At 32.4% G+C, this 72089-nt stretch overlaps 1 protein-coding gene across 1 annotated transcript; it reads left to right on the forward strand.

Moving 5' to 3' along the window:
• The first annotated feature begins 5635 nt into the window (after positions 1-5635).
• On the forward strand, positions 5636-10331 carry LOC124370423 (proton-coupled amino acid transporter-like protein pathetic). Its single transcript, XM_046828708.1, has 3 exons — positions 5636-5649; positions 9240-9409; positions 10090-10331. Exons 1-3 carry the CDS (start codon positions 5636-5638, stop codon positions 10329-10331), a joined length of 426 nt encoding a protein of 141 aa, XP_046684664.1.
• The last annotated feature ends 61758 nt before the right edge of the window (positions 10332-72089 follow it).

Consider the following 72089-nt stretch of genomic DNA (forward strand, 5'->3'; position numbering starts at 1 on the left):
AATAATATTGCTATACCAATTTTATCTTCGTCAAAAGCCATGAAAAAATAAATTGAATTTATTATTTACAATAATATGAAAATAAAACTTATCGTATAATCAAAACCCTATGTGACAACATCGTGTCTTTGACATTGTAGATTGTACAAAATACTCGTGTTCATGTTAACAGGATGAATGAAATTTTTTTAGCATTAATGTCACATCAACAGTTATCAGAGACAATGTTAAACCTAATTTGCTGAGCGTCAGGGAAATATTTCAGCCGATTTCATATCTGTTTGCCAATCTATCGATCTCTCTGTACAATATCTTGTGAACGATCAGATCTATAGCCTTGAAATTTAGCGTGAAGTTTCAATTTTTATACTGCGTAAGCGTATGGGGTCATCTAGTTCCATGTTGGTACATGTTTTTCAATGTGATTAGGCTGAGAGAATAAGATTTGTTTACGTTGCCCTTAATGTTTCAAAAAATGATAGCTTTCCTTCATAATAAGTAAGAACCTATCCTAACACCCTAAATAAAGGATAAAATTAATACATTACCTTTTAATCACTCTCACTAGGTTTGGTGTATATCAGACTACCTGGCTAATCGAATAAAAATCTTCCAAATGTAATCCTAAAATTTCTTACTCTGTTGCTGGTTACTTCTGCTCTAATGTGCTTCTGGGTAAAATAATTGAGAACAGAGAATATTCCTTAAATTTAGTGCTTTAAGCACAATGGAACAAATCTAATGAAATATATCTGAGTAAAATACCAACAATAAATATATCACTTTAACTAACTTCGTACAGTCACTTCGGAGAAGCAATTACAGAAACTAGTTCGTACTTAGGTACTGCTACTTGCGTGGTAATTAGTTCCTTGAATATCTGGTAGTACACACAATAGAGCAGCAGATTCGATGGCAGTTACAGTATAATGCATTCATTGCACCCAATACCTACCCCCTACCCTCCTTCCCAGTAACTTCAAATTTATCCAATAAGCCTACAATAATGGGCCTCGCTGTCAAATTTCAATGCGTTACATATAGTACGGTGTAATTAGACCTAAACCTCAACATCCAAAGTAAAAGTTTTCCTCCAACACCAAATTGCTCTACATAGTCCCCTTATTCTATGGTAAAAAGTTACACCATTTTGAGCGTCGGGTTTGGGGGTGAGGGGGGGGGTGAATTTGAAAAATCACTAGTTTTTTTTAGTTTTTCGTAAATATTTCAAAAACTAAGCGGTTTATCCTAAACATTGGTTATATACAAAAATGTTCTACGTTAAATTTTAAATAAGAATGGTTCTTTTCATAATCACTCTAAATTGTACGGTTCAAGAGTTACAGACGGTGTAAATGTTAACTTTTTTCGTAATTTTGACAATTTAAAAAAAAAAATAAGCTTCGTAAAAGAATGTTGCTATTTCAGTGGCCGGTGGTATGTTAGTGATAAGCCCTTGAAGGAACGAAAACCTCACCACCTTATCAAGGGGCACTCTTTTTTAAGGGAAAAGAGGCTTCCACAGGCCTAGGCCATATAAACCTGTGGTACGGGAGAAACCCACCCTGAACTTTCTACGAACATTGCAACATAAATTCACTTCTTAAGCATAAATATCTTTCAAATTTGGAATGTTCAATGTCTTTATTAACTTCACTCATCCTCCAGCACATTATCCTCCTCCTCTAGCTCGTCGTCTAAGATTATTTATTTATTTATTCACGGCAATACGCCCAATTACAAAACTAAACACAGTTTTGCAGATGGCTGCATGGACAAGAATGTTATTATTGTCCATGTTATCACATTGCTTGGGCCTGAGCAATTGCTGCATATGCTAATGCAGTTTAGACCACTCCTTCTGCATTCCACAATTACGAACGCATTCATCTTTGCAAGTACACGTTATAAGGGACAGTAATTCCTGGGGGGCTGCAGGACGTGCTTGTTGTAATTGGTGTCAGGTGGTCGCCAATCTTCTTCCAACCCCAACTCGAGTGGATCCTTATCTTCATTCAGCACTGTTGTACCTGGTGGTAGGTAGGTCCTAAATGAATGCTCTCTGGACCTGGGGGAAGTGGGGGGTAGTGCATCCAACTTCAGTAATGCATGTATAGGCTGCTTTGCAATCGCTTTCAAGTAGGACTGGTAGCGGAGACAATCTAGATCTTCAGTGTTCTTGGCTCCAAACATTGCAAGTAGGAAGTAATTTCCTGCATCAGCCACTTGCACTGGGTTCGGCTTTGGGGTTGTTGAAGACCAGAAGTTTTTCACGAAGAACGTTTGTTGGCTTGAACTTTCCTATAAGGTGCAATTTTTCCCTTCTTATAGACAGCAGACACAGTGTCACATCCTGTGAAGGCGTATGTAACCAGAAGTACATCTTTCATATCCCCAATGCCTTGCTGAATGTCAGAAATAATGTACACTTTTTCCTGGTGATTTTCCTTTTTTAGGTACGACCATTTTTCAGTTTATTCCCTGAAGGTGCGTGGACAGTCAACAGTACTAATAAGTCCGTGTCATCACCAATAACAAACGTTTGAACATCTTTCTTCGCTCCATCAATAGCTGTTAAGACTACTAATAGGTCAGCATCACTCCGATGCTTGAAGAACTGTGCAACCACATTGTTTGCAAGTGCCATGAAAGGAGGGTTATTAGACCCATCTTGTTTTTAGCACTAGCTAAAAATTCATTTTGATTTATGTTGACATGGATTGAGTCTTCTACTTTGACCACAATGTTGGAACGTGATCTTCGTAGGTGTTCTTGATCCTTTGTGTTACTTCGTTTCGTAAACCATCAAAAACAACAGTCGCTTTTCCATAATGAGTACATACGTAATCACTATATTGCTCGAAAAATCTGTTTAAATGTAGCAGGCTGTTGCCAGACAACACGATGTAGGAGATGGCCTCCGTCAATTATATAGGACACTTTCACTGGGTCATCGATGTTTGATGATTCTTTTGAACCTGAAACCAAAACCGTCACCATTGATTGAATTTTTTTTTTCCCCTTCCTCTTCAAGCCAGATTCGTCAAACAGTGATGGAGGATATGCAAAGAGTTCAAACTGAAAAATTTCCTCTAATCTCTCATCACTCCTTACTGTACACACCATCCGATGTAAGAGAGTGTTAGGATTTACACATACCATGTCGTTGTTAATTTTCACCGACTTCGTTATAGAGGCTAGAGACTTGACAGCAAACTTTCTTTTCATGTGTATTTCTTTAAACGTTTTGTTTTCAATAGCTTTGATGTATATGGCTCCTATTTCAAATGCTTTATCGGTGCAGAAGACAGAACCGGCCATTGGTTGCGGCCCGCGGTCCAAGGTCACTATGATGGCGGCCACGCCTGCTTGTACTACCACGTTTCTCCTAACAATTATTTTTACTTTTTCAACCTTCTATGGTGCCTCTTAGCCTCTTTTTGACTATAATACTGTAGTATATTTATTACTCTTTAATTAAATCATTTACTTATATATAGCTTTATTTGGAAAAAAAACCTTAAAAATTATTTCATTTTTTATTTTTACACCGTCTGCAACTCATGAACCGTAAATTTTACAGGGAATATGCATAGGACATTTTTTGTTTAAACTTTCATGTAGAATATTTTTGTATATAACACTCTTTGTGCTAAACAGCTTAGTTTTCAACCAATTTCCAAAAAACTAAAAAAACTACTAAATTTCCTACTTTTTCTCCCCCTCCCCCCCAAACCCCGACGCTCACAAAATGGTGTAACTTTTTACCAAACAATAAGAGGGTTATATAGAACAATTTGGAGTTGGAATAAAACTTTTACTTTGGATGTCAAGGTTAGGCCGTTTTTTAGGTTAATAATAATACCAGCCTTTTTATATATAAAAATACAATTTTTACGAATTATGTGTTTTGTGTCTTCTACTGCACATTTCATTCAGACCATAATATACAGTATATTGTGTAAACGTAGGCATAAGAATTAGCTAGTTTCACTGCATAATTTTTTATTTTGCGAAAAATACAGCGTTTTATTTAAAACCTAAATTTGATATGTTTTAGTCCCCCATTTTTTAAACAGTACTCTTTTCACTGTAACTTTTCTTTCTAATAGAGCTTTAAGAATATTTCCATAACCTAATCTAATCGAACATCTTTAAAATGATGAGTCACATAAACATATTTACTAAAATATTATCTACCCCAGACAGCAAAAATTTTGAAACGTTTGGCAGCTACAACATTTAAAATTTTAATTGAATATACACAATTTTATAACTTTTTAATCGTCTTTGAATAACTATTTTTACACTTCAAGTATTATAGTATCTATTAATGTTTTAAGGTTCAAACGCGAGTTCTCCAGTTTTGGCATATAATGTTTTTAAAATTGGATGGAATTATATTAAATAGATTTCCGTTTTATGAATTAGAGGGAGTATTTTGTTTCTTTGTACAACTCTAGCTATTCTACTGCTATACGTTTCAGGACACCTTATGTAAATCACTCTGTATATCTGTTGTTTAAAACATTGATATATAATTATATCAAGGTTTAATCTTGTTAGATTTTCAAAATCCAAATAATTTTTATTTATTTCTTTTTTACAAAATAATGCTTGATATAAATACAGTTCCTGAAAATCATTTTAAAATACCTATTTATTACATTGCTTCGTTAAGAAAGGGCATTACCATTATCACTTTCTTTTTGTGAAATTAAGATGGATTCGTTGCTTTAAAATGCGAATTGAATATCGCCTCCCGGCCCAGTGAGACCACAAAGCTTCAGTGAAAGGAATTTCATCACCTGATAATAACGGAACTTTAGACTGCTGATTAAACAGGTTCATTGTTCTATTGGCCCGTTGGTAAATTGTCGTGTTTTCTGTTGACTACGTCTTATGTCAAGTTCGAATTGGGCAAGACTGGATATTTTAACTAGTTAAAGCTGCTTTTTGAAAATTGCAGTAGAATGAACGACACCGGAAGCAAAAAATAGTTTTTTTTCGCTTTGAAAATAATTCCTGTAAATATTGTAGTTGTTTATTAAAATTTCGAAATTATTAAGAACCAAAAGTGCCTTATCAAAATATTAACGTTGCATGTCCATCCATCTGTGTGATAATTGTAGGTAGAACGCTGCTAGAGACTTGAAACTTGGTACATAGGTTCGTATTATTGAAGGAAAGAACACTAAAGGCTTTTCTAGATATTTTGAAATTGGAGCATTGGTTTTAGTTGTCGGCAGGAAAAACCATTAATGTTTTGGGATCATAAGGTCAACGGCCAGTCCCTCCATCCACCCGTCTGTTCATCTGACCCTCTGTAGAATAATTATAGATTCGAAAGTTCCTCTAAACGAGAATTAGAACGTTTGTTCCCTTTGATTCAAGGAAAAGCTATATTAGTTTTTGTGATCAAAAGGTGGAATTAATGTCCATTCACCAGCGCGATGACCTTTGGTCGGCTATTTCGATACTCCCCTGTATCGATATTAAAATAAATATCAGTCCAACAGTTTCTTTGTTAACAGATCCTGCCGATTGATAATTCTATGAGGCGGCGTGGGGGTGCAATTGGTTTTTTGGCTATCTCAAATACGGAGATGACGTCAAAGGAAGCATCACTTTAAACATGGGCGGTGATATGTGAGTACTAGCTAATGAAGCTATAGCCCCTATTATCATGTCCTAGGTACTAAACTGTGAGGAGTTACATATTAGTTTATAACTTACATGTACATTGTATAATTAATATAATAACATTTTCTTAACAATTTGAAGAGTATTATTTATCCTAAGTGCTCTATTTCTTGCGCTTCTTACAGAGAAATTCTATTAATAGCCAACGAATTAACATGAAACTGATGGACACACTACGTTATATAATCTATTGGAATCCAAAAGCCAATTAGGTTTAAAGTATTCAGATGAAGATGATATGTATATGAAGAATAACGTACAATATTTGATCAATAGCTCAATACGTTCTATAGTAAAAGAAATCTTGCACAAATTGAAAACTAATTTTTTCTGTTAGAATTTAACTTACATTTACTTTTAAATAGTTTTTAAACTTTAAACTGTGCTTTTATTGGGGCGAACCTTTTGAGGTTTGTTTTATGGTGTCGTAATCGTGCTAATTTTAATTTGATGTAAAAGTCGACCTATGCTTGCATTTAAGATTTTCAAGGCTTCCTCTGAGATGAGGAAACCTGAAAGCCACTGGTAATTGTGGAAGTTTTATTGTAAGTTTTAAATTACAGATTTTTACACTGAAGTGGTATATTCTTATCTATAATTGATTGGCGGCTAGAGGGCTGGTGTAAGACTTAAGTTGACGTAAATCTCAATTTTTATCCATAAGAATATTTCTCTTTTGGTTTTGTGGTTGTAAAGATAAAACACAGGTGTTTGCTGCAGAGCCACATTAGAACACACAAAACTGTAACACACAAGAAATGGGGGATATTTATGGCTCTACAACGTGAGGCGTGTAAAAGTCAACTGAACATTTGGCCGACGCACTAAACCTGACGTATTGCCGCTTAGACGGCTTTTACCGCTCTTGAGGACGTAAACGAACTTTTGTAGACATTTCGGAAAATATATGGCAGAATACACGTTTTTGGAAGACTTTGTTGTTAATTGTGACGTATACTTCTTGTTTGCTTCAAAATATGCCAATCACATATTAATTAATACGAAGAATAATAGCTTGATAAACAATTATTATACTTTGCTTGACTTAACAGCTGTGATCTCTTTAAAACTATTCATTAATTCATTAATGGGTTTAAATGGACTAACTTCTTAGTAAAAATATATTTTAGGGAGGTAAATACTACAATTTGACAAACTAACTACTAAATTATTTCCTATGCTTATTATTTGACAGCAATGCGTACTTAGATTGTGTATTGCATTAGTTACAATTTGAATTATAAAATGAGTTTGGATTTTTTTATAACACCTTTAATAAAAATAATGTGTTGTTAATCGAATTATGAATAATTCAAAGCTTTCCATAGTGATCTCATATTTAAATTGGAAATAAATCTCACATTGTATGCATGGGCTTTCGTGTGGTTTGGTAAACAGTTTTAAGTCAACTTTTTAAATTATTAAATTTATACTAACTTAAAAACAAGGATAAAACACGTCTAGATGTTAATAGATATTTTAATGATTACAACCATAGTTTATAACTCTACGGTATATAATTATATTATTATTTTTCAAGGGTTTTATATTTGGTTAATGTAAAGCTTGTTGATTGTTCATTAATCTAATACTCATTGACCAACAATATTCAACTTTCTTAAATATTCTATAGTGAGAATTAATTATGTTTTATTTTTCGTATTGGATCAATATTTTTTTACAGTAATATAAAATACTTTGTAATTATTCTAAAATTAATTAAATATTAATATCAATATCATTGGAAAGAAATACAATAAATAAGATAAAAATTCAGTTTAATCCAATCCTATGTAGTTATATTAAACAAGGCGTTTAATAGAATGAGAGTGAATAAAATGGCTAAAACCTATATCACTCATTGATAAAAACTGAGATTTACGAGTATTAGTAAAAGCAGATTTTTTTATTTTATAAGAAACCATGATAGTTTTTCATGTTGAAAATTACTTTTCCGCTTAAATCATTGTAAAATCATTGATAATACTGTAGTTGTGTGGATTTCATGGATTCTGAGATTTGTCCTTGAAGGGTTTTATACAGATGACCATATGCTCCACAAATCTCTTTCATTGAGAATAGTACAAAGCTTTTATAAATCTAAATTTTAATTACTGTCACTCCACAAACCCATGAATTTTGTGATTAGTCCTAAGGAATTAGGAGATTTTAAGTAGGGTAGGAGACATCACCAGGCATACCCGAGGAGATAAAGTTTTAGAAAAAATACAGAACAGCAAAAGTAAATTTGTTTTTCACATCTTATAACCGACAGCGTTGTGTTTATAAATTTATATATTACTGAGTTAATAAGAGAAGTTACCACCGCTTCATACTATTTGTCATATTGTTAAGTACAGAGGCCAGCCTGGAAAAATTAAAACAGATTGCCCTTGACGAAAAGGTGTGTTTAAAGGTGTTGATGGAGATTGGCCAGAGTTCAAACGTCTACACCTATTTAACTCGTTAGAATTAGGACCTCAATATCTAAAAGTATAGCACGTGAATAATAAGATCTTCGAATTAATATGGCAAGAAGTTTTGAATCTCTTACGATCTGTTATGAATATTAGGATAGCTCTGAAACTATTTCCCTTCCTATTAATCGAACCCATACGCTCATAGATTCACTTCAACAGAGTTCTTAGAAAAAAATGAGATTTTGATAAACGTTTTTCCTACAGCTTTTAATGGTTATATAGAACAATCACTGTATAAGATAAAATCACGGTATCGGACATTTACAATGGCTATATGTTACAAAATGTATAATATAACGTTTTTAGGATTGGAACCTATAATTTTCGTCAGGTGGAGGGATATTAATACATACAATAATAAAGAACAGAAGAAATGGAAAAGGGGTTCAAACATACCCGAAAGTTTCAGTACCAGTATCCCACTTTTATCTGTTAACTGGTGTAACGTACGTGTATCTTTATCGTGACTTGCATCTTGTGCAGTGACAACGATTGGATTTTACTCCAAGATATGTTTAAACCCTTTTCTCTCCCTTCTTTTGTTCTTTCTGTTTTTTTCTTTTTGTATGTATTGATACCTTCCACCTGAAAAAGCGGATAGATTCCAATCCTCAAAATATACCTTTTGTAACGTATAACGATGCCAAATGTCCGAAATCCGTTATCTTTTCAAAACCTTCCATCGTCAATAAAAAAATTAAAACAAAGAATCTCTGCATCTCATCCAAAGTTGGAGTAAGCGTAAAACTTTGCAATCTCCACATATTGCTTAATTGGGCATTTACTTTTGGAAGACGAAATGTGTACTTAAATCTCTGAGTCAATTATGGAAATAAAAAAAGTACATTTCCGTAACAATTCTCGAACAAGACTCCTAAAAGGTAGGCATAAAAGTTACTGGGAATATTTATATAGTAACCTTGATACCAGAGTTTGGGTATCAGGTACAGTTGAGATACCAAGAATTATTACCTTAAATAAAACATAGGTTTGTACACATTTATCGGAGGGAATGTGTTAAATGCGGGCATAACGAACGTCTTTCATATTTTTCAGCCAGTCCAAAATAGTAAAGGTGAGCGTGGCTCTCGCTGTGTTCTTCACCTATGGACTACAGTTCACTGCTTGCTTCGAGGTGGTCAGGAAGGCTGCCCAATCTCACATTGGTAAGGGCAGGGAATTAGTGGGATTCTACATCATCAGGAATCTTCTCATTTTTGGCACAGGTGAGAATCAAACTGTTTTCCTGTAAACGAACAAATTAAACTATGGAATGATTTGTAGTAAAAGTTATATGTATAAATTTAGACATTATAAAAGATTGTGCAATTATAATTTTTTAACGTACTAAATTAATTTGGAAACACGTTGCGATCTGCTTTTGGTTGCAGAAGCCGTAAAAAACGATGCTCTATTTCGAACTTACACACAGCACAAACCAAGTCCATTACTAGTTTAAAAATCCAAAATGATGCAAGAAAACCATCAAATTCAATTAAAGTCATTATGTACGTTTTATTTCTAGGGTCAGTAATATCTGCGTAACTGTAAATTTTGAGAGTTAAGCCAAATATTCTAAAGTTTACAGAGGCTAAGATTACTATTTTGGTATTGTTTTTTAACACGATTAATGCAGGGATCCCAACATATACAATAAAACATCCAAATACTAAGCCTGTCACGCGGCACTTAAATAGGCTTTTCCACTCTAATAGCCTGCAAAGATCATTAAGCTGTAGTTTTATTCTCCCATTGATCAAAAAATGGTCACAAAAACGTCTGTTTATTCAGCTAGTACTATAATTACGCTACACAAAGCCTCGCTAGTATCTTGAAATTATAAAGTTACTATGAAGTTATAAAGAGCTCTGCAATATTTTATAGAACTGATTTTGTCTGTCTACAGTACTGTTTGGGATAGCAGTGCCTCAACTAGCTCCAGTCATCTCCCTGGTCGGGTCAGTGGGGTTCTCTGTTCTGGGACTGTTCCTGCCGGCCATCACAGAGACTATCGTCTTCTGGAACGGCGGCCTCGGCTGGGGGCGGTGGCGTCTCTGGAATAACGTCGGGCTCGCTATCATCGCTATCTTCGCCCTCATCAGTGGGACCAGCGACGCTATAAGAGACAGTTCCTCCAACTATCAATAGCGGCGTTTACAATGAAATATAGCATACGTGCCGTTACATTGTTTGCCTTTAAATCAGGGGCGAACATCTTACTAGTCAAAAACTTGTTTGAATTGTATCAGTTTATATAACTTAAATAAAGACAGCAAACCTGTACTTATAGAATGCACCAAAGTTTGATGCGTAGCCAAGCCACAGTATACCTTAATTATTTTCCTTTAATTTAAGTCCAATGACGATTCCTTTAATATAATTCTTTCCTCGTATAGTCAGTTATTTAACAGTCTTTCGTTATTGGTCTCTAAAAAGGATTAGTATACGAATTTGTAAAAGTGTATGTGTACCTAAAAGTATATTTTAGGTCTCTTCTATTTTAATTTACTTAGGATAAAAGTTTCATTACAAACAAAAATGAAGTTTCCAACTTACATGGAAAAAAACTACACTATTTTATAAAATTCATACCAAAATTTTGGGAAATTGTGAGATGTGGCTATGGTTTGTGAATAAGGGATTAAACAAAATGAAATTGCAAATTATATAGAATAAAACTAAATTTTTTATAAATCATACGACGATGTTAAGAAAACATTGGATTTGGCCATGGTTTATGCCTAAGTGAATAAAAGATGTATTTAATTTCAAAACTTTGTGATTTATTTTCAGTTAATACAATCTAAAAGTTCAGTAAAACCAAAACGAAGTATTTTGATTCCACTTTTTTATTTATATATGGAATTAAACTAATTTGTATCGAAAACTGATGATTGGGTCTTTTAAGCCAACTCCGTCTGAACATTGTATTGCCCATATTAAATTATTTATCAATCCAAAAACACTTTTAAAAGCAATTATTTATATTATACTATATGTTTACTCTTCAGATTCACTTATCCAGGATTAGTAAACTGCTAGATAAAGTATGATAAAATAATAACAAAATAAATAATACACTTTGTAATTTGTATACTGGGTATGATAAGCTAGGACAGCAAAGGTACCTCTCTTACATCCCCCATTAAGCTTTTTTATTTTTGCTAAGGGTAGGAAAAAATATCTATTATTAGGTTAATTACATAAAACTAAATAACCCAAAAATAGTTTGAGAAAATTTAACTTTTCATGCTAATATATTGTAATCATTGTTTTGCTAAGAAATCACACAATTTTCTTTTAAAATTGGACAAAATTAACTAAATATTATTCTTTAGTTAAAGCTTGCAGCTGTACTCACTACTTCATTCTCTTGTTAACGAAGTTTTTACAACTCTCTGTTGGAATAATTCAGACTAACTTCTTAGACAAGATGTTCCATCAAGTTCTTAATTAAAAGTTCGTAACTGTAACATTTGGGTCTCTGTCATTTTGTATTTAGTGCTCCCGACAGATGCCGAGTTTGCAATTCATAAAACATTAGTACTTCGAAATATTATTAAATTTAAAGTAAAATACAGAAAAATAATTTTACTTACATGTAGTTTAAAATCATACAGTGCACTCAACCAATAGTTTCTACACAAAAATATATATCTTATTTTAGAAAGTTTAAGTAAATTATTTGTTAAGTAACTTTTCATGCGAAAATAATTTCACTGTAATTCAACTCTAATGCGCTTTTGACAACATCGCAGTTTGGTTTCAAAAAGATATATTGAACTTCTAGTGCTGCCAATAATGTAATGGAGACCATTTTAGGAGTTTTGGAGGAGTCGCAGTATGTCCGGTGCTATATAGTAATAAAGGTTTCCGATTGTGTTAACCATTCTGTCTTTATGGGCAAACTGGAAAATATATGAAATATAGCAGCTCTCTCAAATTAATTCTTTCCTCGTACTTCTCTAGAAGCAATCAGGACGTTGCACTATGAAATAAGAACAGTTTCAGGGAGGTTGTATGAAATTTAGTTGGGAGTACCCCAAGGTTCCATACTTGTCCGTTCTTATTTTATATATAGGATATTTTCAGCTATAAATTTAAGTTAACTATTTCGGGATGAAAAATTTTTTTTTGTATATAAATATAATTAAAACATATGTAACAATTTATAATGAAAAATATAAGAAAACCATGCAAATTTATCACTTCTAGTTTATATGCCGCGAGCCAGTTTGCTTGGTATAAGAGCAGAACCTGGTATTTTAAAATACAGCCTCTATATTCGTCAACTAGCTGTGTGGAAAATTTAAGATTTTCTCTTGACAAAGAAAAACAAAAACTTTAGTGTTTTAAATATTAGAAAAGATAAAAATATATTATTTGTAATAGAACAAAACTTCAAACGAAAGATAACAAAGGATATTTAATTGGTAATATTTCTGAATAGGAACAGGGCAGCTAGTTAGTAAAAATAGGTCAGTGGAGCAAATTGGATTAAATCAGTTTTCCATTGTTTTAAGCGAATTATAATTTAGTAAATAAAAACTTTAAATTAATTAGTTGATTTGAGTGTTATATATCTTTGCATTAATATTAAAAATAAAAAAATAATAGTAATTTGGGCTAAAATCAATAATTATATGAGTAACATAATTCTGATTTTACAACTTGACATGAAGCAACCTGCTTTATTAAAAATATTTTTATATTAAACAGGACTTAAGTACTTAATTTATCTATTTAGATGTATTATATGCCTTGGATAGTTTAGTTTGAACCCAAATAATATTATTTATACTTTAGACGAACAACATTTTGTAATATTTTAGATTTTAAGCAGATTTCTTTAAATGCAAATTATGCAATTGCTTAAAAAATGTATAAAAAATCAAACTTGTTATGTTTACTTACAAATGCACTAAATTCAAACGTCGCCATTTATAACCTCTGTGACACAGATCGTAATCGAAACGTTATTTTGTGACCGACAAGGCTAAAACCATTGCAGCCAATTTGTTACAGAGGAGCTTTAAAAGCTGTAAAACTTTACAGCCAGTGTCGGACCGTGCTTAATCCTGATTAAGCTGCAATATGCACACATTGCTGGATCACAGCACATATACTGGTGCTTTTATATCAGCTGATTAGTTTAATTTTAACGTACGACGGGGGAAATAGACTGGAAGACTGTGTACTGTAATCAATACCGAAAATTAGATTTCCCTTGTTATGAGCTATTTCCCAAACTAATAAACTTTTACAGTAAACTGGGTTTCTATCAATAACACATCTGTAGCTTCAGTATTAAGTTTATATTAAACAGTTTTTCTAAAACCTAACTTAATATACGAGTAATAGCTTATATTATATCCTTAAGGGGAGGCGGAATCCCTATCTCTGTAATGCTAAAATAAGGAACATTTTCTCAAAAAACTACTATGCCTATTGTTTTGAAATTTTTGTCAGTTATTCATATGCCTTTTATACATAGCCTGAGTGTTTTTTTTAAGTATTTATATAAAAAAATAAGTATGTTATAATTTTTTTTTTCCCATGACACCTAAAATATTCAGATTTTTTTTTAGATTTAATTTTTTTTTACCAAATTAGTTAACTTAAGGCCACAAAAAAACTCAGGGTGTGTAAAACTATTACATACATATTTTGTAAAAATTTGAACTCTCTATCTTCAGTATTTCTAGAGAAAAATGTACCTTATGTCAAAAAAATATCGATTTTCGGAAAACGGCTAAAAACTAAAACTGTGCATTTATTTACTTACATTAGTATATTCCACTCTTATATGCAGGGTTTTCATCTTCCACCTCTTCATGCCTTCTCTTCAGAATCCTCTCTTTTCTTCTTGCCAGCCTCAAGAAGTCTGAAATGGCTTTTTCAGCTCTTCGGATGCTTTCTGAGTCTAGAGATTTCATCGCGTTTATTAATCGGACAACCAGGTTCAAGTCCCATTGAGTGCAGAACTCTGCATTTGGTAACCTGCCCATCATTGTAAACTGGCCATTGTAACTGCCCATGATTGCTACATTAGGTATTTCAACCTTTTTAGAGTTATTAAATTCTTCACAAAAGTTACAATGTGTGCAAAAGAGTTCTAGTTTCGACACTAAGCCAACATAATTCATGGAACGCAACTGTAACCATTTTTCTTACAGTTTTTGCAAAGAGAACATTCTTGGAGTTTCTCTGATAGTATACTGATATCTATAATTTCATTCTTATAGCTATGATCTGTAGCATATTGGCTATACCCCGAAAAGTCAATTTTTCTTTGATGAGCTAGACGCTTTGGTAGGCCTAGGCCTAGGAGAGCTAGGAACACTAGCAGATGAATGTACAGGTACACCTTGTGCTACCTTCTTTTTTCCACGTCCACCAACTCCTTTCCTGCTTTTAGTTGTTTTATAAGTAGGTCTAGGCATTATGAATAAATAATACAACCAATAAACGAAACTGTAAGAATCACAAACGCTAGTAAAAACTTTCACAGAAACTCATAACGTCCCATAAACAATAACAAACAAACAGGTTATGTTTACAATATTTATTCCCTAGCAACAGAAGACAGTAAGCAGTTGTCTATATTCAGTGTTGCTAAATGAAGCAAAATTAAATAGCAACAGAAATGATGGGTAGATATACGTATGTATGCAAGCGAAAATATTCTAGTAAAAACTGACCCTGCAACAAAAGTTCAAGGATTTATTTTGTAATGAAATATTTAGATAACCCAGATGTATTATATATCAATGAACTCGGAAAAATGTATATTTTAATAAAATACAATAAAAAAAAGTTTGAAAAAAAAAAAATATTTTTTTTGTTCCGCCCTCCCCGCATTAAAAGAAAAATCATAATCTTAAGATTTTCTCCAGATAAAAAAAGAGGATAGGGCATAAAACTAGTCGTATTTTTTAATATACGTATAACGATGATAAACGTTTTGACATCCTGTTTTTTAACCTCATGTAATAGTTTGCACAATTATTCCTAGATTGAATGGATATATTGATTATGATGAATGAAAAAGCGTAAAATCTAATAGATCGAAAATGGACGTCATAAAAGGCAACACTACACTTTTTAAACCACTGAATTTATTTTTATTGACATATGTAACATAGTATAAATCTCATATCTTAATTATGAGTACGTCACATACTAATTACATCTTTAACTGCAGGCTACACCGTTAAAACTCGTCTCAGTTGGCATTTCAACTACCACGGTTTATTACTCTCTCGTTTTATAATTCAACACAGTTAATAGCGACTCGGCAATGCCAGATTAAACTTTCATATGTCAAACAGCTCCTCTGAAATAAGCTTGACATCAAATGATTTTCTCGGTGTCATAGTATGGCTTTAACGTAGTTGAAATAAAGTATTATTAATTTTTCAACCAGAGAAAACTAGTTTTCTATGTTTTTGTTTGATTTTACTAACTTGCTTCATAATAGTCTGAAATCAAACCTGCGTTAATTAATTTTAATTCCAGTTAATAAATGCTATTCAGACATGGGCTGAGGCTAGGACAAGAAAATAAACGTTAGGTATCGGCACTATTGGTGTTTGTCATACAGAGAAAAGTAGTATTAGTTTTGGCCTTATTGGCAGTACATATTTATATATGAGAGAACTATGTTATTCCATTATAGATTTTTATGTTGAAAATAGGAGGCAACTAGATGGACAAAAAAGGGTGTACCAAAAAAAAATTATGGTCGCCTGTAAAGTCGGTTTTTACGGGCGAAAGATTTTACGTGACAACGTCTTTTTCTCGGTAGAATATTTATTGATATGAATATTATTAAATTGCACAATAGGAACAAGGAATTGAATGAAAATAAGAATTGCACAAATTTTAACTATAGAAATATATTTTGTTTACTAAAACATTGTACATAATTTGAAATTAATTAAAATTTGTTTATTGTAAATGGTAAAGTTGAATAAAACATTTACTAAAATTGGAATTTGAAATTCTTGCTAAACACAGTTAAATTCTAACTCCGCGCGTGGTGATTGGTCGGTTTAGTTCGTTTTGTTTGGTCGCACTGTTATGACAGGTTAGAGGTTATAATTTGTTATTTTAAATGTTTGACTAGCAATACGCGCTGTTTCTTCTCAATCGACTGAATTACGATTGATTGCAGAGTGATTTAAACTAATAATTTACTTAACACTATCAACATTTGTCAATAGTATGACATAACCTATAAACTCAGTTTCTCAACTTTTGTGTCAATCTAACAATTAATCAATCAATCATAGTTTTACGATAATGAAATATCAGTGTACAATTATTTACCTTTATTGTTGTAGTTGTTGTAAATGACGAATCTAAGCACTCCACATTTTTCACGAATAAACATAGTTATCTGCTTTATCCCGTGCGGCAGACCCACAGTTATCTGTTTTATCCCGTGCGGATCCCGTGCGGCGGACCCACTGGACGGGCATCCGTAACGTTACCGGGCGTTACACTTTTTCATGAGTGACTCCGAGCCGCAACCTAATTTAAGAAGTTGTCACGTCAAAAACGATGGATTGTTAGACCCGTCCTCAAGTGTTGTTTATTAATATTTGTAAATAATAAGAGGAATAACACTCTTTTAATTATATTTTTACAAGATTTAGAACCTTTAAATAAACCAATCTTCTCCAAATTCACCCAAGAGCTAACTTTGATTTTATCTCCGTAGCTTATGGAGAGTTAAAAGGCTCAATCTGCCTACAAATATTTAAAAATAAGACAATCATGAAGGTTTAGGAGTAGCTCAATCTTTATTGGACAAAGAGTCAAGTTGAAATATGCTCTGTATAGACCACATAACCTGATATTAAATGTAAGTAACTATGGGAACATTATTTCCAAAATTTAAGCGGTTGGAACAGTGAGGTGTAAACAATATCTTTACTCAACGAACATGCGGACACCCTTCTTAATACCTCTGCACTGATCATAGATAGTAAGTTCCAGAGTAACAGATTATAATCTAAATGAATTGTAATTATGATCATATTAAGACTTTTATTTTGTTAAGTGGAAAATTGGTTAATTTACAATAGTTTTAATCTTAGATGACACATCAATACAGGAAAGGATGTTCCTAATACTAACACTTAGTATTATTAAATCATCAACAAACCAAAAGTTGCTGTACTGGTAAATGGATTGTCCAGGGATGTGTTGATATTAATAGTTGAGGACGGAGATAGGTAAGAGGAAGAAGGGTGTAACTCTGGGTGAGGTGTGACGAAAGCAGGACGAAAAATGTTCCCGGACAATCAAGTCAGTGTCTCTCAGAGAAAAATAATTTGCGGCTTGTTATAATTTAAAAACATTTCAGGGCGGTATTTCATTCCTCTTGGAAGAACCACTTTGTAATATTTAACATAATCATTCTACTAAGAAAATTCTGTCATTAGTATACCAGTATTATACAGTCGTTTTTAAATTTAGCCAGCAAATACAGTATTAAAACCATAGGTAATTGTATAAAGAATATAAATTTTTACCTTTGAATTGTAGCAAAATCATATATATGTATATCATATATTCATATGTCATATTTTCCAACCGAGTACGTAAACACGTAAACAAATATTAGCTACACTTTAATGTTACTGAATATTGATGTTTGTTGGTGGATACCATGTGTCGATAGAAACAAACAGTTTTTAACCAGTTTCAGTGTTTTCTCTTACAAGAGCATTTACTGATTATATTGACTGACCCTAAACTGTGTAAATATATTGTCTGGAACATGTGTACCACTCTGTTGCATTATAACATATATGTTATTTATATTCAATACGTGGTCCTTTGGCCCCTTACAAATGAATTAAGGATATTATTATCAATCCTTGCTTCAGTGTAACAGAGAGTAAGGAACTTCATCAGAGATAACGTTTTTACTTTCGTATCAGCTCTATCCCAAAGACATCCTTGATGAAAAGAAATGTACGGTTTGAAACTAATTAAGTTCCTTGAGGATTTGGAAGTGATGAATCTTGTGCTGAGATTAATATGCCATTGTATAGTGAGCTAGGAGTATTTAGAGGAGATCATAATCCACAATAATATAACTGGTACCCAGAATGAGAAGAACAATTAATTAGTACAACGACCTATTCCACGCACAATACACAGCGCGTGGATGTCATTATAAAAGTTTTAGTAATCAAATAAGACATTGATTCCAAATGTACATTCTTGCTCACAAGTCGTGTGAAAATACAAAAAGATTGGAGTTTCATTTGAAAATCGATTATTTTTAGCAAAGAGGGTTCATGTAGGACTTCTTGACAGAAGGTGACTTACCATGTAAGACCTTTTGTTTTTAGGAATTAAATATTCTCCTCAGTTACCGTCAAAAGTCCAAACGCCATCTTGATGTTTGAAATCTCAATGTGCCAAGAATGGAAAAAAATCAAATATAAAATATTGTATAGTTTTGGCCAAATGATAAGGAACAATCCTTTGTCTTCTCCTCTTGTAAAAGCGTATTTTACGGTTTAGTCCAAATTCACCCATCTATTGAACTAACATTTGTAAACATGAGTAGTGGAATATACGCTATGTATTCTCTACTTGTAAAGGAAGGAATTTGGAAGTTTTAAATTATTTATAATTACCATTATAAAAAAATCCTTCGAAAGTTTTATACAATATGCCTGCACCTAAATATTTGGAAATTTATCAACAGATACTAGTCGCTGCAATAAAGGTAAGGTGAACTGGAGCAAAATTCAACATTCAATAGGTCATTGCAGTTAGACAAGTTGTGACCTGTGTTGTTGTGTTCTTAAGTTACTTTTGTAACTGTAATGTAAATGATGTAAAACTTGTAAGTTAATTTTAAATATTATATATACCAAAAAGTATATATGAAAATGGACATTATATTTACAAACAGGTTTTTGCTAAACGTATAATTTTGTAATGAAATATAAAAATTATTAGTGACTTGTATGCAAGAAAGTTATTTGTAAAAGTCAATTGAAAACTTCTGCGCCATCGCACAAGTTAGTTGTACCAGTATTGCAGAAATTTATAAATATCTGTAATTGCATTAAGTTGAACGCAAATAGGTTATTTTAAGTATATGTTAATATATAATAATAAATATAATAATTTTAAATATCATGTATTTAGATATATGGGAATATATTAAATATTTGTTATTTTTAATATATGTAAATGTAAAAAGTTGGAAATAAACACACAGTTGTACAATGAAATGTATATTATTTTTAAAAAGTCCATATTGGACTAAGATAAAAATAGTGTTTTCCTTAAACATACTTTTCTTTTTATATCCCCTCTTTGACATTTAAAAATGTTTACTGTTGGTGGAATTGAATAATATAAATGTAAAGGAAATGAAATAGTCGACTTTCTTTCTCATAACACTTAAACAGAGTAATACCATATTTTGAATTGAATAATTATGTATTCATGAAGTATGGCTAAGTCAACCTTTGACCTAAAACAACAACCTGCCACACGAGATTTGCCTCGAGCTTAGAGTGGAGTATAATATTAGAAAATTAAAATTAGAATTGTTATTGCAGCAAGCTTATACAAGATCTCACTTTCCACACGAGCGACCTCTCTGTATTATAGAAACCAATCCCCAACTGGAACATGGCCAGATAGAGCAATTTTTCCCGATTTTATTGAATTAATTACATCCATCCCATTGATCAAAATACTGCATATATTATGCAGCATATTTTGCATATTTCTTTTTAAACCACATGGTAATAGTGAACGAGACATTTTATTATTTAACATAAATAATTCTAAACCTTGTTTATTTACTGCTCAGTAAACTTAATTTAAGGTGAAAGGAATGTTTGAGATATTTGTAGGTCTTAATAATTGTGTTATAAAACTTAGATTAAAGAGAATGGTAATTCAATCTAACTTAATTACAATACTGTGAATATAATATAAATTTGTTTTCAGCTACAGCAACAAAAGACTTCTTGGAATGTGTCTCGGCCTTATTAACAAGGTGGAGTACGCCACACCAAGCGTCACGTAATAGGCTTCATAGGTTGAGGTCGCATGATAAGATGATGTATGGCTCATTTTATTCGTGAAATTCTATGCGTACAGGCAGTCACTTAGAAAATCATACATAAAACACATGTTTACATACCTCCGGCAAACAAAAGAAAATTTTATTTTCCTAATTGAGTGATGATTAGACATACCGCATTATAGAAATCATTCTTGAACATTTTGTCTTATATATTCCCGAATGAAACCTAAAAAGATATTAGATATTTTAAAATTAATTTATGAAAAATATCCAAAATCATCAACTTTCACTTAAACAAAATTATGTTTACGGCTCTTTGGTCATTAAAAATATATCATTTACTAAAATGGTTTTTGATTGCGGAATTTTGAAAGACCAGATTATTCATCTATGAGCCACAGCAATTAGAAGAATAATTAAGGATAGGTTAATTATCGTTATTTATATATTTAATTGCAGTAAATGAATTATATTTGAGAAATTAAACAGAAATAAATGTTGTAATTTAGGTAGGATAACATAACAATAAAAATAAAAATATGGGTTTCAATAGAAACATTCGACAGTTGGGGCAATTTTGAGCTTTATACAACAGTTATGTAATTTATGATAAATAACGTTTAAAATTATTTTAATTTTTTACGTCTTTTAAAGGTTCAAAATAATATTTTCCACATCTTGACTTTAATATATGACTTAATGTAAATCTTAAAAATATTAAACAAGTTTTGATTCAGGAAAATATTATTAGGTTTATTTATGTAATACTTAAAATGCTTGTCAGAAGATAGTGAGAAGTAACATTATTAACAGCAAGAGTACACATAAGAAATCGCAAAAAATTCTCAACTGTAAATTTTGTTAAATTATTGAAATTCATTGATGGTCTGCCTTTTCGATATTAATACATAAAAAAATCAAGAAAGATATATCTCCAAGCATTTATTCATAAAGAGAATATTGAAAAAAACAAAAAAAAAAAACAGTGTGCGTGTCTTTTCAGTGTATTGAAAAGATTCAATATACTGATTCTTTACATTTCTTCTTATGATTGTCTCCTGTTCAAAACTCAAATTAATGTATTTTAATAGGGAGATAAATAAAATAATATTTTTATCAAAGGCTAGACATCACAAAGTTACACAAATTATTTACACATGTTTAGAAAATAACGTTTAAGCTTGAATGTACAAATAATATTTAGGGTAAATAATTGACCAGCCCTAAAATTTTTTTGAACTTGTAAGTGTGAAAATATTAGATAATATTATTGATATTTGAAACTATGATGTATTTTGAAGTTATATTTCAATATTCCTTCCAGCCGATTGTGAAATCTTAATACATAAATATTGAAAGAATATTTTAATTAAATCAATAGTTCCATAACTCGGACTAAACTATTTCCTTGAACTCTAATAATCCAAATGAATCTAGATTCAGTTCAGAAGTCAGTAAGCTATGCGAGCCACAACTATAATAACTTATCCCTGTAGGCGGGCGCCTTGCAATCCTGGAACAGAGGTCGGTCTTGTTAAAGTTTCCCAGTTAAAGTTCGATAACTCTGTATTTGGCGAAATTTGGAAACTTTAATATAGTAATCGACTGATAGTGAACAGTTTTGATTCACAAATATTTGAATTTATAAATAGTGAAATATTCCTTAAAAGCTGAATTAATAAATGATGCAATAATAATTTTAAGACGTACAAGTAATCAGTATATACCTTTAGTCAGTAATCCAAAAAATAATTGTATTGCTTTTGGCAAGTTTCTATGTTAATCAATGACTGTCAAAGTAGAACAAAATTTTTTTTAATATTTTATCATTTAACATAGTCGTATTAGTTAATATAAAGTAAATACGAACATCACACAAACAACGGACATAAAAACTAGACGGATTAGAAGATTAATAAGTACTTCCGGTAGGCCTACCAGTAAGAGTCGGGTACAGCCGGTGACTAAAATTGCATGATTAAATAAATTCGCCACGTCTTTCTATTAAAATCTTAGTTTTTTCATTGGGCAAATGTCATTTAATCAAAATAGGCCTTTCTTTCATTGCGCTTGCCTTGAAAAGTAACATCTCATTCAGACGATAGTTTTTCTGTGATCAATTTTAAATATGTGGCACATATCAAATCACTCCAGTGTTTTAATTTCCTAAACTTTGATCACACATGTAAAAATTTGAGTTCGTCACTATTTAATTCAATGCGTGGTCAAAGTACCCAGATGTGGAAAGTGACCTTTTTTTACCTCTAAATCAGCCAGGTTCACCGTAGATTTTTTTACAGTGAAGAAATCGGTCTCTTGTGTTCGCTGGTTGAGAGTATAAACCCTGTTGCTGTATTTTAGTGCTTGTGCAATCTGAATATTTTAATCTTATAGATTCCCGTTTCTTGGAGCTTTTCTGTTGTTTTTCTTTTCAGAGCATTGATGAGATTCCTAGTTTATGTATATTATCATGGAATAATCATTTATTTTACGACTTTTTTGACTTTTAGTGTATTTTTAAGATTTTTTGACTAATGCTATTTATTTTATTAAATTATAAGTTAATAATAATAATGAGCATAAAATACGCACCGTCCGATATACCAGATTTTACTGCAAAAACTGTAAATTCAATACTATTCTCAATAATATGCCACACTATACTAGAATAACATGGGAGATTTGGACTTATAGTGGTTTATGTCCAATGCACAGTGAGATTATATAGGGGTCATTGGGTGATCAGACAAGTGGCATCGGTCCAAACTGTAGATTGTCTCTAACAAGTCGTGAAAATCGCAAGGTGGGTGGAGGAGGAGGAGAAACTGTCCGGTGACTGTAAGGCATAAAATGATTCAATTAATTTAGTACTAACTATTGAGAATTTTTATAACCATTACGAAAATGCTTTAATATTAAAGTAATTCGAGTGCCGTTAGAGAGTAGTATCTCGTTTAGTTCTAATGTTGTCGTTTGAACGCAAGAACAAAAGTGACGATGATATTTATAATCACCAGACTGTAGAGAGTAAATTTTGCGTTTAATTTTAAACGATTTTATTATATAATTTATCTGCCCTATATCTGTATTATAGTTCTAAATTGAAAATACCGAATATACCATAGATTACTGCATTAATTATACATTTAATACTCTACTAGAATATCATATTAAGATTAGGAGTTATCGTAGTTTTATGACCAATATAAAACGAGGTTATATAACGATCAGTCAGAGATCAGACAAATAGCATTGCTCCAAACTGTAGATTGTCTAGCATGGCTCCAAACTGTAGATTGTCAGCATTGCTCCAAACTGTAGATTGTCTAGCATTGCTCCAAACAAGTCGTGAAAATCGCAGGGCGGGTGGAGGGCGAGGGAGGACAAACTATCCGGTGACTGTAAGTCCTAAATGGATTCAATTAATTTAGTACTGACTATTGAGATTTTGTTTATAACTATTACGAAAATTCTTTATTTTTCTAAGGCAATCAATAATCAAGTAGTCATGAGAGTATCAGAATTTACCTACTCTGGTACTCAGCTGACTACTGATACCAGATTATATTTGGATTGTATATTTCTATATTTGAAGTCAGTAATGTTAAGACTGATTTTCTTTGTTGACAACTCTACTTCATGTATTGTCGTCGATAAGCTACTATGAATAAGTGATTATAGTATGGTTCATAGAACCCTGAATGTATAAGAAACTATTTTTAAAGTTTAAAATTATCGTTTTGTATATACATACATATTTACGTAAACCTGTTGATTACACACACCTCGAAAGGCCATTAATTCACATTGTATTAATCAATAACTTTGATTAGTAGTAAACATAATTAGAAAAGTATTGTGTGATTAGTCTTTACATGTTTTAAAAGGTAATAGTTATATGATATCGTTCATATTAAAAGCATGCAGCTTATGTATGATGTTGTAAGGCAGGTTGCAAACTCTTTTCCACCAAGTATTACTTAACTGTTCCAACTTTAAATAACTTTATTAAACTATAAATATAAATGTTACATTATTGGCTGAAGCATGTTGTTTACTCTCTAGACGCTACTGCAATCAGTAACTACGCCAGTTACCCAATTGCAATCACATAAAGTACCAATAAATGTGACTGGTGACCTTTTGGCATACAAATGCACTCTACTCACTAATTGCAGTTCCAAACTAAAACGATGTCATTATTAATTAGTTGTCACACACTGCAGTCATTTCTGTGAACCGCAACTGGCCCGTAAATAACATTCGCAGAATTGAGGTCTATAGCTTGTTACATCTGTTTTAATATATTACGATAGGTAGCATTGTCTGAATTTATGCTACCCAATTAAAAAGTTTACATAATTACATATGTATTTCATATATACATAAAACACGATATATAGTAATTTTATTAAAAAAGGTGTTGCAATATCCGAAGAATAATTTTTAAGCTCAAGATATTTTAAGTACTATGAATTTGTAAAATGTATGAAAAGTTTAAATGAGAGAAATGATAATATGTGTATATGAAACAGTCTGAGTGCAATCGTATGCAATTTTTACACACGTACCTAACAAACCGCAAGGCAGCACCTGTAGCCTTTTCATTGTGCGTAAAGCATCTCTACATAGACGAGAATGAGTTCTATGGTGGTGTATGTCTATTCATGGGATATCCTTGAGCGTCATTTAAGCCTAATGCAATATCAATTTTACCTAACGGGGGAAATAAAATTTCTTTTCTGTACGATTGTTTGTCTGTTCTCAGGCCTAGGCCTGTTTCCAAGACTGAAAAAACCTATGTTTGAAATTTCCATGTAACCTTTATTAAACCACGTCGTGTGACGTACTGTAATCTTGCATTGATACAAGAAAAAAACAAAAATGTATTTTGAATAAAAAACTACAAAATCTTTAATGAATAAAGTATTATAATTTATCAGTGTTCTGATATTTAAAACGTGTTTCACACTGTTAGTACTTTAAGTTTAGAACTATAAGCAACGTTTTCATCAATGATCAATAAATAAAGCAGTATATTAATTTATTACCGCAGAGAACTGGAATAAATTAAAACATAATGGAAATATGAAGCTTTCCCACGCCGGTGAGCTGGATGAGTTGATCATTATAAATATTTAATTATTGCTTTAAAATAATATTCTACCATACTACTAATATGGAGCAGAATATATTATAGAACTGCTGTTCTCAGTAACTTTAATAATAAGAAAAGAAAATGTGTTAATTACGATGGATGATTTGAAGTTAAGGTAAAAAATTAAATTACCGGAGATCATAATGTAAGGCTATGAAATTTAAAAAATAGACCTTGGGAGTCATTTTATATTTGCAAGGTCCAACACTTTCGGTTATCTAGATATAATCCTTGAAGAGCACCATTCCAAGAAAACAAGTCAGTGTAAAGAATTTTTTTTCATCATTCAGACACTTCCTCCAACAGCTTTTAATGGACTCCCTTTTTGTAATGAGTAGAAATCCTTTATACTGTTAGACCTCAACGACTCTCCAAGCTTATAAGGTCGTCATCTGTTGTTATCTTTGCTGTATTATTAAAGCAACAATAATTTAAAAAACAAAGTTCGGGATCAGGTGAAACTTTATTTGCAACATGTTTGAGAGAGACGTCCTTCTAAAAATAGTGTCTTTGTTTGTCTACCCACCAGCATGTCTGTCCGCCTGTGCGATAAAAGAAACAGGTTTCAATAAAATCTTAAGATTTTGGTTATATTCTCTTAAATTCTTTGATATTCCGTTGTGTCGATTTATTTCTTTAAAGAAATCTCATGTATATGTAAGGAGGTATTTCAACAAAGTCGTTAAGAAATAATTATTTCATAGTGAACAGTACAAGTGATAGACTTTTCACAGTTTGTAAACAAATTTGTATTTTTAATTATCTTGTTCAAAATTTACAGCAGTAAAAACTCCTTGTTAAAAATCAACCATCAAACCACATATGAAGTTTACGAAAGGGCTCTGTAGTACTAACTTTGCCTGTAAAAGCAATCGAATTATTCATTTATATTTTAAAGATTTTCATACTTCAAGGAATATATAAAAATATTCTATGAAGATTGTATTTACATGGAAATATAATATGATAACATGAAAAATATTTTTAATAAAACTAGTGAGATAGTCCCTGCAAGTTTCGTGGTTTATGTTCAATTTACCTTGAAAGTTTCATCTTATCTGTAATGTAGAATCTTACTTTTCGAGCAGTACATTCTTGAAAATCATGGTTACAACTTCCAAAAGCACTTTTTTATATCTTATTAAATAGTGCAAAGAGAATATAAGAGGAATGTTGTATTGTATGTGGTGTTTATCCACGTAAACAATGAACCTGTTAATAAGAGTGCTAAGTTGCTAATGTGGTGGTACTCTGTATATTTGTTATTGTATATTCAAATATGCTGTATCACTTTATATATATACTAACTACATTTTAACAATATAAAAACCATGTATTTTATACCACTTCCAGTTTTAGTTGCAGGCAAAAAAATAATTATAATAATATATATAATAATAATTATGATCATATCTATATTCAAGAAGAGTACAAAGTCTTTTGGTGTTCACTATTACATACACTCACTTTAACACTGACTCCACATTAACTGTTATAAACACATAAAAGAATTATGGGAAGATTTTCTAACATCCACAAAAAGTTTAATGTTTTCAGTTTCCGTAAAATTACCTGATAAATGTTATATCCTGTACGAAATTTTCAAATACAGTACTCCTTAATTGTGTAGTTGGGGAAAATAGATGTAATTTGGTGTTCATCTGGAATATTTTATTAAACAAGCGATTGAATTGTAATAATTTGATTGTACACAATTTTGCTATGAGGTTCCTTTCGTAGTACGTAATTTATGTGTAGACCCTGCAATATTTATATTGTTCTGAGAAATTAAAAAAAATTTAAACCATTTTCAAACAATTGTACGGCCACTATATTGTAATAGTTCTTTTAATGTGGATGGGTAAAGAATATACCCAATACAGTAGGAATTTATTTTTTCAACTCAAAGTCTGGTTTTGAACGTTAGAAGTTGCGGCAGATATCGTATTCACAACTCCCTATTAAATTCCACGTCTTGTTAAAACATTTCAACTTGGTTTTTCATTTGTTTTTATTCAAAATCTAAGCCAGTAAATCCACCCGATAATAACCAAAATGAATGTACGAAAGGACTATAGCTTCATTGGGATTGAGAAGCATGAAGGTCAATATCAGTGTATACAAGTGACATTAACGCTCAGGTAAAACCATGAACGATAGAGATATGAAATTTGGTGCATAGGTTAAGCTTGTGGCATAGAGGCCCACTTAGGTAGGATATTTCTTCTCCGACTTGAGAGATCTTCCTCATTGATCTTTATATTTGCGAAAAGTCCCGTAAAATATTCATTTCAACAAACATATGTCACAGAAAGCTAAGAACAGTGACATGATATATACCTAATATATGTCTACATCCATTTATAATCTACATAGAAACTGTTAACTGTTGCACCCAACGATCCTTGCTATTGTTGACATACTTTAAAACATATATGGAGCATAATCCTAATTTCTTAATTCTAGATATATCTGACGATATAAAAACTTCTATTAGTCATGAACTCAACTCATTTTGAGTTAGCAAAGTGATTTGTTTTCAAATAAATTTGTATAGTGGGTTGCAAGTCGTAAGTCATTCGTAACATATTCACAGTTTTGTTTACTCTTTAAATTTTGCAGGTTGCCGCTCTGGTGGAAATTTGTTGCAGTATGTTTTCCAGAAGTGTTTGCACATAACAGGTAGTAACGCAGGGTTAATATTACGTCAATATATTCAAGATATTGGATAGCACATATTCAACAGCGTGCCGAGGCGTATGACATGCTTTGTTGTCATAATTAGATTAACTCTGGTTAAATTTTACTCCGCTGTAATTAGATCTTCATAGCCTAGAAACGTATAATATTGCAAACGTCTGGCGCTGGCATACCAATTCCAGTTTGGTCATATTCCCTAGCTTTTGTACATTACAACTTTATATAATGGATTTCTTATACAAAATAACTTGTGATTTCTAAACTTTTACACAAATTCCCAGTATGTAAAAGTTTAGAAAGTTTACTCTCATATTTGTAACGTTAACAGAACCGTAGAGGAATACCTGTTCGGAAAGTATTTTTTTAGTTGTAGTAAAGCTAACTTTTCTTCTAATATGTAACAGAGTTAAAGCAGCATATTACAGTACGAACTAATCTAACATGAATTTCAAGATACCCATTATTAAGCTATATAAACTATTATGCATTCTCCGGGTGAAACGTTTACATATTTTAATAGGTACCTATGTAATAAACAAGCAATACAAGATCGGGAGAAATGGTGGATGATATTTTGTAGTTAGCGTCAGAAATGCACACTGTAAGTCTTAAAGTTTCAAATAAAATCTTGGCGATAAGCTAATCAAATAAATACCTTTTATCTAAATAGAAAAGGTTGGAAAAGTAATCTGAACGTTCTGTGCATTCACAAGTTAGTTAACTTTGTTAATTACTGCGAGGCATAAGAACATACCACCACACGTCATGTAGCAGGTTTCGCTAAGGTTGTATTCAAAATCACAAAGTCTATAGTTTAAATGTAGTAAAGTTACTATAACCAGCTTTAAAATTGAATATGACTGCCCTCACTTTCATACAGGTTTAATTATCATGCTATCATAGTAGTACATAAAACCTATTGCAACATTTTCAGTTACTCTCATCGTAATTCCATAAACTGACATGCACCATCCATGAACTAGATGTGGCCTATGTAAAAATGAAGATAGTTAAGCAATGTAGATCATTTATTTCTGGACAACAGTTACACGGTGTGAACAAACAGATATACATAAATATAATTTTTCCAGCACGTCTAGTTATAGGATTCACTACCTCTCAGCCAATAACATTTTAGTTTAGTTATTTCAACAAGAAAGTTTTGCTGCCTGGTAAATTTTAAAATGCCAATGATCGTATTAAATATATATTTGCAATCTCTGTAGAGACACGTATAATTATTGTTTTTTTTTGTGTGGTTATTATTATTTATTAGGATTTAGTGCTAAAAAGAGCGGCGCTGAAATTCCACCTTTTCCACTTCCTGTCTTCCACCTTCTCAGAGCGTGGAAAATGTGTTGCTTAGTGCTTTTTGCTCTGTAGAGTTACTTTCTTCACGTCAATCATCACCAGTCTAGACTTAATAACCGTTGGGTGCATTGTCAGATGCAACATACCAAGTTGCTATAGACAAGTTCTTACGTATTTGTTTAATTTAATATTTTGTGAATTTTTGATCTGGCGCACTAGGGTTTTTGACACATAGGTTTTTTATTTATGTAACTATAACTTTGGCAATATGTGAATCTCAAATATAATTTAAAACTGATTTATATATTTCAAAAGTATAAAATCTTATAAGAATGTCGGTAAAAGCTGTTTATGTGGATTACAGTAGCAGCAACTGCATCTAAATTCTAGGGATCTATGATTTTATTATGAAACTGAGCCTATTTTAAGTGGTTTAATATGTGTTAAAAAGTAATGACAAACATTAAAGGAAATAAATAATCTCTTTTGTAAAAGTAAACACAGAAATTATTTACCTAAGTTTATCAAACTTATCAAAGTTTATTCAACTTAATACATCATACATATAACAATTTATTAACAAACTTAGTTGTGTAATTTATACTGTTGTCGGATTTTTCAGCTATATAAAACAACAGTTAACATTTAATATGAAGTGAGCCTTTTAATTGACTCATTACCACTGTTATTTTGTTATCATATCATAGATAATTTTAAACGTTTTTAGAAAAGATGAGTGAGAATGGAATTATCTTCATTTTCTATCATGCAGGAAAGGCTTTTGAGTCATATTATAGACTATAGCTCAAAAGGCCATTGTGAAACTTTTATAACCTAATTAAAAATTTTAAAAATAAGTTATGATCAATAATAATAAAGTAAACCTTTGTTTTGATTTTTAATCGTCTATTTAATATTTATATTTCAGAAATTAGCTTGATATACAGCAATATGAGGTGGTAATAACAATCACCATATTTTTCCTCTTTTTTATTGGTTTTTAATGTATCACATCTCCTAAACTACTAAAAGTGGAGATAAATATTAATAGAGTGCATGAGCACTGAGTGACCTGAATAAAAAAGAAGAGACGAATAAGTACCACGTTAGATTCAACTCCCATGGCAATACTGTGGTATACATTACTATAACACTAAGCTTGGAATTTCCCGGAGAGAGTTGTGTTAGTGAGAAGTAGAACATTAATGAGAAGTATATCTTCATTCCTTTGTACTCTCTTTAAGTTTCCAGCTTTAAATCATTAACCATACTTAAATGTTTTGGCTACAGTTTGCCTTCCACAAATGCGTGGTAAGGTTTGATTAAACTTGTTTTATTCTAAACAGCCTGTAGGCAATAGAGCCATCTCTTTTAGTAGTTCGAATATAAGATATCATTACGCCACACAACGTGTATCGTAGCAGGCTTTGAAACGTTTATAATCTAAGAATATTGCTCCTTACGTTTCATGTGTTTACTATGACATATTTTAAAACGTCAAAAAGTCATTTTTTACTCTGTAATGTTTTGGCTACAGTTTGCCTTCCACAAATGCGTGGTAAGGTTTGATTAAACTTGTTTTATTCTAAACAGCCTGTAGGCAATAGAGCCATCTCTTTTAGTAGTTCGAATATAAGATATCATTACGCCACACAACGTGTATCGTAGCAGGCTTTGAAACGTTTTATAATCTAAGAATATTGCTCCTTACATTTCATGTGTTACTATGACATACTTTAAAACGTCAAACAGTCATTTTTTACTCTGTAATGTTTTTGCTACCATCATGGTTACAAACAAGAGCAAAGTAAAAATCTTCGCTAACCGCTAAGCTATGTCATCGATCTCGATGTTGTCTTCATAAAAATGCAGCTACATGAAAAATAATTTTTAAGTCTATACATCAGTTCGTTCTTTACATATTATGCGGAGAGACAGACAGACAGAACCAATTTTTCCAGCCCCTCTAATGACAGGCTTCTCTAACGCTCAGCCCATAAATGTTTCCAAGAAATGGATTTATGTCATAGTCGGCAACGTAATGAGCAGTGGGTACTGATCCAATCGCCTGTTGCGTACTGTGATGATGTATCACTATTTAAGTGGAGGTGGTTTTGTGAAAATTTATGGTTAGTGTCTTTTCTGAATTTGGTCTCGAGGTCTCGGGTAGGTATAGAGGATTGTGGTTCATACCTATGTTAAGACAGTCAGAAAATATTATTAACACTCATCAACATGAACACCCGCCTTACAATTGGGAATGGATTTGTCAACAGTCTTCTCGCTCTAGTGAAGATAGTTGTCAATAGTTTGATTAGAAAGTCGATTAGAAAGCTTCAGTAGCTTCTTGTAGGCCTCTTAACTAACTACTAGGAGTGTGTCATCTTTTAGCGTATCTTTAGGTTCTGTGACTAATGAATGAGTTTAGAAATAGATGTTATTACAATGATGGTATATATGATTATTGAATTTCCCGAGATTTGAATACACTTCAATGAAGAACTATTAAGGCTCATGACCAATTTTCAGTAATTACAGTGCAAAAATGACAATTACAGTTCCCAAAATATTCAACGACAACTTTGATAATTAATTTTGACAGTTACAAGCTATAGGTTTGTTGATTACATAATATTAGTTTGGATTAAATGAGGAATTTATGAGATTTTATTAAAATCAAATATATTTGGGTTAATCAAATCAGGTTATAAGAAACCCCTTATAATTATAGTTATAAGCAACCCCTTATACATTCACACACACAGTCAAACTTACATCTTCATACATTCTCTCAAACACATTCTCACCGACCTCAGATCCTATGCTCTCATAAATCCCAGCGGCTCATCATGAATTCATCGACAGAGTAAAACGCTCTAGACACCAATAGGCGTCTTAGACGAGTTTTAAATTGATTTTGATTGTTGGAATTCTTTTATACTTTCAGGGAGCCTATTGATCAGTTTGACACCAACTTCTTGAGGTAGATGTTGCGACAAACTGCCCAGTCTGTGATGCTGAGTTCGATAGTTGTCCCTGCCTCTTGTTTCATATTGGTGAACGTCCCTGCCACGAATCAGAGTACACCTTGATCTGCAGTACGTAACCACCTCAAAAATGTAGAGGCAGGGCAAAGTCATAAATCCAAGCTCCCTAAAAGATTCCCTACACGACTCTCTGAAACTCAATTTTTGTATGATTCTGACAGCCTTTTTTTGAAGTCTAAATACTCGTTCCAATCTATTTTTGTGTCTAATCTTATTTCCTTAATAAGTTGAGGAATCCTCTAGGCATAAACTCTCAGAGAGATCTCCTCAAAGTATATGTTTATAACAATATCACACTTTCCAAAAGTCTAAATTCTTAAGATTAAATACAAAAAATGATTAAAACAACTAAAAATTAAAATGAGTAAAATTCAAATCTTAAAGTGCAACTCTCAAATTGTAGCTTGTTTTAGAAATATAATATATGTTTAATTTCAAAATAATATGATTATTTTGTTCAGATCTGCTAACAAAAAGATGTTCAGGAATGTTTGACATTTGTAAAAATGCCTTAAGTATATAGGTTTTTACAGTACAAAAATTTTTTTTCAATCATTCTGAACATTTCAACCATAAAAATCTTAGCTGTGTACATTCGGTCGAGCGTTACTGAAGTTACCATCACTCGCGAGTTTGGGAATTTTGATTTATGTCTGTCTGTCTGTCTGAGGGGCATCTCGAGAAAAGGCTGTCCAATAAACATAAAGTCTTGTAGGAAGCCTTAACTTTAAATAAGCAACATCGAGTTTGATGATTTTTTTGTATTACTAACTGGATTTTTCTGATCAATAGCGATAATATTTACGTATTTCTTATTGGTAACTATGATGGTAATGATGGAAAATAGCAGATAAAATAAATTTGTAAACAAAATGAGAATAAATACATGTAATTTGTGTTATTATAACACATTATCATGTAACCTAATGAAACGAGTTATATACTAGGTCTCTGCATGCGAACTCTCCGAATCTGTTATGCGATATGTGGTGTAGGTACTCGACTCCGGAAATATTTTAAATTGTTTTAAGACAGTTCTTTGAAATCGCTAGAGAATGAAAATAATATATTGCTCACGCATATATGTACAGAATCTTTATTTTAAATATCTGTTTATAAGTATTTTAAGTAATGGTGTGATACTTCTCATCAGTATTATAAATCCAATTCTAACTAATGGCTTGTCTATAACAAACGCTTGATGTGGTACTTCCTTTATTTCATTTCTTTTATTCAGGTCACTCAGACTTTATTTTCTGCAATAGTGTACTCTCCACTTAGCTATAAACGAGATGCAATAAAAAAGTAGGTTGAATAAGTCCGCAATGATTTCAAAGTCAAAATAAAAAATATCTAATTTTACCAGTCACAAAATAAGTTATTTGGACTGGTATGCCTTCTCTAAACATAACCTTGAAATCAAAAGTTTGAAGGTGACTTCCAAACCACTACCAATATCCGGGCAGGCGGGCTGCTTGCAAAGACAGGATTGTTCAGCGGTCACCCATCCAAGCAGCAGCCACGGTCGACGTTGCTTGATCGGGTTATATCGTGATAACCGCCGTAGCCGCTACACTACGCTGTTGGCAAACCTAAGACAACTGCGGGAACTGATAGTAGAAAAACAATAATTAATACTCCGAAGCTTGTATTACTATTCTAGCAGAACGTATTTTATACTAGAAGTGTAAGATTTGCAATTGATTCATAACAAATGCCGCTGTACTGTAACGTATACAACACATGGCTTGCTAAGAAAACTTTCCAACCATGTCGAAATAGAAGATATTGTAGTCTTCCTTGCACATTGTACCACTTTGGAAATTATATGTTGTGTGACCGGTAAAAAACAAGAAAAAAATACCATTTTTCAAAGGTTAACCTTTAATGGTGGCTTAAGAGCTGACTGTACTGGCAGACATCTTGCTTTGATCCCAGTAAAATCAATTTTAAACTTCAAGCACTTTTACCATCTTATATTTAGTCGTATTATAATGGGTAATATATAATTTGAAATATGTAATCAATTCTTTTGCAAGCGGTACAAGAATTTACTAGTTATTTAGAAAAACTCAAAAGCCTTTATATTTCATCGTTTAAACATTCAAACCTTATACACTTTGAAAGAAAAAGCAACATGCGTTTGAATGCGTATTCACTGTACTGTGTATTTAAAGTGAAACGTGTACAATTATTATACAACAAGGAAAAAGAAAGGAAAAATTTAACATTGGTTTTGATGTGTAAAACTCAAGGTTGTCCCTCTCAGGTTACAGTACGTAAAGCGGACCCGGTTTTTTATATCGAAATTGGCAAACGATATTACTTAATCATAATCCATCGATATAATCAGTCGATACTATTTAATTATTTGAAAAATTAACTTAATGAATCTGTTATCAACAACTGTAAACACTTTCAAATAATACACATAAGGTAATATTTCAATTTTACACAAGTAAAATTTGATTATTAAAAATGGCATTCATTTTTAGAAAACTACACGACCTTGCTGTGCAAAATTATAAGACATGTTTTTTAAGAACATGTTGAACTCGTACCGAAAAACCCATTACATGAAATTTGAAGAGCAACTGTAAACTGTGAAAGGATCAAATATGTTCTTCAGTTTTCCTAATTTTGGTTATAATAATTTGTTAGATTATTGTAAATATTAAATTCGTATTTTAATTTAAAACATAAGATTGTTATTGAGGACTATAGATACTTTTATATCGATTCATAGTCTAGGATTTGAGATGCGATAATTAGGTATCGATGGTTACATTCTTCGATATTAAAAACCTGGTCCGCTTATTGTACCCTACCCCCTCAAAGTCATCGGTTAAATGTATACAGTTAACAATATTGCCTCTCAACACTAGCCAACGATATGATTAAATTTACAATAGTTTAGAAATTACTATATTAGATCTCAGTATTCGGTGAATCAAATCATACAAACTATATTATATAATATATAGCTATATCTAATATATAATGGTTACTTTGTTTGGCTTCCCGACTTTTCGTCGGTGCTTTATTCTGAAAAAAACGTCACAACTACCAAGTTGGTAAATAACTATATACTAACGAAATAATATATTTTTTTTATTTTACAGCGAAGTGTATTAAACTGACTAAGAACATTCTGAAAAAAGACAAAGGACAATTTAAAAAATACCAAATGTTTAGTACATCATTAGTTCAATATTGAGTTATATAGAGGGTAATATTGTATAGTGTGTGTATTTAAAAGTGTATAGATAGACTATATATATATATATATATATATATATATATATATATATATATATATAGATAGATAGATAGATAAAAAAGGGGGGCCTGGCCTGTTGGAAAATCTTATCTAACAGAATAACAGGGATAGTCGGTACATTGTAATGCGATAAAAGTGCATCCGTCACAGAATGGTCAGGACACGACTATTGTTAAATTAGACTATGCAGTTCTCCTAATAAATTATTTATTACAAACAATAATCGTCAATGAAATAATCTAATAATTATTACTGAAAGTTTTAAATTAATTTTATTGCTTCCTAACTTATTACGGCATGGGAAAATTTCGCTGCAATAATTGTGAATTAATGACCTTATTATACTAATAGCCAATTTATTGTCTACATCGATGACCGCCGAATTCATTGCCTGTTATATTGTGTATAATCCAATGATTGGAAAATGGCCAAACAGCTGAGTACTAAGCGGCTTAGCTATATGCTGTACAAATTCTACTGTGTATCCAGTTGGGGCAAATTCAGTTTCTTGGTAAACGAATAAATTAAATAATCAAAACTTAATTCTGCGAAACATTAATTTAACAACTATTAAATTTAATCCTTTAAAAAATAGTAAATAGCATTTAAATTAAATTCACTGAAATCCAATTTTATAACGAGTTTAGGCTTATAAAAAAATTGACTTTAACAGCTTTATGTTAAACTGTAGCTTATCTATTTACTCTGTTTAATCTTAATTATTGTATTATAAATTTATATATTAATGCTTTATAAAGAATTGAATAAATTTTACTGGCACTTGTAATCTACTTACCATTGTTTTTGAAGAATTATAATTTAATATAAAAATATCGACAAACCTTGATTTTTGTATGTGTTACTTATCACTTGGTTTCCATTTTCAATGTCACAATAAAAAAAAATCCTGACTGATTCAAAGCCGTTACGTAAATCAATGGAATTCCAAAACTCAAAACCGGTAGATTGGGACGTCTTCTGGAGGATTTAATCGTAGTATAAACAAGTGTAACAGAGCCAACCCATTATTAAAGTTACTAGTTTAATAAAATTCAAGTTTGGCTGGAAGGCAGTTTAAAATTTAGTGTTATACACATTTTGATAAAATGCTGAGTTTAAATTAAACCAAAATTTTTAAATGTTATAAAAGTAGAGAATTTTTGAGCTTGATCAAGAACTACATGCTACCTGCTGCTTTTCACGTGTTTTCATAATGGAAACAGATACGTTTTAGGCATATCCTTCTTGAATGGCATAATCAGAAAATATGCAATGCTCACTGCATTATATGCAAACACTCTTGATTCATTTAAGAATAACAGAGTTTAAGTTTAAAGAGCAATTTCGGAACTTCGGAAGCTGGAAACTTCAGTACAGTTTTAAAAGTAGCAGTGAAATACACAAACTTCTACTGAAAGTTTCATATTATTTGATTGATTAGCTCTCACAATTACAGGATAAACAAATTATTTTTGCCAGAGTATAAGAATACTAATTCTGTGGAATGTTACTGAAAGCTTTTACGGAGTAATATAACTTTACTTTGATGTAGACTTGTTCTAAGGGATACAACTTTATTTCAGCCCTTATGGATATTTGATTTTTATAAAAATTCCTTAATTATTCTATGTAAGTCACGACGCCTAATATGATTTGTGTGCCAAATTCACGTTACATAGATATTGAGAAGTTGGAGAATTAGTGTTGAATGTATGAGTAATGACTTTGCCTTTTATTTATAAAGATTTTTATTAATATCTTTTGTTTTTTATTTATCAGTTACTTCACAGAACGCATTGATTGGCAAGCGAGTAAAAGAGAACTTAAGGATGATGTAATCATCAGAAAATAATATAATTAAATACAAATTGTGTAAAAACTTAGAAACTTAATTTAGCGCAAAGAAAACAGCTATTGAAGCGAGGGAAGAAAATAAACGTTAAAGTAAAAAGAAGATAATTAAATTTTCTCTTGAATTGCAAATAAACGTGAGAAGCCCAGACTGAAGAATCGTAACTGCTCTTATTATAACTTTGAACTAAGTTAATTTCATATTAAAATCTTGTTTGAATTGTAAATTTGAATAATATTTTTACAGTTTCTTTAAGCATATGAATTTTCACGTCACAAAATATTTTAATGTAACCGTAACCTGCACTTCTAATTTATCTGACGTATAAAATATTTAGCTAATCTTAACGCTTGTCATAATTTAAAACTGAGATTACATAATAAATAAAATACAATAAATAAACCACTGTAATTGTGAGCTACAAACTGTATAATATTTAACATTCATGAACTGTTTTTCACGTATCATTTGATTATTTTATCTTTTACTTGAATGTTTTCATTTATTAACTACTATCAATTTGGCACGAATTTAATTACACAGTGTTGAATGTTTTAAATATCTGAACAGATTTAGATGAGATAATATCGATATAATATTTGCTCAGTATATCCAAATTGTCGATAATCTCTCGGTTTTAAGACGTTAGACTTTGGATCTGAGTAAGAAATAGTATAGTTGTCTGTTACCGTTGCAGTTTTTATCAGTACCAAAGCCTTTGTACTGTATCGAATCTCTTGCTTATTCTATTTCATAAGATCCTCGCAGTGGTAAATGGGGACGAGGTGAACAAAACTTAAAAGGAGATTGACCTCCTCCGTCAAAAATACTGTGGTGGTGTTATCAATGCATTAAAATGAAAAAGAAATATAGTTTTAACTTTTATATTAGGGGATATTTTTATTTTATAGAAACAAAAGCACAATTCTGAAATAAAATAAAAGTACCACTTCGTTTAATGGATAACCTGTACCAAGCTGCTTCTACTTTGCATTTATATAAGCTAGTTCTCATGTGTATATTTTTCAGGTGGAGCAAAAATATTCATGTTGATGCTATTTAGTGAGATCTCAATATTTCGTTATGATCTGAAGAATAAGCGGCATTGGCAATGCTTAGTAACACTTTAAAAATAAACGTAAGAACATGAATACGACTATCTAATTTTTTAAACAATTGATTTTGAAATGACATATTCAGTTAATTACAAAGGTTTAATCTTATGTAATCATGATGACTGATAAAGTGATGTGTCTAAATCATAAGGATGTGGGTGTAGAATATCGTTTCTGCTCCATAATATGTGTACCCATAAATTCTAAATTTTCAATTAGTTCTATTAGGTTTTAAAAACCAAGTTACCAAGTTCCTTTAAATTTTAAATATATTTAGAAGTTTCCAAAAACAACTGATTCCAGAATTTAGGAGAATTTGCCTCGTGCATTGACAACTTTGTGACATATACAACAGTTCCATTGGTTAAGTGTAAGCAAAGCCTGTTATTCTGAAGGTCTAGAAATATTAAATTCCTTTATGTCCTTTATGTCTTTATGTCGTGTATTGAAATGATATCTGGACGATGAATTGATCTTTAGGCTTGATATTTGTCGGAAATCTCCATTTATTATTAGAAAAAGATTGAGCTAGATGATCAAAACATGCCACATCATGGGATTTGGCTGAGCGTTAGAGAACAGATTTTATTGGTCTTATGGGTGGCAATGATTTTCAACGTGAAAATCGTAACATAAGTAAATTATTACATAAACTGAGTACAATCATGATATAGCAAACACATTAGATTTTAAAATGTGGCATAATATCTCATAACACCCTCTTGATGGTACGCGATCTACCACATTACTATTTTGTTTATTTAAAAACTGCATCAAGAAATCTTACTATACATTCTCAATTGAATTGGAAATATTAAGTATTATAGATAAAAAAGGTTACATTAGAGTATAATCTAACAATAAAAACATAAATTAAAGATGAATAAAAATAGTATAGTAATAAAAATCTTAATTTTCAATTAAAAAATAGATATTTGTGAATTGCCCTGTGTAAAATTGTACGTTACAAACGTATATAAAGTATAGTTTACACGCAAAATAATAGCAACATATTAAACATTATGAGGTTGGCTTCATTCTAATTTTTGAAACACAAATATATTCTACCCTGTATGAAGTTTGAATACTTACAAAACATTTTTATTTTCTCAGTATTATGTGCTATTAATTTTCATATGTGCTACATGATCCACCCAATTTTAAATTAGAGATGTGACAGTTTAGAACATAAAACTTATTATGTGGATGAAATTTTATCCAAAAAATCATCCTATAAGGAAAATAATAACCTGATCAGAGAGCAACAAGCTAGGAATGTAAAATTTCAGACCACTCATCCCATAGCTCTCAGTTACAAAGGTTACCGCTCATAAATTGCATCCACTCAAATGTATTTTGTTCCATTTGCGTTTTCATCTCACATGTCATGAGTGTTTCATGGTACTATGTGCTCGCTTGCATTTAAATGTTCCAGTATTATAAAGCTGATTAGTCTTCTCTTCAGTATGATTCTATCTTGCAAATATTTACTTTCAACTACAGTCTAGAGTAAGCAAAGCCTATCACTTGAGAGTATTGATAAAGTTCTTTTCTGTCTGTATGTTTATCTTGAAAACGAATTGGCGCAAAGACCTAATATTTTGCCTAAAGTTTACCTTGTATATATGCATAACTTATATCGATCTTGGTACATGTCACTCCATGGGATGTGACTGATTTGCCATGGGTTTCTTTTGTGTCTTATGTGTAACCAAGACTGCATAGAGAAAATGTATACATAAATTCATAGTGAATCACATAACTTTAACATATGGAATAGCAACATATGTGCCCTAACTATTATACTCGAATACATAATGTGAGTAGTTATTATCTAGATATGTTAAAAATCTAAGCCGGCTGAATATCAGTCAACATATTTAGAAGAAATCAAATCCTTTAAGGGTATTTAAAAAATTTTGTTTTTAAACTAATGGTAGGAGGATATTGTACACAGATTAACTACAACATTCATGCGATCAATCAATCGTCGTGTATTCAAAGTGACATGAATTACATAAATTACAAAGGTTCGAATAAAACAATAAACATTAAATACAAGAAGTTTATTATAGTGATAAAAAATTAGATTTATTAAACTAGATGAGTTACATATAAAAAACAACACTACGCCACATTTGAAAAATATAACGAATTTCACACATCTAAAAACACAAAACAATATTTTAAATAAAAAATCAGGCTCTTGCCATTTGGGTTTGAGCATCTTCTAATAGTTGATCTCTTATTTCTTTTTAAACAGCACTTTGTATCTAATATTTTGATAAAATCTGGCCTCCACATTTTTAGAGAGGCCATTCAATGGAGCCCAGTAATGTTCGTGGTTGTACGTTTTTAATTCCGAAAAATGTTTTAATTACACATGTGACTATTTAAATTACTTTTACTCTTTCATTTATAATTCATCGAATAAACATTGTTTTTGAGGTTTTTATATTCCTAAGCGGTTTTATTTACCATTTCAAAGCTATCGTAAATTTTTATTGAATATTAGTGTTGATGTTATCAATAGTTATTTGGTTTTTTAAAATTTAAATATAAACATTATATTTAAATCCGAGACTAGACAGGCAGCCCAGTGCAGAAGGGAGAATAGTCGTATATGTAACATTCTACGCTAGAATCAGTTATACTTTTCGTTATTGTTTTCGAAGTAACTTTGGTTACATTTTCACACTACTAGAAATAGTGCTGCGTTTACTTCCTAGGTTGATATTCTTTTATTACTTTTGAACATTTATGGAGGAAATAAATGAAATATTTCCTTATTATTTTACTTTAATTTCTCACATTGCCCTTAACAGAAAAAATAAAGGAAAAAGTAATTGAAATTTAAAATTGAGGGTAGTAACAAATAGGAATATTTGAGAACGAAAACTGCTATTGTTACATTAATTGACCTTTTTGGACTCATCAGAGTCCAATTTATTGAACTTGCAGGAGAACTACGTATGGAGCATCTTTATCTATGATCATCACGTCATTTAATCATATCTTTTAAAAATATTTTATGCTTTCTCTATATTCGACTCTGAAGTAGTTTCCTAGACAAAAATACAAGCAGAAAATAATACTATTATATTGTAAGCAGTGTTTGTGAGATTTTAACATCTAAACTGGTGGTAAACATATACTCGGAGATCGTAAACCCAGTATTATTACCAACACTGAATATTCATGCTGCTTTCATTAGTTATACAGTGATAAATAGTGAAATAGTGACAATATCAATAAAAATCAAAACCTTATTTTAAAAATATTTTTGGTAGTTTAATAACTAACGGAATTTTTTTACGAAATAAAAGTATATTTTCTCAAAACAATTCAATAATCCAAACATCCCAAGAATTTGTTTCTAAATATCCTACATATAGAGTAACATGTCAAATCAAGTGAATGCTCACTAATATTAGTATTATAATAAGTTTAAAAATAAAAAAGGAAAAAGTCCTTTAAAAAAAAACGTTTGATCATTACTCAGGAAATCTGTCTCGTTTCGCTGAAATGTGGAAACATTATCAGATAACGCTGGAAATGTGCGTCCAGAGCAAGGGTGGGCTATAATGTTTATTATGAACATAAACATTTTAGCCTTATCATGAGATAAGATGTTTATTGAGCTCTTTTTAAGGAAAAGCTCTCCCACACAATTTTACTTATATTTGTTTTGAAAGATTAAATAAAAGTGTAACATGTCATTTTTACAGGGGGTTTAAATAAGGCATTTTTATTTTTTTGAGAGGAGAATATTTTTTAGTCAATGACATGTTATGATTTTTATTTCTTCCCCCTACAATCATACTCTAGTAGCTCAACATCAACGCAGGAGACGTCAGCTGACGAGGTCCGGCTCGACCGGGTAAGACACAGAGTTTCAGGATACATCCGCCGGAGTTCGCTTCAAGGGCTGAAGCGCCTTACAGCGGACGACTCCAGTACTACGGTACGTAAGTACGCTGTGCCTGGCTTCCTCGCTCTCTCGGTCGCTGTCTCTCGGTCGCTGTCTTTCGGTCGGTGTCTAGCAGTCGAAGTCGTAGAGTCGGAGTCGCCGCCCCCACACACGCCATGATAAGGTGCAAGTAAGTAGGTACTTATTTACCTGCCAAAACACGCCTTTACCTGAACTTGCCTAGTCACTAACGATAGGATAAGTACATGGCATTACGTACTTAAGCTGCTAACAGAATATAATTATAGATATAAAGTGTAGCAAGAAAACAGATCAGTACGAATAGGATTAGGTTCTATTACTAGTAAAGAAGAGTTTAAATTAAGTTTTACTCAATTTAGTTTATCGTTTCTTTTCGAGGCCACTGGGTTGCTTGACGTACGTTGGCACCAGTGTTCCTGAGCTTCGGGCTAGGCGTAATTTAATTTAGTTTTACTTAGTTTATCGTTTCTTTTCGAGGCCGCTGGGTCGCTTGACGTACGTTGGCACCAGCGTTCCTGAGCTTCGGGCTAGGTTAAATTTAGTTTAATTTTATTTAGTTTTATCGTTTTCTTTTCGAGGCCGCTGGGTCGCTTGACGTACGTTGGCACCAGCGTTCCTGAGCTTCGGGCTAGGCGTCGTAATTTAATTCAGCTTTATTTAGTTTATCGATTCTTTTCGAGGCCGCTGGGTCGCTTGACGTACGTTGGCACCAGTGTTCCTGAACTTCGGGCTAGGCTTAATTTAATTTAGCTTTTATTTAGTTTATCGTTTCTTTTCGAGGCCACTGGGTCGCTTGACGTACGTTGGCACCAGCGTTCCTTAGTTTCGAGCTCTAGGCGAGCTAGTGCGCGATTTCGAGCGAGCTAGTGTTTACATTTAGCATTTATTTAGTTTATCGTTTCTTTTCGAGGCCGCTGGGGTCGCTTGACGTACGTTTGCACCAGTGTTCCTTAGTTTCGAGCTCGAGTCGAGCTAGGCGCGAATTTGAGTGAACTAGTGTTCGCATTTAATTTTTATTTAGTTTATTGTTTCTGTTCGAGGCCGCTGGGTCGCTTGACGTACGTTGGCACCAGCGTTCCTTAGTTTCGAGCTCCAGGCGAGCTAGGCGCGATTTCGAGCGAGCAAGTGTTTACATTTAGTTTTTATTTAGTTTATCGTTTCTTTTCAAGGCCGCTGGGTCGCTTGACGTACGTTGGCACCAGCGTTCCTTACTTTCGAGCACTAGTCGAGCTATGTGTGATTTCGAGCGAACTAGTGTTCGCATTTAGATTTATTTAGCTGTCATTTCTTTTTTTTGGCCGCTGGGTCGCTTGACGTAAGTTGGCTCCAGCGTTCCTCGTTTTCGAGCTTCAGTTGAACTAACAACTGTCGTATTAGGGGACGTTTAGGTGGTGGAACAGTCATCCTAAAGCAAATGCTGACGCCTTCCCTTTATTCCCTTTCGTTTCCGAGTCTGCGATGATGAAAGCATGTTGATCCGTTGATCATCATCGGTGCTGTATTTGCTTCGGCTTTTGGTTTTACATTAATTCGGTTCTGAGCTGAACTTGGAAACTACCCCTCCCTTTCGAACCCTGGATTTTACCCCTCTCGACTGTTCTATCCGGTGTCTTAGGGTTATATATTTTTATAAACTATCCCTGACCCGATTAAACGTTATAAATTTGGCGCCCGAACAATTGGACGAAATTAAACGATAGTTTTCTGAAAATTTAATTTAGTTTTCTGATTATTTAAGGAAATTAGTTTAAAATGTTTGAAAACGTTATATTTTGCAAGTTCTTTGCAGTTTTACGCTGGCTGTTGGGAGTATTTTATATCTTGCCAACCTCAAACAAAAGGGTCGATTTAGATAAGGCTAACGATACTAAGGGTGATAAAGATACACCTGTACCATTGTCAACAGAAAACTCGACTTTCGGCCACACTTAATGTCCCCACTAGGCAACCGGAAACAATAAAAGATAAATCCTTAACGTAAAATGACCCATATGTTGGATGGGTCTATCGCTTAGACAAAACCCAACTACGTACCGAATTACTAAAATACAATCTTGATAGTGAGGGAAAAGTTGACGAATTAAGAAAACGATACGTAGCATATTTACGGTCGGATAAATTAACGACTTCAGAGCGTGAGGTCGAGAACGAAAATAATAGGATGGACTATGCGGGCGTCTTAGGAGGCAATTCCGTATCTCACACCCACAGGATACTGAGCAGCAACGAGCGAAACGAAAGCATGGCTCTTCGTGAAATTCTTGGACTCCCTCCTAACGCTGACAGCAAAACTCTAAGGCAAATGATTTTATCGTTAAAAAACCACTAGAGAATCCCAGCTTTCAGCTAATGGCACGATGGGAACTCCGCACACAAACGTAGTACATAGCCACCAATCGATGTTACCGGACTATTCACTTCCGACGTACACACAAACGAATCCGGTCGGACTACAAAAACGACCAGGTTGTTTCGATCTGCAGAATGACTCGCATAACTTATGCAACCTAGTAAGGAAATGGAATCTTCGTTTTGACGGAGTGAAAGGACCGATCTCGTTCCTAGAGAGATTGGATGAGCTACTCGACGCGTACGGCATTGAACGAAACGACATCCTTACAGCCTTGCCAGAGATTTTCCAAAAACTCTGCACTTCTGTGGTATAGGATCAATAAGGACTTATGGAACAATTATGTGGATTTTCGGAGGGACTTTGAAACACAGTTTCTTCCTCCTGGATACAAACAAAATCTTGACGACGAGATCCGGAAGCGTACACAAGGTCAAGAGGAGCAATTCAAAGACTTTGTCGTGGCTTTAATGACATTAATGCGCAGAAGAGGGTCGTTAACACTGGACGAAAAACTCAGTATTTTATATTCAAATATGCGTCCCGAGTATAAACTTACGATGAAACGACAGGAATGTAGGAGCATATCTGATATGATTCACCAGGCTGAGCAGTATGAAGAATATTTGAGGGCCCGAAACACTTACCGGCCTCCTCCACTCCCATCACTCGCACTAGTGCCAGAGACGGCATACTGTGCAAAGAAGAAGTTTGATAAATCTCACGAAGCGTCTGCGGTTAGCGAGAAACGGCGTTACAAAGACAAAACCCGCTCAAATAGAAAACAAAATGAGTTGCACCATTCATGGCGAGGTGAACCACACGCAAAGACGGACGACAGAAACCAAAATTGTCAAACCTAACGTTCCATAAAGATAAACGTGAGCTTAACGTGAGGTTCCAAACCCCAGTTAACACGGTGAGGCGTATACGCGACGACACCATATGTTGGAACTGCGAAAAAAGGGGGCATTTTTTCGAGAATGCCAGAGGCCCAAGACCTTGAGGTGTTTTTATTGTAAGCGACAAGGTATAGCAACTACCGCTTGCAATTGCCAGACGGGAAACGGTCGGTGGACTCAGCCGAGAAGGGGTCACCTGAGTCCCATCCGAAGAAATTAAGAACGACCCCAGAAGACTGGCAGAGTTGGCTTCGCACAATAGCGAATTTTTCTGGATCAGTACAGAGCAGCAGAAACATGGACAGCAGACCACACATCGAAATAGAAATCTACGGTAGCATATTTTCTGCTCTAATAGATACTGGAGCAACGATTTCAATGGTGGGAAAGAGACTAGCTGAGCATTTGAGAAGAAACGGAAATGTAACCATTTACACGCCCGATGAAAATCCGGATGGCTGATGGCTCACAGACATCGTTAGAAGAATATTATACGTTCGAAGGCTTGATCTCCTATAGAGATACGACACATACGTTCGAAGCACTTTGCGTGCCGTCACTTACTTCGGACCTGATAGTTGGTGTCGATTCGATTGAATCGTTGGGGTTGCTGACATATGATTTCCCTCCCCAGACGCGACAACGAACGTAATATCTTCTTACAGAAGAGTGATGTAGGGGATGTTAGCGGATTGAACCAGCTATCAGAAGATGAACAAGAGGTCTTAGAAAAATTTCTAACAGAGGAGTTGCCTAAATTCGATGATGTTACGGGTAAAACAACACTAGTTGAACACAAGATTCGCCTGATCGATAATACACCTATTAAACAAAGGTACTATACGAGAAATCCGGCAATGCAGGCTGTACTAGAAAAATAGTTAGAGCGTATGATCGAAGCTGAAGTGATCGAACCGTCTTCGAGCCCGTGGAGCTCACCGATTGTACTTACCAAAAAACCATCTGGTGCATACAGAGTATGTATCGATTTTCGGCGTCTAAATGCAGTCACGGTGAAGGATACTTACCCCTTGCCAAAATCAACCAAATTCTAGAAAAACTCAAGGAAGCCCGCTATATTTCGACCATCGACCTCAAAGATGGATATTGGCAGGTCCCTTTATCAGAGGAAAGTCGGCCGCTGACAGCATTCACTGTACCTGGAAAAGGATTGTTCCAATTTCGCGTCATGCCATTTGGTTTGCATTCGGCTGGGGCTACCTTCCAGCGCCTCTTGGACACCGTTATAGGACCAGAATTGGAACCTAAAGTGTTTGCCTATCTGGATGACCTGGTTATCGTGAGCCCTAACTTTGAGGCTCATCTGGAGCTTCTTCAAGAGGTTTTTCAACGACTAAGAAGAGCAGGTCTGAAACTTAACCCTGCCAAATGTCACTTCTGCAAAACTGAACTGAAGTATTTGGGTCACGTTGTGAACGACAGGGGCATTAAGACAGATCCAGAGAAAGTTCGAGCCATTGTAGAATTTCCTAGGCCGTCCAATTTGAAAACTCTAAGAGGCTTCCTTGGTATGGCCTCGTGGTATCGGAGGTTCGTCCCCAACTTTGCATCTCTGACCACCCCCCTCACGAGACTGTTGAAGAAAGATACTAGCTGGCAATGGACGGAAGAACAGGAGAGTTCATTCAAGACTCTTAAGGAAAAATTAACGACTACGCCTATCCTAGCCTGTCCTGATTTTGGACAAACGTTTGTTTTAAGAGTAGACGCCTCGGGCGATGGGCCTTGGAGCATCGTTAACACAAACACAGAACGGAAAAGAAAGTTGTGATTGCGTACGGTAGCAGATTGTTGACGGGAAATGAACGCAAATTCTCAGTCACAGAAAAAGAATGTTTAGCGCTAGTCTGGGCCGTAAAAAAATTTCGCCCATACCTAGAGGATATCACTTTATCGCAGAATCGGACCATCAGGCTTTGAGATGGTTACAAAAGTTAGAGACTCCTTCTGGTCGGCTGGCCCGCTGGGTGTTGGAACTCCAGCAACACGATATGGAGATACGATACCGAAAAGGAGCCCTAAACAAAGTGGCTGACGCTCTGTCTCGGAACCCGGTCCATGAGCAACCAATTGAACATATAGGATCCTTTACGGCTGAAAATTGTTCAGCTCAGAAAAGAAGGCAGGTAAACAGAAGACCACGTCAGGAAGAAATTACGGATGAATCCAATGATGTAGGGATAGTTGATAGGAACCTATGGTATAAAAGGCTATACAAGATGGCCACAAAGGGTGACTCAAATCTAATTATAAAAGATGGGAACCTCTATCGTCGAATAGTAGTAAAAGGAAATAACGGACGCAGACAAGCCCACTGGAAAATGTGTGTTCGCGAAGAAGACCGCCCGAAAGTACTGCAAGAAAATCACGATAAAGAAACTGCAGGTCATCTGGGTGTTAGAAAAACCGCCTTAAAGCTCTCCCAGTGTTATTACTGGCCAGGTTGGTTTCGTGACGTAAAGGCATACGTAAAAAAATGTCTGATATTTCAGCGATATAAAGTTGAACAAACGAAGCCCGCCGGGAAAATGTACTTTCGTAAGCCACAAGGTCCGTGGTAATACGGTTACCGCAGATATAGTGGGGCCCCTTGCCACGATCGAAGAGTGGAAATCGGTTTTATACTAGTATGTCAAGATTACTACAGCAAGTGGTTAGAACTTAGTCCACTTAGATCGGCCACGGCGGCTAATGTGGTAAAGAGTTTCAAAGAAATGATTTTGTTCAGATACGGTGTACCCAGCGTTTTAATAACCAATAATGGGTCACAATTTGTTTTCGAAAATTTTTCCGGATCTTTGTAGGGACTGGAACGTCGACTGTCAACTGACGGCTCCTTATAGTCCTCAGAGCAATCCAGTAGAACGTTCTAACCGCGTCATCAAAACCTTGATATCGCAATTCGTTGGTGAAGACCACCGATCGTGGGATGCTAAACTAAGTGAGTTTAGATATGCATTAAACACAGCGAACCACGAATCAACAAACTTCACGCCAGCCATGCTTAACTTTGGACGCGAGCTGAGACTACCTAGAGCAATATGTGGACCTGCGTTTGAGTACTCCGGCGACCAGGAAACGGACTACACGAGAAATAACGACACGAACAACGAATGGAAGAATTTAAAAGGATTTATCAAAGCTGTCATCGCAATTTAAGCCCGTGGCCTTCCAGAGGCAGTCTCGATATTATGACCTCAGACGACGAGATCATAACCTCCGTGTTGGACAATTGGTCTGGAAAAGACATCATACCCTGTCTTCGGCTCCTGACACGTATGCATCGAAGCTGGCGCCCCGTTTTGTAGGCCCCTTTGAAGTATTTAGGTTTAAAGGCCCAAATATCGTCGAGTTGAAAGACCGTTTCGACAAACAAAACTCAAACGGCCCACGTAAAAGACGTGAAAAACGTATACGGGATCCAACTGATAGAAATCGAAAGTTTAACTTTGTTCTCATTTTGTTTCCCGGAAGTGGGTGGGGGATGTAAACATGTCATTTTTACAGGGGGTTTAAATAAGGCATTTTTATTTTTTTGAGAGGAGAATATTTTTTAGTCAATGACATGTTATGATTTTTATTTCTTCCCCCTACAAATCATACTCTAGTAGCTCAACATCAACGCAGGAGACGTCAGCTGACGAGGTCCGGCTCGACCGGGTAAGACACAGAGTTTCAGGATACATCCGACGGAGTTCGCTTCAAGGGCTGAAGCGCCTTACAGCGGACGACTCCAGTACTACGGTACGTAAGTACGCTGTGCCTGGCTTCCTCGCTCTCTCGGTCGCTGTCTCTCGGTCGCTGTCTTTCGGTCGGTGTCTAGCAGTCGAAGTCGTAGAGTCGGAGTCGCCGCCCCCACACACGCCACGATAAGGTGCAAGTAAGTAGGTACTTATTTACCTGCCAAAAACACGCCTTTACCTGAACTTGCCTAGTCACTAACGATAGGATAAGTACATGGCATTACGTACTTAAGCTGCTAACAGAATATAATTATAGATATAAAGTGTAGCAAGAAAAACAGATCAGTACGAATAGGATTAGGTTCTATTACTAGTAAAGAAGAGTTTAAACTAAGTTTTACTCAATTTAGTTTATCGTTTCTTTTCGAGGCCACTGGGTTGCTTGACGTACGTTGGCACCAGTGTTCCTGAGCTTCGGGCTAGGCGTAATTTAATTTAGTTTTACTTAGTTTATCGTTTCTTTTCGAGGCCGCTGGGTCGCTTGACGTCCGTTGGCACCAGCGTTCCTGAGCTTCGGGCTAGGTTAAATTTAGTTTAATTTTATTTAGTTTATCGTTTCTTTTCGAGGCCGCTGGGTCGCTTGACGTACGTTGGCACCAGCGTTCCTGAGCTTCGGGCTAGGCGTAATTTAATTTAGCTTTTATTTAGTTTATCGTTTCTTTTCGAGGCCACTGGGTCGCTTAACGTACGTTGGCACCAGCGTTCCTTAGTTTCGAGCTCTAGGCGAGCTAGGCGCGATTTCGAGCGAGCTAGTGTTTACATTTAGCATTTATTTAGTTTATCGTTTCTTTTCGAGGCCGCTGGGTCGCTTGACGTACGTTGGCACCAGTGTTCCTTAGTTTCGAGCTCGAGTCGAGCTAGGCGCGAATTGGAGTGAACTAGTGTTCGCATTTAATTTTTATTTAGTTTATCGTTTCTGTTCGAGGCCGCTGGGTCGCTTGACGTACGTTGGCACCAGCGTTCCTTAGTTTCGAGCTCCAGGCGAGCTAGGCGCGATTTCGAGCGAGCAAGTGTTTACATTTAGTTTTTATTTAGTTTATCGTTTCTTTTCAAGGCCGCTGAGTCGCTTGACGTACGTTGGCACCAGTGTTCCTTAGTTTCGAGCTCGAGTCGAGCTAGGCGCGAATTTGAGTGAATTAGTGTTTACATTTAGCCTTTATTTAGTTTATCGTTTCTTTTCGAGGCCGCTGGGTCGCTTGACGTACGTTGGCACCAGTGTTCCTTAGTTTCGAGCTCGAGTCGAGCTAGGTGCGTATTTGAGTGAATTAGTGTTCGCATTTAGTTTTTATTTAGTTCATCGATTCTTTTCGAGGCCGCTGGGTCGCTTGACGTACGTTGGCACCAGCGTTCCTTACTTTCGAGCACTAGTCGAGCTATGTGTGATTTCGAGCGAACTAGTGTTCGCATTTAGATTTATTTAGCTGTCATTTCTTTTTTTGGCCGCTGGGTCGCTTGACGTAAGTTGGCTCCAGCGTTCCTCGTTTTCGAGCTTCAGTTGAACTAACAACTGTCGTATTAGGGGACGTTTTAGGTGGTGGAACAGTCATCCTAAAGCAAATGCTGACGCCTTCCCTTTATTCCCTTTCGTTTCCGAGTCTGCGATGATGAAAGCATGTTGATCCGTTGATCATCGGTGCTGTATTTGCTTCGGCTTTTGGTTTTACATTAATTCGGTTCTGAGCTGAACTTGGAAACTACCCCTCCCTTTCGAACCCTGGATTTTACCCCTCTCGACTGTTCTATCCAGTGTCTTAGGGTTATATATTTTTATAAACTATCCCTGATCCGATTAAACGTTATAAAAGTAATGATCCCCAAAAGAGGGACACATAAAAAAATGAACAAGTACTACTTTCTAAATAGCGTAATACGAAATAATCAAAACACGATTATAGGTATTTTAAGATTTATTTATGAAAAAAGATCAGGGAAGCTGATTAGTAATATATTTATATATAATCTTTAAACAGGTGTATACACCTTCATATATATATATATATATATATATATATATATATATATATATATACGCTCGTATAGCTTTTCCTAATTGACCTGTTGATTTGAAAGCATTGTTATTTTAGGATATTTTTACGGTTTTCATAATCATATTTTTAATTGTACCAAACTCACCCCTGCTTAAAACCGAACCGATTGTCTAAACAATTTTAACTTTTTTAGAATAATATAAATTGTATCAGATAGAGGTTTATGTATTGAGTACATTATACGTTACCTTATTTTATATTATAACAAATTTTATCAGATTTAATCAGTTTGTTGAACTGATTAAAACTGTTCTCTATGGAGAATTTAATCCTGAATGAAAAATTAAAAAAACATCCTACTTACCCTAAAATGAAGTATTTGTTAACTACAGATGTTTTTATAGTTTTAATTGTAAACGTTACCATAGAAAATATGCAAAAAAATAAATCTCACCAAGTATTTTTGTGTTATTATAATATGGTTTTTATAATACTATCAGTAACGCGTATAATATGAGTACATAGTAAGAGATTTTGCTGAGGTCGCATGCATAGTTTTTTGTGTCAAAGTCAAAAGTCTAAGTCAAAAATCTTTTATTCAACAAATTTACAAACCTTACAATGTTTCCTACAACCAAGCACCCAAAAGGGCGCGCGAGGGTTAGGGCAATATGAATATACAATTAACATATACTATTTAATCTTCGTGGCAGCTAGCTATTTTATCGTATTTAGATTTACTACTAGAAATTTTACAAACATGTCAAAACTCAACAACACAACAAAAAATACAAATATCACCCTATATAGCAATCTTAAATAAACACACACAAATCATACAAATTTCAACACACAACATCAAACAGACACCAACAGAGAGCTATAAAAACATTTTTGCTTATAAAGTTACATAAGTACTAAATAAACAAGGAAATAAAATAGAATAATACAATACAACCAGAAATAGACTACTAAGTCGACTACTATGTGTATAGCTCATTTCGTTCTCCTGATATTTTTAGACAGATTGACAGACAGAGACTATCTTTCATAAAATACATCCAAAATATTACACCCCCACTTCACAAAAGAGGATTGTGTACGTCTACTCTTCAATGACGTTCAGACTATCTCTATTTTTGTATATGCAGAAATAAATGTTCACACAAAAAATTTTAAAATCTACGGGTGAAATCTTTTTTTAATTATCCTGATACATGATTCTTTTACATTTTTATTCATTAAATTACGTTTCATATTATTGTTTTAAATGTTAAAAGTCCACACACCAAGTTACTGTAAAATGATGTATGTCTTAGAATAATTAGATTACATGTGTAAAATATGTTACACGTTCGAATCTGTTATGGGTGTACTAAGTATGTTTAAAAATATATTTATTCTCGTATTTCATTGTTACTATCACGGCTTACTCATAAGACAAATATAAAAAATATTCATTAGCGCTCAGCAAAATCTCATAGAAGGACATGGACCATCATCGAACTCACTATAGCACTTTAGGTATAGTATGTATAGGTAAAGGTGGCTTATGTGTTGTTTTTAATAATTTGTATAACATATACCAGTGAAGGTAAATTTGTTCTATGATATAATTATGACAGTCCAAGCTCTCGAGTGATAGCCCGGGCCACTACATAGGGAACAATAAAAATATGATAAAAATAGGAATAAAAATATGATATGACTGTTTGTTTGTAACTTACCGCTATTTCTTGATCCTAATATTATCATCATATTAAAATATTGGTTTAGAATCATACAGTATTAAAAAACATTTTAAAATTAGCCAATGAGGTTAAATTAGTAAAGAAACATCTTTGAGACGATTAAATTTTTTTATGAAACAAAATAAAAATGTAATATGAATGCATGTAATATGAATGCAACATTGTATACATGTAATATGAATGCAATATTGTATGCATGTAATATGAATGCAACATTGTATGCATAGAATTGGAATTGTTATGTATGCAGTGCTGTTATTGCTGCAGTACAACCACCCAATACTGTTAATTGGTTAATCCTGTCCCACCCACCAATACACTGATTGACATTATGTTGTGTATACTAATTGTTTGACGACACGATCGGCAAAGTCATAAATATTTTTAACACGTTTTTATATAATATCTGGACAATAATGTATTGGTAGTTTTCGTTCTCAGAACTCACAGAATATTTAATAATAATTAATTATTTACAATAATAATTATTAATACTTCTAAATGCTTCTATGTATATGAATAGTTTAGTAAATAATTTGTGTATGTTATAAAGTAAATTCATTTTAGAGAGAATTTGATTAATAAAAATATGGTCGTTTTATTATGTTATGTTTATTAGTACAAGAATTTATGATTAGCATTTTATAAACCCTCCTTGACTAATGCGTGAAGTTATAAGTGACAGTACATATTAATTTAACTTATTTGATAACTAACATAGAATTATAACTAAACAAAGTATCAGTAATGAAAATTTATACATCCAATATGCATTATCCAACTATCCAAATAGGAATTAGAACTGAAAACTAAATATATTACATTATTTTTCATTACAGTTTATTATTTTACCTCTGCTTTACATAAATTTCCAACTAATGGACTTAAATATTTGTTTGACTACAATCTATATATTAAGGAATATAAATAATATCGGGTGTAAGCAACATCATTGTTCATATAAGTTTATAATTTTGTATAGATCATACAAACGAAAGAAAGACGGCTGTGGGTAGAAGTCAATGTGAAGTAAGTCAATACTGAGAAGTGCTGTAACAGAGTCAAGTACCTGCACACAGCCACTGACCTGAGGTATCTAGAGAAGTGGAGAGATTACCGGACGTTTTATATTTAGGTGAAAGCTATAGCATTGAATACTATCCGCTCTATTGTGACTTGTGAAGCACGTAACCACTTGCATGATTTAACTATAAAAAAATTTGAATTGCATATTTCAAATGTATACTCAAAATCAAAATTATTAAAATAATATTAATTTTCAAAGTTAATTTGATAAACGTACAGGCTCTACTACTCCCAAATACAAAGAGGTACCATCTTTTTAATTGGCGTTTGCATATTTTGTAAAAAAAACGAAATTTTTGGACAATAATCTCGATTAGTGATAAAAGAAAATCAGCAATATCGTGTTTCTAAATCTGTAATCTGATCTCTTCCTCAGGTGGGTCCAACTAGAATAATTTAGTCAGTAGAAGATCTCCTGTATAAGTTAGTATTATTATTGTTTAAATACTAACATTGGCTGAATTTTAATAAGAGTACAATATTTAGCACACATGGGTTGTAAATTTTTTAAGCACATTGTGAATATTTTTGAATATATTACGAATACTCCAAAAAAATGTGAGAATTTATGGCGTTTTTATGGAAATACTGTTTTATTTATATAAAGTGTGTGAGGTAGTACAGTTGTATAGCAACTACTTAAAAGAGTATCAAGAAAATAACAAGATATAAATATATTATTATACGACTTTTATTTTATTTTATATGTAAAACTTGTTTAGAATAAAATAAAATTCATGGTTTATTTTGTTGTCAAAATTTTGTTGATATGTATTGATTAAAACATTTACCTTACTTAACTCGTTTTTTTTTATTTGATGACAAACTTATTCAAACTTAAGACTTTATGTATCTGTGTATTAGGTGAAGATTGAAGGACTAGCTTTAAAACGTCTAGAGATGTTGACTATCTCTAAATGGCTAGCTCTCAACACTTATCAACCAATCAAACACCCCCGGCCTGGCCCAACCAATGGCCTGATATTGTAAGAGGCATCTGCTGGGTAACTTGGTACCCTCTAACAAATAATGCGGAAAGCTGTCCTAAGAGTCCAGTGGGGTTTTTAGTGGGTCCGAGTCCCTACACACCAGTGGAATTCGTTGACGATGCATTAGTATTTTCCACATCAATAAAAAATAACTTATCAAAAGATACTAAAACATAAACGATTAATCTAAAGCCACCACGAACGGATAAATTAATGATTGCACCCCAAATCACAAATTACCGATAGATACGCAAAAGCAAGATACTGAAGCCTGCTTTATTGTTTGTGTTTTAGGGCTTAATATATCCTGATTAATATAACATTATCAATGGTTATTTTATTCGGTCACGGATAGAACATCTTTTTCATGTTTCAGTGTCTTTGCTAATGTATAGTAATACCAACAGCTTCCATGGGAGGGTAATTGTAAAACGTTCTATAATTTAATATATGGAGTGGTCTAGTTTTGTTCAAGCAGAGTGTACACGTACGGGTAAAAGTCGAAATTCAGCCAATGTTATATTGTTATGAGAGCGTGTTAATTAAATTTGATTTATTTCATGCCTTTGAAATAATATGGTTAATAAAACACTTCTGCGTTATGTGTAAAATGTTCATCTGGTTATTACCGTTAATTTCATTAAGTTATTACAAGCCATACAGATTAAGAATTCAGCTCCCATTTAGTTCATGAATAATATTAATGAATGAAAACGCATTTTAACTATTCCATATTTAGATAGAATGTCATTACATAGACTAACGCTGTGTATGCACTTATTCAAATGAATACGCCACTTCATCTGAAATATTTGCTGTTGAAAGATATATAGAGAAATATCAAGTACCTTGTCATGTGGTGAAGTATACTTGTAAAAATCACAAGTGTGGGACGAGAGATATTGATTAATTCTAGCACAATCACGGATTGAATGATAGACTGCCACTGTGAAAATTATGTTGAAAATGTGGTTTCATAGTTTTTCGGCCATAATATAAAAAAACACTCATATTTTATATTTTTTTATATAGATTAACTTTATAAAAATGTTATAGGTTATAATAGTTCTCATTATTTAATCGTAATTGAGTGTTTAAATGAGATTGCTTTAATTTTGGAAATAACCTGGAGACTAACGGCTTAAAGGTGACTTCCAAACCACCAATGGTCAGGCAGTCGGGCTGCTTTGCAAGAACAGCATCGCTCAGTGGTCACCCATCCAATTAATAGCTACGCTTGATCAAGTTGAAGTACGCGCTACATTGCAACCCTAAGCGACAACAATATTGTTTATATTATTTGGTATTTGTGTTCTGTACATGTAATTTCCGATAGAATAGTTACACCTTCTAGTTGCAAAGAGAAAATGCTTTCAAAATTTCATAATAATAACAAACATTTCACTCCACATGCGGGAAATGAACCATTTAGTGCAGCTCAAACAATGGGTCTCTGTGCAATATGCGGCTTAATGTACCGCCACATGCTGTCCGTGATAAAGAACAATAACGTTTGTTAGGATCCATTGTAAGTCATTGGGTGAAGAGATTTATATTATGGAATTGATTTTTATCTTTGAGTTCTTTGGAAATTTGTTTTTGGTTCTTACAATTGAATAAGTAATATACTGTAGAATGTAGTACACGGGATTCAAAGTTATTCCAATCGTTTGTATATTTCAAATGTTTGAAAATGCATCTAATTCAAGCAGAATACGTGAAACATTTATTTTGGCGTGAAATATTTTTATGTTTAGAAAGAAATGTTGTTATGAAAATTATGAGGTCAGTGAATCTATAACACATTAAAATGTATTCTACTATACAATCTTTTCGTCATTAAATATGTGTATTATTTTTTGAATTATTGGAAATAATCGTCAAGAAGAATAAAAAATATGCTATATTTGTTAAAGTTTGCTTTCTATTGATAAAGTAAGAAATAAGTTGTTGAGTTTAAATAAATGAACTCGAACCCTACACCTCATCTTTGATGGCCTAAAACAATTTATCATTACACGTATATTTAGGTTGCTAAGAATTATAACCCAATTGTCTGAACTTTAGAGAAACCTTATCACTCGCAATGCTTGAATAATTGTATTTCTGTATGTTTGTCAGTCTGCTTATCTGCCTTTTTGTTTATACGATCTTCAAAACTAACTGACCAATATAATTTAAATTGCGAATGAGGGTTACCTTATATATTAGCTATACAAAACTGAGCTATAAATTATGGTGACTATCACTGTACGAGATTTGCCAGAGCGTTAGCGAATATTTGTACATTAATCGTATGAATAACCATAACTGCAATGAGAAAATGTAAGAATGAATACATTTTTTAATTAACTTAATACACTCATAAGAGATTGAAACATGGGGCATATTAACACTTGTAACCTAAATATCCCAAGTCATGCATCATTTTATAATTACTTAGTATGGAGACGTTTATATTTTAAACACTGATATAAACTTCAAATCAATGATAAAGTATTTAACGCGTTATGTAGCAAATATATGACCAGAAATTTTTCGTATACATCTTACAATTGTGCATGAAGCTTTATTTCTCAAAAAAATTACTTCAATGAAGTAATTTTAATGTTATCTTCTTTTATATGTTGTCCGCAGTCTATGTCGAGAATTAACTGACATATAGTTTTGAAATATTGCATGGAACCTTAGCGAGCCCTATTACAAAACCTTGCGTGGCGTACTCTTACTTTTTTATTACTGGTATATGAATTTTTATATAATAATATATACCTTATTAGAAGTTTTCTTAGATTTGCTGCTTTAATAAAACAGTTCTGGATGGCACTAAAAAAAAATTGTGATTATTATAAAAACATTGTGCGCTGTTCGTTAAATATTGTTAGTTTAGTGTAGGCCAGTGTCATGAACTTTGATTGTCCTTATAACTACTAATATTGATTTTTCTAGTTTATTTTTTAATTATTTATTTCGTCTTCAAAAATTTAGACAAGATTTTATCAGTACATTTATGACTATGTTTAATTGATCTGTGTATTAATGATAATAAGAACGTTCCTTAAACAATTGTTTAGCTTTCATTATTAAAACTTTTCACATTGGTTTGTGACGTGAATGTAATGGTAACTGTTATAGAATAGGTAGCTCATAATGTTAGTTTGTTTGATATGAACATAGGTTCTAATGAATCCTAATTTAATGGAAACACAAACAGCTAAAACATGTGCATTGTGACAAATTTTAATTAAATAAAAAATTTACTTAGGATTTATATTTATGTCTTATTTTTATTGCAGCTATAGATTATAATAATTAAATTTAATTAATTCTTGTTCACGTAAAACATCGTACCCTTAAAAGAGGCAAAGAGTAAATATTGCTATTTGAAAATTGAATGCATCTATATTACTGAAATAATAGAATACAACAGTAACAATGTTTACACACCTAGCCATTGGTAATAATTGGACTGGAAACAACGAAATCAAATTACTCAGTAATTCTACTCTCGGCTATTAGTTCCATACGAATTTGCTTTATTCATTTCAATATAAATTAAGTTGCTTCTTTGAAATTCAATTTGATTTAAATTGATACAATCAATGCCGCTACGTTAATACATTCTATTTCATACTATGGTTTAATTTCATACAGTTCACTCTGTCCTTTATTCATAAAACTATTGGTACTGTGCATTCAAAAATGCAAGTGAAATTAACAAGTATATTTACTCATTTTTAATGTAAATACGATACATTAGCCTTTAAAAAGAAAATTCCTACATCATTATAATAATTTATACGACATATAATAAGTTTCTACTATATACCAAAATGGGTTACTCATATTTTTAACTGGCATTTACAAGTTTACCAGAATAAACCTTTTACAAATCAGATCTCCGAAACAATGGTTTTAAAATATAAATTTAAATATGAATTAATATAACATAAAAACTTAGATAAATGCAATTTAAATATAAATTATTGATTGCGTTATTTCTCTTATTTTGCTGGTTTGTTTTATTTTTAATATTTGTTCTTTTGAAATTACTTTTATCGATTTGTTTTGCTAAATCAAAAGAACAAATAGTGACTTCCAGAATGATAGCCGTTCAATATCTAATTAAACTCGGTGTTACTTGTTGTTACTTTAATATTAAATGCTCCGATTTTTAACAAATTTTCAAATATGAGTTAATTTGTTTATTATAAGATAACGGTTCCCTATCTTTTTTATACATTGACACTAACTTATTTATCTTTTACTTCCCTAAAACTTTGATCACCCCCCTCTTTCGTGTTTCCTCATCATCATTTCACGTGATCAATCTTGTTTATCACAACTTGAGGTTTTCTTCAGACTTATGACAGCTCTCGTACTATGCATTAATATGTACAATGACACCTCTACCCGTCATAAATTTCCATGACTATACTATAAACAATACTATATGTATATATTATTTTTATATTTAATAGTACAATTTTAATTCTATACAGTTACTACACTATTTGTTGCATCGTAAGAGAGTTGTCTACTTATAAATTCGTCAATCGCTAGAGCTGCGCTTCGACTATCGTGTGCGCATCATGTTCGATTTTCCTACATTGAAATTCGAAAGCTTCCTAACAACAACAATCGACCTCTCTGTAAATATTTATTAAAGTGCCACGTGATGTAGGTAATGTCACAATCGCTCCTTGTGACACTGCAAATTTGAATAGGGATGAAGATCCCTATTCCACCATTCTTTCCAAAGGAGTTGATAAGCAAATTGTATCTATCAAATTATATTCGTCTATTAAAATGGTCATTAAATATATATTTATATATTTTTTCTAATTTTATTGTGCCTTACTATGTACTGAGTTGCAATTAATCTGAGATCTATATAATAATATATTTGAACAGAATATCTTTTAATATTGCCCACAGTTGTTTACTTGTAAAAAAGTATAACTAAATGTGACAAAAATGAAGTTGAAAGTACGGTTTGGTTACACGTACTGTGTCATGTCGTGTATTGATTACAAAATCGGTTTTTAATAATTAAATACATAACTACTTGGAACTATAGTCCATTACTTTGATGAGCAAGTTCCTGTCTTCACAGGTATAAAACGGATTGCTTAAGCACTTCCTACATTGGAAGCTTATGGCGTTTTAGTCAATGAGGTGAACAGCTCCGCTCTCTACAACAATTAATGCACATAACGGTAACACTTCCCTAGCAGTAGAGGCGCAAATTACATTTGTACACGTAATGGCATCATTATGGCGTGGTTAATAGCCTGGTGGTTACTGCATATTGAATTGCAGTTCAGTTCCAATTTATTTGTGTCACTTGTTATAAAGTTTTATTAGATCTTCAACTAGCTCATTCGGCAAAATAGTAATTCTATTAAAAATGTATATATAAACAGTTTCAAATTTATGAAATTTTATTTTGGCTACTTACTTACTGAAATGAAGATCTATAAGTTTAATGCACTACTTATTTTCTCATTTGAAAAAGTCTGAAAAGGAGGAATAAATGGTTTTTGAAACGATATACTTTATAAATAACGAATAAATTTAATAGTTTTATTACATGTGTTGCATTTATATTGTTTATATGCATTCGGCTATACAATTGTAACAACGTAGTTTTTTCCATCCACTTCCTGTCAAAGAGAAGCCATAAGGATTAATATTACTATAAATACAATTTGTATCGTGAATAAATTTTCCTGTATTTCTCGTGCTTGATTGTATACTTGGAAAATGGATCAATATTGAGTACTTCTTCAAAGTAAATATAAATATTTTTGTTCCAAATCACTGCAGAGCTCATTTGCATATCATATTGTTCGTCTTCAAGAAATTTCAATACAGCATTAATCTAAGACACCATAAAGAAAAATAAAACACTGTATTTATAGTGTGTGTATAAGAGCTGAAGACGGTAATATCTATCTATCTTTAAAAAAGGTCTAACAAAGTATTATGTATCACAAGAAAACTTTCTATGTTTACTGACCATAAGCATTGACAGGTTTGCCTTCATGAGCTATTAAACAAAATAAATATAAAGTAATATAAATGTAAAATATTGCTATATTGTAATGTATCAGATGGCAATTAAATTTTTAAGTATTTAAATTATGGTTTTAATCACATACAGGAACATAATTTAATATTTTACTACATATAAATCAATACTTATATTTTAAACCAAGTATACAGCAGTCCTGTTAAACAAACTTGTTACAAAACAGTGACACTGAGTGCTTTTGGCGGGAAATTATTTCGTAACTTATTACAGAGATAGTCTGAATATTGTGACAACAAACACTGCATTTCCCGCTGGTTTTTTAATTTTGTTTGTTCTCTGCCAAATCCATTGTGGAAAAGAGTATGGAATGATTTATTAGTGACACATTCTTTACATATTTTATAATCCACAAATCAATAATTTTAAATAATTTACAAACTGTTCATCTTCAATTTGATTATTATAAGATATTTTTAGAAATTCGTAAAAATTACATTATTCTAAGTCTTTACAGCGTTAAAAATATCGGTTAAAATTAATTATAAGACTGCTACCTTATGGAGTACGTTATACCACGCGTATTAGACTTCATTATGTTTGCATGTGAAATGTAAATGACTTAACTCTTTCTATAGGTTAAATTTGATATATTTATTCAGTTTGTTTCAAAATTTATTTATTCAAATATTTCTCTTTACCACCAAGGTTACCTATAAGATCATAACAAACTGTTCGATAAAATTCAGTCAAATCACATGGAGTAACATGCATATCATGGTACTCTATGTTACCTGTATAGGAATTCAAAATTTAAAAGGCTGTTCTTTCTTGTGATATTGTGCTGACAGACACACAGTCAGTTGGTTATTAATGAAATTATCTTAGATTGACAGGCTTGGCTAAGGCCTAACCAACACGAAGATGATTATATTTTTAGCTTTATTGATTTTTGAAGAAACTCACTTCAAAATACAAAAATCTCCTGCCATTAAAGCAACTAAAGAAGATACAAAAATTAAAACATTAAAACAAAAATTATATTAACTGATATACCAAACAAACTCATGCTTATGTTCATATTGTCACATAGGACTACCAACTAGGGACGTCCCTTGATAAATTTGTTCTATTCAGTACAAATTAGTGATGGTTCCCAATTTCATAACGTATTTTTCACAATTATTATCGTGTTATTGTGTAATATAGTATGCAAAGATTGATACGCTACTATTATTTCATGTATCAACAATTTTGTTTACCCTCTAATAGTGAATAGATTTGTATTGCTCTTAAATTAATCACATACAAAAGGTCACCGTTGTTCCGGAGAGATACGATATGGCTGGATCCATTTATTTGTGGTTGATAGTTTTTTTTTTGTATCATAAATCCTAATTTTGTATCATAAAATATTATTATACTAGCAATTCCGAATTAAATATATATTTATATGGGCCTACTAGATTGCTAAAGTCAATTGGTCCTCCACGTACAGAATCGAAGTGGAATTATCTTAGGCCCATAATATTATTTACATTCAATGCGTTAATTGTAGGAAAATTGTTTTTTGTAAGCATAACTTTGTAGATTATTGCTATTGAGCCTTTTCAGATGAAAATTCCTAGAACGCAACGTGTTCACATTTTTTTAGGAGAGAAATACAGATATAAACGGTCCAAGTTACACAGTCCATATAAAAGGTAATTTTTAGTTTAAATGATCTTTTTGTTAAATATACTAGTGTTGTAAATAGTATAAGTTATTTCCTGCCATTTTGAGGATCGTACAAACTGAAAATATTTCAAAAGCCAAAAAAGGTATTATATTTAGTTTAAACTTTTGACTGTTTGGGTAGTAAAGAAGTCAATTATAAGTTATTTTAATTACAGTGCAGTTATTGTGATTGCAATAAACCAATTTAAGTTCGGAAATCGCCAATTATTTTCTTTAATTTGGTTTAAGCTTTAATCGTTTTATATTTATCTAATCTAATTTATTAGGTATTTCATTTTCATTGTAACTATTTGATGTTCCATACTTGGTACACATTTCTTAAGAAATTTAAACGTAACACACATCTCAGACCACGTGTCTATACAAGTATGTAGTCGTTTGATTGATTTTAAATGTGGTTAATCTTCAATCCCCACACGATGTTAAGCTCGTGTTAAGCTTAAGAAACGTGTTAAGCTCGTTGAATAAGATTGTTCTTTGTTGGAGTTAATGTTTTCTTGTCGCCCACAATGAAAATGATACATATGTATAACGTGGTAGGTATTCAAGAAGTATTAACCTTATTCCCCCTTGTTAGGAACAGCTTAGAGTTTTGTTGTGAGGCTGCAATTGTTCTCTGAATTATTCATACGGTTTAATATCGCCAACTTGTTTCCGTTTCATTTATAGCTGCAGATAAAACAAAGTTCACACTTATTATGGACTGTTACTGAGAACTCATTATGGGGCTGAACATAAAAAAATATACTAACTTTGTTTACTCGGATTCACTGAAATATAAAGTTTCATATTTGACGAAGCTAATTAGTAATGTTAAGTTTCGCATTTTAGGAAAGATGATATTTCCCAAATTCTTTCACAGAATTCATAGTTGCTATTCTATATAATAAGAATCCTAGTTATATAATTACATACTTGGCTGAACATAATTATAGTAACAGGACAGTTATTAGGTGTTATTGTGCTATTATTAGGCGTTATTACGACATAATAACATCAATTATCCGTATCACTCTACTCTTGTAACATTTAAATAGCAATGTGAAATACACCGTCCCAACTTACTGGTTGAACAGGTCATAATAGATTTCTTCAAATTCCACTTGATTTTGCTAAGCGTTAGTACCTTTTACACTGGCCTTATGGGTAGCAGTGATGGTAACGATAAGATAGCAGAATAATAACATTTAAAATGTTTGACAAAAGGCAAATGTTCGACACCCTATTATCCTTATAAACCTTCCTTAGCTATCACTAAACTTTATATGTAAATATCTTTTTAGTTACAAAAATTCATGTTTCTTGGTTAAATTATGAAAACAAACGCCTTCAAATGTTCCGATGTTATTGCAGTGATAGTAATGTTTACTTTTACAAATTTATACATATGTGTTAGTGTACTTTTACAAATATCAAAAAACATATTGTTGGTCCAATATAATCCATCCTGTCATTTAAACAGTATCGGAGATCTCATATATATATATACAGAGTGATTCAAAACTAAACGGCAATCTCTCGGGAGCTTATTCTATAGCTAAAAACAAGTAAAAAGTTCATATAACCATATGCCCGGAAACGCTTCGTTAGCGAGTTACGCCTAGCGAAAGATTTCGCCCGGATTTCAGAACCCTTGGTGAAGTCAGGCCGTATAAAAATGGTAAAGGTAGTTACAAAGATACAAATACGATTGTTTTTTTTATGTTTTTATATCTGAAAAATTTATTAAAATTCGTCCCAGAGCTGTAAATGCAATACTTTCAGAGATATCTTACGTAAAACACAAGAATTGGTGCAAAGAAATAACGTAAGATTACTTCCATAAATGTTAAATAAAGGTCATTTTTTTCTTAAACATATTTGTAGAACATTTAATTCTGAAAATATTCATGTGAATTACTTAGGAAAAAAATTAATAATAGGTATTGAAATTTAGCTTTATTTAAAAATAAAACAGACGCACAAAAATGCATATTCTTATCTGCATAAAATATGTTTAGGTTGTGAGTAACAGCTGATCATTTATTCTAGACTGAACATTAACATAAAATGTATTTATCTTTATAAAACTGTAATAATCACCTATAATAGTTGCTCAAAGTGTCCTCCGTTGTTAGCAATGCACGTTTTCGCACGACGAATCCACTCTTTTCTAGCGCGTTTCATAACGTTTGGAGCATTCTTGATAGTTTCTGCCGCCTCTGTAATGCGATTACGTAACTCCTCTATGGTGTTAATCCGTTTTGAATAAACAATTGACTTCATCCAACCCCATAAGAAAAAGTCTGCTGGCGTGAGGTCAGGAGAACGTGGTGGCCATTTTACTGGTCCATTTCGACCAATCCATTGTCTACCGTATGTATCATTTAAATAGTTTTTCACATCATTAGAAAAATTTGGAGGTGCTCCGTCGTGCATAAACCATGCATTTATTCTGTTTTGAACAGGAATATCTTCCAAGAGGGTAGGCAGGTTTGTTCTTAAAGAATTTAAGTACGCTACTCCATTAAGTCGATTACGGAGGAAAAATGGACCAATCAAATTATCACCCAGAACACCAAGCCATACATTGACTGAAAATGTATGTTGAAAAATGCCTCGTCGCAGTTTCATTTGGGTTGTCGTACGCCCAAGTATGGGTATTACGAAAATTTACAATTCCATTTCTAGTAAAACAGGATTCATCAGTAACGAGAATACGCCGAAGAAAATACTGATGTCGTAAACAATTTCTTATTAACCAGCGGCAGAACATCTTCCGTTTATTAAGATCTTGCGGTAATAAGTCTTGAACACGTGTTATATGGAATGGGTACAACTGTGCTTCATGAAGTGTCCGCCATACGCTTGACTGGCAAATATTTAACTGACGTGATAATCGTCTGTGCTTGTGGTTGGTGATAATTCTACAGCATTTATTATTGCTTGTTCATTATTATAGTTCCTTGCGCTACGTTGACGACCAGTATCTATTCGCTTCGGTTTTAAGCTACCAGTTTCTCTAAGTCGTCTCTCCACAGCTTCAAATGTTTTGCGATCAGGTGTTCTTCGATGTAGAAAAGTATCACGATATTCCTGAACTGCAGCTAAACCATTCTTGTTAACTTTGCCGTAAATCAGTATCATGTCCGTATACTCTTCAAACGAATATATACCATTTACATTATCTGCCAGTATTTACTAAGATAATTACATACAATTTTATAAAAATATTTAATAAAATATTTTATACACTTGTATAAAATATTTCCAAATAATCACAGGATCTCACAAAATACAATCTTCACACGCTACAATACAAAAACCTCCATAAAGGTTATTCAAATATTACTTCATGAACTTAATTGTTGATCACCTGATATTGCCAACCTTTGCAAAGAAAATATGACGATAAAAAGTGTTGAATAAATGATCAGCTGTTACTCACAACCTAAACATTAGTTAATATTTTATGCAGATAAGAATATGCATTTTTGTGCGTCTGTTTTATTTTTAAATAAAGCTAAATTTCAATACCTATTATTAATTTTTTCCTAAGTAATTCACATGAATATTTTTCAGAATTAAATGTTCTACAAATATGTTTAAGAAAAAAATGACCTTTATTTAACATTTATGGAAGTAATCTTACGTTAAACACAAAAATGTGTTATTTCTTTGCACCAATTCTTGTGTTTTACGTAAGATATCTCTGAAAGTATTGCATTTACAGCTCTGGGACGAATTTTAATAAATTTTTCAGATATAAAAACATAAAAAACAATCGTATTTGTATCTTTGTAACTACCTTTACCATTTTTATACGGCCTGACTTCACCAAGGGTTCTGAAATCCGGGCGAAATTTTTCGCTAGGCGTAACTCGCTAACGAAGCGTTTCCGGGCATATGGTTATATAAACTTTTTTACTTGTTTTTAGCTATAGAATAAGCTCTCAAGAGATTGCCGTTTAGTTTTGAATCACCCTGTATATATATATGTGTGTGTGTGTGTGTGTGTGTGTATATATATATATATATACATGGTGTGTGTGTATATATATATATATAAATCTATATATACATATATAAATAAATATATGTATATATATATATATATGTATATGTATATATATATGTATATGTATATATATATATATATATATATATATATATATATATATATATATATTATACCTGCATGTATACATTGTTTCAATGTGTTTTTTTTATCTCAACTTAAACATGGGTCGAAGTGTGATTTTTAGATTCCTCAATTACAAATTTTAAACGTATAAATTTTTATGTTATTCATAAAATTCAAACAAATATGATCTATAATAATAATTTTTATCAAAGTTAAAATTTTTTTATGTAATATGCTTTGGGTCAAGGGAGTTTTTTATTTTTAAATATTACTTTTAATTCATATAATTATATTATTTCAAACGTATTGGCCGTTTTTGCTACCCCTAAACAAACCTGTTCTCAGTAATGTCAAGCCTTACATGTATGGCAGCTAGTATCCGAAGGATTTTTAGTTTAATATACCTTTATAATATTTACAGAATTTGACAGTGATACTCCAGTAAAAAGAACGGGGCGGCAATAAGTAATAACGCATTAAATTTATCGTACCTATGAATTTGGTTTTGATTTTCGTTCATGCACTGTTTCGTTTGAAGTACCATTAAACTAAGCTGTCATGCATTTATGATGGAATTTTATCGCGTTGTAATATATTTTATCTATTTCAAATATTTTAATTTTTGATTTAAAATTTGAAAATTTTTCCCTGTATGTTTTGAACATGCGTGTTGAAAACCTATTTATTGGTGAAACAACACAACCCAGTGAAACTTATTTTTATATTTTATTTGTTAATTTAATGAAACTTACTTTGTGATCTAAAAAAAATGAATCATTGAAAATTGCTTTCACCACCTGGGTCATACTCCTTTTAATTTTTTTGCGGAATTCGGATTTATTCATGGTATTACTAGGTTATGGCGAGTTCCGTTAAAACTGAACTTGTACCAAGAATGACTATGGGATTATTTAGTTACATTACTACCAGTACTAATGTTTTTCTATAAAGGTGGAAGTTAGTTAGTTTATGTATTAAAAGCCGTGTTCTATTTACATTTTAAATTTAAAATCGGTATTTATAGGAATATATATTACTTCTCTAGCCTTGAGATTTCCTCACTCTAGTGGCTTTCTCACATTAAATAATATGTGTCTGTAGAATATTATAGAATTGTGATACGACATAAACGTAAGTTGTCAGTTATGTAAGACAAGATCTTATTTTTGACAGATTTATCTTTGCAGTCGTAGCTTGCATTAAAGTAATGTATTTCTAATTTTGTTTATTAGGGGAAATTATATTTCGAACCATTTCTCATGGTAGATTGAAAATAAGCAGAAAATATTAAAATCTAGTTTGGATACAATATTTAAATTTTCATTTTGTAGGAAGTATGGATATTTCTTTAAGTTCTTTATACAAATTCAGATTTTGTATGGAAAGTGTGTTATACTCGTATTTTATAATCTTCCTCCTATTGTGCAACAAAACAGATTTAGCCATTTATCAGGGGCTTTTCTTTGGAAAAGCATTAAGGTACCCTCCCCTAAACTAGGAGCGAAATTATTTAGAACAATACTATTATTTATAATTTAATTCAAGTTACGAAAATTAATTAAACTTTATTACGTGTTTTTCTCTAGTAGCCAAAGAATTGCTAGGAACCTCAACAGGATGTTTGTCATTCATTTACAAAGAGAAATCGGTATCTAATAATCATGAATTGTCTTTCATAGCAAGCCTACACTGGAACAGCCATTACCATATGTATTGGCTCAGGCAAAACATTTATTGGTAATGTAAAATTTAGCTCAATTTCAACATCCTGGCACCTGGAGTAGACGCGACATCCGTATGAAGGAATCCTGCAAGAATGGAAGATTTTTTTACCTTGGCGGTATTACTTAGTAGTCGTACCGAATCAATGTAGTAGTATGGGATGAATGTAGTATTTAATATGTACAATTACTGATACACGATGAGTTCTAGTTTGTTTTAGCGATGCACCGCTTCGACATCAAAGACGATTAGACCATCAAAGAGCTCCATCTGGTTTTCCCAGAATATATCCATTGTATTATAGATGAAAAGGTGCTCATTTACTCATCAGGTGCACAATTGAGTTCACTAGATGCTGTACACGTGACCTTAAATCAATTTCTTCTCATAAAACAGCTGGAGATTATTAGTAATGTTGGGATGTCCGGTTCAGCTCAATGTCACCTCCCTCTTTGTGCACCTTCTGAGATCTGACATTCTAACAGACTTGATTTGTGAAAAGTTGCTAGTTAAAAAATTTATATTGAGTCAACACTTTTCAATAGAACTGTGTTACGTAAATTATTAAAATCAGACAAACTCAGTAAAGTAAAATATTAACTAAGCTTTTATTTTTTCCGGATAGAACAAAATACACTATTTGACATGTTAAAAGATGGTGTAGTAGATAAACTTCACAAAATTATAAAATTTTTATTGTTTTGGCTTTGAAAGTTAAAGATAACCTTACAGATTATAACAGTACAATATTATTTATTTTATAAATTTTTATAGTTTACTGACCAATAATGTAAGTCTAACCAACCAAACACTAAAAAAAGGCGTTGGTTTGCTGATAAATATAAAGAGAAACTTAATGTTAACTCTCAAGAGATTTCTTGAAATATGTGAGGGTCGTTCACTGTTTTGGGGGGGGAGGGGGGTAACGAACGATGAGCTATATTTGTTTCTCCTTAGAGACACATTTAGACACTCCAAGGATCCGATCCCTTATTGCTATTGGTTTTAAATGTTCTCCTACCATTACTTTCATATTTTCTTTAAAGATTATGTTGGACCATCAATATTTTTGAGTTATATGCACAATAGTACCTAAATGAGTTAATACGCATTACATATAAGGATATAAATAATTTGTGAGAATTATAAAACTATTAGTTCTTAATCTTATTAATTTTAATTAATAAATAGTGCAGAATTTTACCTGCATTTTGATGGTACAGACGCACCACTATAAACCACTACTAAACAATATGAAAGTTTTATGATGTATATAAATTTACTATGTTGCAATGACAATACAGGTAGACAAGATTATTAACAATGTTTAGTTATACTGATAACAACACTGTTTTTTATTATACTATAATAAATTACAAACGTAATACATCATGAGATGTCCGATTTAATGTTGATATTAGATTTAAACGAATTGTTTATTTTTTAGAGCACAAAGAATTATATTTATTTTGGTATCATGTTTTATGTTTATTTATATACTAAAATGATACTACTAATATGTAAATAAAGTTAAATTTTCGGCCAGTAAATCTAATATTCAGAGAATCGTCATTTTATTTAAAAATTTAACGTTGTCTTTTAACATATTATATATATCTAAAAAACTTATAGCACCTATTCAGTGTAGAACATAGAACGTAATTAAGAAACAAAAGCCTGATAAAAAAATACTAAATGTAGTCGCTATAGCAAAATAATGAATATTTTACTATACACGTTAGTATATAATGAAAAAAGTACTTTGGCCAAAAGCTATTAAATAAATAAAAATCATTATCACTTTATATCCCACCACTCCAAACCAAGAATGTAAAGACCTAACCAGACCCTCTCGTTTAAGTCATTTTTTACTCTCTCCCAGCAACAAGCCACCCTCTTTACTGACAAAGGTCACGTGATTTATCTTGTGCGGCTTTAATCCTTGCCCAAACAAGATCTACATTTATCTTAATCTTATTGAAGGAAATTTTCTCCAACGGATTTTTGAATGTAAAAAGTTTAATAATATTGTAATAAACTAAATCTTACATAATTGTAAAACTATAAAGGTTAATTTAACTATATATACTCATTGTAGTATACTATGTATTTACCATTATATTAATAGAAAGAGTTCAACAACTTACTGCACAAAATTTATTACTAATTCTAGCTCATATATAATAAATTAAATTTTGAAATACTTATAAAAGTAACAAATTTTTAAAGTTATAGGGGAGTGGATGGAATTTTATTTGTGTTTTGGTACACTGAACATTTTGGAAATTGAATTAGAAATTCTAAATAAAACATCATGGCGAAAAACTAAAACAAATATTTTATAGTTTATTATTAACATTTTCCCGTAGTATAAATAAATCAGGGAGCTAATTTAAAAGGTTATTTTAGTTACCACATATCTGCAAAGAATAGATCAAACATATCATACCTAAACGAAACCTAATCTTGAAATTTATTCATATATACTAAAGTGTAAAATCATGATCCTAAATTTAATATTACATGAAACACAAGTTTTGTCAAAGCTGAGCACTTTATAAAAAAAATGTGTTATTATTGACATATATTACAATTTCAAGCACTCACCATCGGTTTAATACATAATTTCCAATGGAATAACCAGGATTCAATATATAAATTATTTTCATATAAAGAAATAAAACGAAAATACAGATTATTTTCATAGACATAGAACAATGGATGCTTTTCCATGGGATATTGAACACTTTTGGCTAACATTTAATATTATTCTTACGGATAACTATGATGGTAAAGAGAAAATACCAGAATAAATACATTTTGAAACAAACTTAGTACAATCATAAGGAATTGCATTATGTGGCATAGTGGCAGATGTAAACTTTTCCATATTAAAGTTTGCATATAGTTTCAGTAAAGTCTGTTACGTGCAACGAGGTGTGGGTGTTACTACAGTTTTGTAACTTTCA

Source organism: Homalodisca vitripennis, unplaced genomic scaffold (genome assembly GCF_021130785.1).
Source record: "Homalodisca vitripennis isolate AUS2020 unplaced genomic scaffold, UT_GWSS_2.1 ScUCBcl_166;HRSCAF=1475, whole genome shotgun sequence".
NCBI lineage: Eukaryota > Metazoa > Arthropoda > Insecta > Hemiptera > Cicadellidae > Homalodisca > Homalodisca vitripennis.

What these genes read in the sequence shown, in the direction of transcription:
- LOC124370423 (XM_046828708.1), top strand. An exon ending in TCTTCTCATTTTTGGCACAG is followed by an intron (nt 9,410 to 10,089) that starts GTGAGAATCAAA and finishes GTCTGTCTACAG; the next exon opens with TACTGTTTGGGATAGCAGTG.